The sequence below is a fragment of the Barbus barbus genome, assembly GCF_936440315.1.
Source record: "Barbus barbus genome assembly, chromosome: 3".
NCBI lineage: Eukaryota > Metazoa > Chordata > Actinopteri > Cypriniformes > Cyprinidae > Barbus > Barbus barbus.
In genome coordinates, this window is record NC_136731.1 from 45833171 (window position 1) to 45905259 (window position 72089).

The 72089-nt window shown below is 41.1% G+C and overlaps 4 protein-coding genes across 4 annotated transcripts in view; all 4 read left to right on the forward strand.

Moving 5' to 3' along the window:
- Positions 1-24281: 24281 nt before the first annotated feature.
- On the forward strand, positions 24282-29399 carry LOC306857642 (matrix Gla protein-like). Its single transcript, XM_079397667.1, has 5 exons — positions 24282-24847; positions 24993-25070; positions 25146-25175; positions 25380-25458; positions 28893-29399. Exons 2-5 carry the CDS (start codon positions 25010-25012, stop codon positions 29035-29037), a joined length of 315 nt encoding a protein of 104 aa, XP_079253793.1. The 5' UTR covers positions 24282-24847; positions 24993-25009; the 3' UTR covers positions 29038-29399.
- A 1320-nt stretch (positions 29400-30719) lies between these two features.
- On the forward strand, positions 30720-34355 carry LOC306857650 (osteocalcin-like). Its single transcript, XM_079397679.1, has 4 exons — positions 30720-30806; positions 30937-30987; positions 32347-32440; positions 34152-34355. The coding sequence occupies exons 1-4, from the start codon at positions 30749-30751 to the stop codon at positions 34252-34254; spliced, it is 306 nt and encodes a 101-aa protein (XP_079253805.1). The 5' UTR covers positions 30720-30748; the 3' UTR covers positions 34255-34355.
- Positions 34356-38543: 4188 nt separating this feature from the next.
- LOC306856007 (WW domain-binding protein 11-like) lies at positions 38544-59078 on the forward strand. The gene is made up of 12 exons (XM_079394965.1): positions 38544-38811; positions 40862-40947; positions 41050-41081; positions 41301-41394; positions 41463-41659; positions 49802-49935; positions 50567-50700; positions 53251-53427; positions 53568-53678; positions 53762-54034; positions 54260-54445; positions 58524-59078. The coding sequence occupies exons 2-12, from the start codon at positions 40884-40886 to the stop codon at positions 59009-59011; spliced, it is 1890 nt and encodes a 629-aa protein (XP_079251091.1). The 5' UTR covers positions 38544-38811; positions 40862-40883; the 3' UTR covers positions 59012-59078.
- Positions 59079-61549: 2471 nt separating this feature from the next.
- LOC306847740 (putative ATP-dependent RNA helicase DDX47) overlaps positions 61550-72089 on the forward strand; it is a 30851-nt gene continuing 20311 nt past the window's right edge. Inside the window, exons 1-5 of the mRNA XM_079381867.1 lie at positions 61550-61915; positions 62862-62955; positions 68510-68698; positions 69388-69459; positions 69594-69712. Of these exons, the coding sequence (XP_079237993.1) occupies positions 61724-61915; positions 62862-62955; positions 68510-68698; positions 69388-69459; positions 69594-69712 (666 nt within the window). The 5' untranslated portion in view covers positions 61550-61723. The remainder of the gene's footprint in view (positions 61916-62861; positions 62956-68509; positions 68699-69387; positions 69460-69593; positions 69713-72089) is intronic.

A 72089-nucleotide genomic window follows, 5' to 3' on the forward strand; every position in this document is an offset into this window, starting at 1 on the left:
AACATTCTGCATTTATATACATTGCTCCATTAAAACCTCAACATGTCGAGAACACAACTGTCCAATGAAAAAGTGCGGGGGAAGAATTAACTTTTTATAAAAAGTGGGGGGGACACGTCCCCCGCGTAATCTACGCCCCTGCAAACTCGTGTGTTAGAATATTTACATCATAAATCTATTTCCTGTGCCCTAATTCAAGAGACACATTTAAAGCAATCCGACGTGGTACGTTTCCAGAATAAGTATTACAAATTAGCCGCTTTTTCCTGCGCTCAAAATAAAACTAAGGGGGTGCTTATCCTTGTTAACCGGAAGTTAAATTTAACAATTGAACACCTTGGTAGTGATAAGAAGGGTAGATTTGTTTTTATCCGATGCAAAATATATTATAATAGGTTAGCCTTGGTCTCTATTTATGGTCCGAATGAGACAGACAGTGCATTCCTTTCACAGATCTCCAAAACTCTGCTTGAGCAGATTGATTGCCCTCTAGTGGTGGGTGGGGATTTTAATGCTGTCATAAATCCTGCTTTAAATAAATCTCAATCTGATACAACAGCTAATCCATCCTCTAAATTACTGAATAAATTTATCACTGAGTTTAACGTAATCGATCTTTGGAGAATTCAGAATACTAAATCTAAGGACTTCACTTTTTTTTCTAATAGACACAAGACTTTCTCTAGGATAGACTACATATTTCTCAGCCCATCTTTAATTTCGTCTGATTCCTCCATCTCTATATTACCAATTTTATTATCTGATCATTCTGCTGTGATGTGCAGTGTTCCTCTTTCCGATGTTAAAGCCAAGTCCCCTAGATGGCGCTTTAACGTATCATTATTAAGTAATCAGACTTTCATTACTTCTTTAAAAGAATATATTAAGGAGTTTCTTGAAATTAATATGCCCTCTGGTGTGGATCCTCAAAAATTGTGGGAGACGACTAAGTGTGCTATACGAGGTTTCTGTATATCTTTCTCTTCTACTCTTGCCAAAGCGAAAACCCGCCAGTTTACACAATTAGAAAATAAAATCCAATCATTACAAAACCTACAAAAACAACATTTTACGGAGCATGATTTGCTTTCAAAATCAAAGGCGGAATTTATTTTACATTGGACTAGGCAAAAATATTATTTTGAATCGGAGAGACCTGGGGCCTGTTCCATAAAAGACGCTAAGAAAAGCGGGGATTAAAGTCCAAAACCTGACTTGAAATAACCTAACAAATCAATTGGGACTAAAGCGGTTCCATAAACGACAATTCAAGTTCCTGCAATCTGACTAATGCTATCCAGGTTCAGTGAGTCAGGATAATGTGACGTACACGCTTATTCTGAAGCAGCCCTTAATGTCGATCATGGATCAAATCGATCCACCATAGCAAACAGCGAATATGTGTGCTGTTTAACGCATTTGAAACATTGTGTTTTCCTCAGTGCATAACTGATACGTCACAGGTATATTTTTTACATCTGTAAATGTCAGAAAGCCATGCAAATATATCCATTTAGCTGTCAGGAGTGGGCGGGGCTTCTGCGAGAGAACGAGCGCTGCGGCGCGCATGCGCGCTACACAGACAGAACAGAATAGAATAGCGCAAGAATTCTGAAAAAAATATACATTCTGCTAAAATATTTGTTGTTGGACATTAAATGTGACCCATAGAATTTTAATTTCCTACATATAAGTGTATTTTTATGATAGCAGCAACTGTTAATCACTAGCTCAAATGAGTTAAATGTGTGTTCCTCTTATCAGTTAAAATGTATTCTGATTTCTATTATAAATTTACATTTTTAATTCAGTGATTTTAACTTTTGATTGTGTTTTTATGCTTTAATGCTTTAAAGAGCCATTTTAGATTGTAATGTTTTAATGTTCTAATAACCATAAAAGGTACAGCTGTCATAAATTCAGAGAGAAAGGCTGCATGGCTACAAACTTCTGATCAACTGCATGCACAAGTAGCCACAATGTTAAAATGTCATTCGCCTACATTTTGGGCACAATACATTAAATACAGTTGGTTGTAGCCTATTTTTTATTTATTTGATTATTTAAGGTGTATTTTCTGTATACTTTTATTTTTGTACTGATAATAAATTAAACTGACTGTATGTGAGAGTGTCAGTGGTAATATCGATGCGTTCCTATTGGTCAGTGTTAGAGGAGCTCAGCTTAGCCGGACAGTTAGCCTGCTCCGGACCAGGTTAGTTTGCCAGCATAAGTTGCCACAGTGACTGAGCTTGAGCTATGGTAATTTTGCTTTCAGAAACCAAATCAAGTGAAAATAAGTCAGAATTACTGAAATAAGCCTGGCTTATTTGGTAAGCTTGTTTTATGGAACAGGCCCCTAGTCATTTATTGGCTCTTAGGTTGAAAGAATGCGAGTCTAAGGCATATATTAGTGCAATAAAATCATCGGATGATCAGGTCACCACAAACCCTGTGGCAATTAATTAAATATTTAAAGGTTTCTACACAAATCTATATAAAGCCGAAACAGATTTTGATGAATCAATCTGTAAGCAGTATTTAGATAAATTGGAACTGCCTCGGATCTCACAGATGGATAAAGAATCTTTGGAGGCCCCATTAAGTTTGGAGGAACTCCATGTCTCTTTAAAAAGCCTTCAGAAGGGCAAATCGCCGGGCCTAGATAGTCTCCCCCGGAATTATATTTAGAAATTTGGGATTTGGTAGGGACACTTATGCTTAATTCATTTAATTTTGCAATTGAACATGGGGTATTTCATAGAGATCAAAAAACATCACTGATTTCATTACTTCTTAAAAAAGGGAAAGATCCATTAGATTGTTCCAACTACAGACCAATTTCGCTTATCTCATGTGATCTAAAAATTTATGCTAAAGTTTTTGCTTCTCGTATGGAAAAGGTAATTCATAGTCTGATCAAGGAGGATCAAACTGGTTTCATCAAGGGGCGTAATGCATCTGATAATATGTGTCGACTCCTTCATATTCTTGACTTTGCAGACTCCCACCCAACCCCTTGTGCAGTCTTTTCACTTGATGCAGAAAAAGCCTTTGATAGGCTAGAGTGGAATTATATGTGGGCAGTTTTGCAATGTTTCGGCTTCGGTGAACACTTCATTTCTATGATTAAGACATTATACCACTCACCTGCAGCATCAGTCATAACTGGTAATGTTATTTCCCCCTCATTCCCTTTACAGCGGGGAACGAGGCAGGGCTGTCCGCTTTCCCCCTTATTGTTTTGTCTATCTCTTGAACCCTTAGCACAAGCCATCAGGAAGTCTGAAGTATCGATTAAGATTCATGATCATAATCATAGTATTTCGTTATACGCTGATGATATTATTCTATATTTAGACCACTTTGATGTTTCAGTCTCTAATATATTTAAGGAATTTTATCATTTTAGTAGCTTATCAGCATATAAAATAAATTGGAGCAAATCTGCTTTAATGCCAATTAACAATATTAAAGTTAATTCTTCTATTCCCTCATTCATCCTTATTAAGGACTCTTTCACCTATCTGGGCGTTACCATATATAAAAACATTCATAAGATTGCCAGGGACAATTTTAATAATATTTTAGTTAAGGTCAAGAATGACATTCAAAGATGGAAGATTCTTAACGTTTCCCTCCAAGGAAGAATCTCCACTGTTAAGATGAATTTGTTACCTCAATTTAAATTTTTTTCTCTATGCTACCGCTTTCTCCCCTCCAGGTTACTTTAAGGAGATCAACTCCATAATTACAAAATTTGTCTGGAATGATAAATGCCCCAGAATTAAACTTACCACATTACAACATCCTAATAGCGCAGGAGGACTGGCTGTACTAAATTTTGAACAGTATTATTGGTCGTTCCAGCTTAAGGCTCTTCATACTTGGGTTGATTCTCAATCTACAGTTTCTTGGAGAGTGATTGAAGCTGACAAGGTTAAACCAAATAGACTCCAAGATATTTTATTTACTGGCACAGGGAAAAAAGGGGATAATTATAAATTTGGTCCGGTTGTGGCGAACTCTATTAAAATCTGGAAAACGGTTGAACGTCGGATAGAAGGACCCTTCAAATTTTGTAATAGTACACCTTTATGGCACAATTTTAATTTTGTATGCGGAAATCGCCCATTTGACCAACCCTCTTGGTCTTCTTTAGGTGTAAACACGTGCGGTGATGTATATGATAACCAGGGCCTATGTTCATTTCAGGTGTTAAGAACCAAATTTTGTCTACCAGCATCCGCATATTTTGTCTTTCTTCAATTCTCAAAGCGTATGGCGTTCCTTGGTCTTCTCCCGTTTCCTCTCATCCTATGCGGGACTGGATTGCACCATCTGCTGGTCGGCCATCTGCTTCCTTAATATATAATAAGATTCTTGATTGCATTATAAAACCTCTTTCTATTAAAACTATTTGGAATAGGGAATTATCTGACCTTAATTTATCTGTCGACTGGGAGAGGGTGTGGTCTAATCTCAGTTTAACATCTAAAAATCTGGCTCATCGTTTTATTCACTTCAAAGTCATTCATAGAGCATACATAACTCCTTACAAACAATTCAAAATTAAACTACAATCAAATTTCAACTGCCATATATGTAATACTACATCATCAGGTACTTTTCTGCATATGTTTTGGGAATGTCCTATCACTATCAGTCTATGTACACATGTAAACCTGGTTTTATCATCCTTACTGCAAATTGATTGGTCAGTTAACCCAAGTTTGTGTCTTCTTAATGCTGATTCGATGCAAAAGAGAATGTTGTTTGCTGGTTTTACAGCTGCGAAGAACACCATAATACAGAACTGGTTTACACCGCATATGTGTGGGAAAACACATTGGATCCGTAGCCTCCTGCAAATAGTCTCTTGTGAATGTACAACAGCACGAATCAATGGGGCCAAGCCTTCTACCATTGATGCTTGGCAGTGCTTTCTCTTTGAAATACGTGACTGTATGGAGGAGTGACTTCTGTGGGTTTCTTTTTCTGTCCTTCCTTTTCTCCCTCCTTTTGACTGGACTTTGAGATATTGAGTGTGTCTGTTGTTTTATTTTATCATTTTTTCTTTTTTTAATGTTTTTTTATATGTTGTGTTATGTATGAAAAATAAAAATAAAAAATGTTGATAACAAAAAACAATGGTTATACAAGCATAAGTCAATCTAGGCAGGCAGGACAGAATCATAGACAGAGTTCAGGCTAGAGATCTGGGCAGGCGGCAGACAGATAACCGAACAGATCAGCAAGGCAGGCAGAGTCAGACTAGGCAGGCAGAGTTCTTTCAGAAACGAGTAAACAGTCCAGGTCGACAACAGGAAATCAAACACGGGAAAAATGCTCAGACATGTCTGCATGGCAAGAACAAGACTTTGCACTGAGAGTAAGGGTGGCGCAGATTAAATAGACCAGTCAATGGGGAACACCTGTGCAGGTAATCAGTCACAGGTACGGGGTGTGATGGGAAATGAAGTCCGAATGACAAAGTTAATACTCAGGTGAGGGTTCCCTCTGGCGGTGATCAGAGGGAGCCACAGAGGCTGAATTCTTGACAGAGCCCCTCCCCTGTGAGCGGCTCCTGACGCAAAGAGGCAAACGACGCAGGGGTCTTCCACATGAAAGTCTGCGGTAAGAGATGGGTCCAAGATGTCCTCCACATTGACCCATGACCGTTCCTCTGGGCCGTACCCCTCCCAGTCCACTAGATACTGAAGTATCCTGCCCCGGCGACGAGAGTCCAGAATCTCTCGGACGTGATATGCCTCCTTGCCATCTGTGATGATGGGAGGAGCCCTCTGGTCACCAGCCTCCTCTTGGACCTCCGCTCCTCTCGGACCACCAGCGGGCTTGAGCAGGGAGACATGAAAAGTGGGTGAGATACGGTAATGAGCAGGTAGAGCCAAATTAAAGGAAACAGGAGTTATTTGTCTAAGAATTTTGAATGGACCCACATACCTGGGACTGAGCTTTTTGCAGGGTAACCAGAGACGAAGGTCCCGAGTAGACAGCCAGACTCATTGACCTGGTTGGTAATTGGAATTGATGCGTCGGCGACGAATTGGCTTGTTCAGTGGATCGATGAACTGCTCTCTGGAGATGAGTATGAGCCTCATTCCATGTTTCTTCACTACGCTGTAACCATCAGTTGACGGCAGGGAGTTCTGAGGCTTCCCCCGACGAGGGGAAGAGAGGGGGTTGGAATCCCAGATTTGACCCAGAGCATTGGAAGGGTGTGATACCAGTAGCAGGTTTGCAGAGTGAGTTTTGTGCATATTCGGCCCAGAATAGGTAGCGGCTCCAGTCGGACTGATTTCGATGGCAATATGAACGAAGGAATCGAGTGAGTTCCTGATTGAGACGTTCCACCTGGCCATTGGATTGGGGATGATAACCGGAAGTGAGACTCACGTTGATATTGAGTTTCTGGCAGAATGCTGTCCATACAAGTGAGGTGAATTGGGGACCTCGATTCGAGACCACATCCTCAGGAAGACCGTAAAACCTGAAGACGTAATTGCACAGGGACTAGTCGGTTTCGAAGGCTGTGGGCAGCTTGGGTAAAGGGATCAGACGGCAGGCTTTGGAAAAGCGATCAATAACAGTGAGGATGGTGGTATGATGCTGCGAGGCTGGTAGGTCCATCACGAAATCGATGGCTATGTGTAACCATGGACGTTGTGGAATGGGTAATGGATGGAGCAGACCAGCGGGCAATTGATGAGGTGATTTAGAGATGTTGCATGTGACACAGGTCTTTACGAAAGCGATCGTCTCAGGCTGAATAGAAGGCCACCAAAACCGGTTGTTCATTAGTTGAAGTGTGGCTGTTATACCTGGGTGTCCTGAACTGGGGGTTGAATGGACCAAACTAAGGTCTCGTTGTCGTAGAGCTTGGGGCACATATGTGAGGTTCGGTGGAGTCTCGGCTGGTGGAGGTTCAGTGTTGTGGGCGTTAGTGATCTCAGTCATGATATTCCATTGAATAGGTGCGAGGATGATGGAGGATGGAATGATGAGTTCTTGATTGGGAATCAAGGTGGAGGACTCGTAGAGTCGGAAGAGTGCGTCTGCCTTGGTATTTTGTGAGCCTGGACGGTAAGTAATTTTGAAGTTGAATCTAGTGAAGAAGAGTGCCCATCTCGCCTGTCTATGATTGAGTCTCTTGGCTGATTTCAGATACTCAAGGTTCTGATGATCTGTGAGGACGGTGAAAGGGTGTTTTGCTCTCTTGAGCCAATGACGCCACTCCTCGAACGCAGCCTTCATGGCTAGAAGTTCCCGATTGCCCACATCGTAATTCTGTTTGGCGGAATTGAGCTTACGAGAGAAAAAGGCACAGGGATAAAATTTGCGTGGATTGCCCTGACGTTGTGAAAGGACTGCTCCAATGCCTGTGCTGGAGGCGTCCACTTCTACAATGAATTCTCACTCCGGGTCGGGATGATGTAGAATGGGAGCGGTGGTAAATCGTTCCTTGAGGGATTGAAAGGCCTGATGGGCTGCCGGTGACCAGGTGAGGCGTTGACTCCCCCTCTTTGTTATGGAAGTCAGGGGGGCTGCTATCGTGCTGAAATTGCGAATAAACCTCCGATAGACGTTAGCAAACCCTAAGAAGCGCTGAAGTTCCTTCAGTGTGGCAGGTTGAGACCAGTTGACAACATTTCAAATCTTCTTATCATCCATAGCTACCCCTCCTGAACTGATCACATAGCCGAGGAAAGACACAGATTCCAGATGAAACTCACATTTCTCGGCTTTGGCGAATAACTGATGATCTATGAGGGGAACACCTGTGCAGGTAATCAGTCACAGGTACGGGGTGTGATGGGAAATGAAGTCCGAATGACAGAGTTAATACTCAGGTGAGGGTTCCCTCTGGTGGTGATCGGAGGGAGCCATAGAGGCTGAATTTGTGACAGATAGGGTACTTTCCCGCCAGGCTATACGAAATACCTCTAGTTTTGTTTTCCTCCAGCTGCGCTCCATTTTCCGGGCTGCTCTCTTTAGGGTGCGAGTGTGCTCATTATACCACGGAGTCAGACTGTTTTCTTTGATCTTCCTTAAGCATAAAGGAGCAACTGAAGTGCTAGAAAAGAGAGAGTCCATAGTTTCTGTTGCATCATCAAGTTTTTCTGTGCTGTTGGATATGCTGAGGAATTGAGATAAATCAGGAAGATTACTTACAAAGCAGTCTTTTGTGGTAGAAGTGATTGGTTCTACCATAGAGCCCTGCATTTCGGCCCGGGGCCGACGGGCCCCAACTTTTTTACGCCTCTAGGGCCGGGCTTCGGAAACAACAGGAGACCAGGTGACTGAGAGCAGCTCGATGGTGTTTAGTGTCCCGCAGCAGCAGGTGCGCAAGTGACTTCAGCGCAGCTGAATAGTTCTGCGTTGAAATGCACGCAATAGGCTAAAGCTTGCTGCAAAACCCCTGCAAGCATAATAACCAAGAATGTGTCTGCAGGAAATAGTAAGGAGATATTTGAATTATTTACTAATAAACTAATGTTTTCTGAGTCTGTGTCGCAAAGATGAAGTTGCTGATCCTGACTCGCCGTCTCCTCATTAGACACGCCTTTAGAGAGAAATGCATCTTTGAGAGCATACTCACGAACTGCATCTCAGTATGGTACAGCAATTGCTCCGCATCTGACCGCAAAGCACTCCAGCGGGTGGTGAAAACTGCTCAACGGATCACCGGCACCCAGTTAACTTCCATTGAGAACATTTATTATAAGCGCTGTCTGGGCAGGGCAAGAAACATCATCAAGGATGCCTCTCACCCTAACCATGGACTTTTCACCCTCCTTCCATCCGGCAGGCGTTACAGGTGCCTACGCTCTCGCACCAGTAGGCTCAGGAAGAGCTTCTTCCCCGAGGCTGTGACACTTCTGAACGCCACACCACCAATCTAACCTGCACCTGCTTATTACTGCACTGGTCACAGTACTTTAAACACATGCATTTGCACTACTCATATTTTGCACAGACTGCACATCGTTCAAGTCATTACACTATAAACTGTTTAAAGTTGTTACTGTACAAGCACAGTAAACTATTTCTATAAAATATTGCACTACTGCTATTTTGCATAGAATACATTGTTCTATCAATACTTTGCACACTCATCCAGCTGTATTTATTTATTACCACTGTTCTCACGTTTCTGCTGTTCATAATGTGTATATATAATCTGTAATCTATATAATCTACATTGCTCTGTTCATAATGTACATACAATCCCTACATTGCATTCCTATTTTATATTCTGTATATACTCTGCTCAATACTGTATATAGCAATTCCACTGTATATTCTGTAAATCATATCTTCACTTACTCTGCACTTATATGTATATAAAACACTATATTCTTGCACTTCTGGTTAGATGCTAACTGCATTTCATTAGCTCTGTACTTGTACTCTGCATAAATGACAATAAAGTTGAATCTAATCTAATCTAATCTAATCTTTATTGATTACGATTAAGATTATAATAAAATACTTTTTGTTTTAAATTATTTTATTTTCGTTAAGTGATCATTTAAAGCTTTCTATAGATATATTTATCATGTCTGTGAGGCATGTATTCGCTCAGCTTCGGTTCATTTTTGTGAAGCACTCCTGTTCAAGATGGCAGAAAGCGCATCATGTTTGTTTTCTTTGTTTTATAAAAGAACTACCTTTTGTTGGTATTGTGAGTGCACACAAATACAAGTAGACCCTTTACAGGTCCGAATTATGTATTACTCTTACCTTTATCAAAAAATAAAAAAATGACGGCATAGGTTATTTTAATTTGTTTCCACTGAAAAAAATCCAAAGCAGGTGCCTCCATGTCCTGCAGAGTGCGCTTTAGCTTCCACTCTCCGCACAAACTTAGATATAGGCTAGCGCACATTATTATTATAGCGCAGGTTTAACGTTTAAACATTGTTATATGCTTGAACTGTTTTAGTATATCTATAGATTTTATTTTAGGCAAGTCGTGATGATATGAGAAGGCTACATTTATCAAACATAGGCTATGATCAGCTCATGCCGCTGGCCGCTTGGTCGTTACTTTAAAAAAAACTAAAACTTCTAGGCTATTTAACGAACAAAAATGCTCCAAAAGTTTTTCTAAATTAACTTAATAAAAAAACAAAACAAAATATAATAATTTTGCCATTACACACAAAACTGAACTATTTCAATAGCCGAAACAGTAGTATAAACTGTTTTAGGAGAAGAGAGAAAAAAAGACTGGCTCGGGTCGGACTCGGGTCGGTAATTCTGATAAGCTGTGGGACGTGGGCCGGGCTAGGGCCTGAGCGTCTCGGGCCAGGGCCGGGCTAGGGCCTAAATTTGAGGCCCGTGCAGGGCTCTATTCTACCATACTTGTAACAAGGAGTAGAATTTACAGATTTAGCTATATGGAGTTTGCATAAGACTAGATAATGATCTGAGATATCATCGCTTTGCTGCAGAATTTCAACACCACTTACATCAATTCCATGTGACAGTATTAAATCTAGAGTATGATTTTGACAATGAATATTAAATGGATATTAAAATCGCCAACAATTAAGACTTTATCTGCAGCCAGCACTAACTCAGATAGAAAATCAGCAAATTCTTTAATAAAGTCTGTGCGGTGCCCTGGTGGCCTGTATACAGTAGCCAGTACAAACATCACGTTGAGTTCAAGTTGAGCTTTATTGTCATTCTGCTACATATGGGGACATACAGTGGAACGAAATGTCGTGTCTCGCAGGACCACGGTGCTACATAAATACAGACATACAACAATGAAGTAAAAAACACTATAAACCTATACACAACTAACCTACTGACAGATTTAACTATAAGTATACTATATATAAGTATTTACCCTATACAAACTAAAAGAATAAAGGATAAAAAATACAGACTATACGAATGCTTCACATAAATACTGTACATGTGCAAAGAGAGACATTTGAGTCAGCAGCTGGTTGGGGAACAGTGCAGGATGATTTGTAGTACATGAGCATGTAAACATACATATATTGCTGAGTCTTTTGTGAGATTGTGCACACGCAGCAGTGTGTGTAAGTGTCCATAGTGCACATAGTGTAAAGTGTAAGTGTCCATAGTGTAAAGTGTCCATAGTGTAAAGTGTCCATAGTGTAAAGTGTCCATAGTGTAAAGTGTCCATAGTGCACATAGTGTAAAGTGTCTAGTGCACATAGAGGAGAGTGTGTTACTACAGGTGGTTTGAACAGGCCCACTCACCTGTGTGTAGCACACTTTGAATTGCACAAAAAATTTAAATAAAATTAAAAAATAAAATTAAAGTTCCATACAGTTTTTCTTTGGTGTGGTAAGGTTTGGGGTGGGGGGTGGTCCATGTTCAGGAGGTAGGGGTTTGCATGGGGTTTCAGAGGGGGGCGGGGTGGTTTGAGTTCAGGGCTCTCACAGCCTGGGGGAAAAAGCTGTTGAGCAGTCTAGCGGAGCGGGCTCTGATGCTCCGGTACCGTCTTCCTGATGGTAGGAGCTGGAAGAGACTGTGGGAGGGGTGGGTGGAGTCCTTCACGATGCTGTTGGTTTTGCTGGAGCATAGTGTAAGGAAGATGTCCAGGATGGAGGGGAGAGGGGCACCGATGATCTTTGCAGCTGTGTTCACTGTCCGCTGGAGGGTCTTGCGGTCAGCAGCACTGCAGTTCCCGTACCAGACAGTGATGCAGCTGGTCAGCACACTCTCAATGGTGCCTCTGTAGAATATCTAGAGAAACACTAACACGTGTACGATAATGTTATACGCAGCACCATAACTTCAAACGAGTTATACTTAAACCCTACCTTCCGAGAAATACTGAGAATATTGCTATAAATTGTAGCAACACCTCCCCCTTTACCTTTTGGACGTGGCTCATTTTTATAGCAGTAATCTTGGTGGGTGGACTCATTTAAAGTAATGTATTCATCTGGTTTTAGCCATGTTTCTGTCAAACAGAGAAAATCTAGATTATTATCCTTGACCAAATAATTTACAAAAAGTGCTTTTGTAGAAAGGGACCTGATATTCAGTAAGCCAAGTCTTATCAATTGTTTCTCTGTATTGTAAACATTTTTTATTTGTTGAACATCAATTAAATTGTTGCTCTTAATTTGGTTTGGACGTTTTCTGTATTTCTAGTTCGGGGAACAGACACAGTCTCTATAGTGTGATATCTAGGTGAAAGAGTCTCTATGTTTGTTTTCAGGTAAATTTTCATATGGGAATTTCTAAACCAAATCATATCAGAAGCTCATCACATAATTACCCCATACTTTCATCTGAGTTCAGTAATCTCCATGACCCCACATGAATAACACTAGTAAATAATATAGCTTATATTCCTTAGTTAACTGTGGTAAAATGTATAGACTATGGTGGTTTTTAACTTCACTATAATTACTAAATTATACTATAGTATACTACAGTTTACTATTTGTATCAATGTCATATAAGATATATATGTTGTAATAATACAATAAGTAAGCTACCCAGTACGTAGTGTAAAAATATGTTGCATCATATATTTTGTGTTGTTACAATCAGGCAAATTGTTCTAAATCATAATATTGTTGCCTAACACAGTAGGATATAAATACCACATAATCCTAGAATAGTTACGCCTTGCTTATGAAATACTATAGTGTAAATACTTTAATTTTCCAAGTCATTACCCCCTTATTCCCCAATTGTTTCCGTTTACCTGCATGTAGCTTTAAGTTATGCTGACGTGGAAAATCGCGGACTCTACATACATGTAATTTCAGAATAGGCATCCTTTAGTTATAAAATACTTGCAGTATAAATGCTTTATAATTCTGCAGGTTATTACCCCCGTATTCCTCAAACGATGCATATTGTTCCCTTATACCTATGAGTAGGTACTGTGGAGGTACTCTATAATTACAAAGAGGTACGCTGTAAATTCTGTTTAATTACACGGTACATTGCAGGCTTTAATCTAAAGCGTTACCTGAAATATATATAATTTGTCGTCTGAAGATGCGGCTCATCATGTGGGTTAATAATCTGGGCTAATCTGCTCTGGTCCGATCTCTGAGCTTTAACAGAATGAGTGACACTTCCCTGCTTATAACGAGCATCTTCCCTGCTAATGACTTGCTATGAGAAGCCTTTCTAAACCTCTTTTCCAACAGTGGAGAACATTATAAAAACGTCCTTTTGTGATCTGATGTGGCTTCTAATCACAGAATGAGGCAGAAAATAATATACTCTATACTGTAATAAAGGCTATGTTGATTATAAATGGCTTACAAATACACTTAATCATTATGAAAATACCCGAGATGGCTTGAAGAAGACAGATACACTGTATGTTCTGGCAGGAGCGTGTTTATTGACAGATGAGTGTTGAATTAGACTGAAATCATCTTTGGTTTGAGACGGTCTTCCTGTCACTGCAGATGTGATTTGTTCATGAATAAGAACTGTTATGAAGTGCTTCCAGCTCGTGCTGTGGTTGGTTTCTCTGCGTCATGAAGACGGATCTGGAAACGAGGGAAGATGAACACAGTAATCCGTTTATAGCTTTTCCATGCGCTTTAGATTTTCCTGAAGAGAGTGAGCAGACTCTTTCTGAGAGGGGGATTGTGGGTAATTAGATGTGACCAAACGGGGCCTGACGTGTCAGTGAACATGAAGTGCTCTTCACTTAACACGCTTACCACGGTAAACATGGTAAACACAGTGCAGAGGCCCTGAGCTGCTGTAACATGCTGTTTGGGTTTGCTCATATAGAATCATAGCAGGATGTTCTTATTTATTTGGTTGGCTTAAGAAAGCCAACTTACTGAAATACTATTTAAACTTCTTCTTCTCATTAAAACTCAACTCTACCATCCTGATGATCCGTCGATAGCTGCTCGCATCTCAGCTTGTCTAATCAAGCCCGTTACTTCATCTCAATTTCACCATCCAGTTAGACACATCAACCATAACTCCTTCAAAAACAGCCAGAAACCTTGGAGTTATGATTGATGATCAGCTGACTTTCTCAGACCACATTGCTAAAAACACATCTCTTCCATCTTTATCTGACCCTCGAACTCCAGCAAACTCCATAATTCTATTCTTTAAAAAAAAAAAACACTTGTTGTTTAGACTTGCTCTCTATTAATTTACTAACTGCTTGTTTTCTTTAAAAAGAAGAGGAAAAAACTAACACTAGCTTCACTACTGACACTAATCTTTTTGTATTCTATTTGTTTTCTTTTTATTTATTATACAATTAACAAAAAGCAAAAAAACAAAATGCCTCTGTTGGTTTTGATTGCTTCTGTTGTCCTCAATTGTAAGTCATTTTGGATAAAAGAATCTGCTAAATGTAAATGTAAAAGTGCTGACTCTAACTCCTCCTAGAGCTTTAACTCTACAGACTCCAAACTCAGCCCAGATCTTCAGACTGATCTCACTTAGTGTGCTATATCTTTTCTAACTGATCAGACTTACGGTTTTCATAAAAATGAAGATTACAAATCATAAAAATCCCATAGACTTACATTGACGGAATGTTCAAATGAGCCAAGACTATTCAAACTCCAGCTGTCAAAATTCAAACTTAAACTCCCAGAATCCCTTGAGGCGCAATCAAGCTTCCTATGTACTATTTCTAACCCATTCAAACTCATCTAATATTTCTAATCTATTTATCTATCTATCATCTCATTATTTCTAACTTCATAGCAACACTGTAGCAACCACCCCAGGTAGCCTAGCAACTGCATAGCAACAGCCTAGCAACCACCTGGAGTACCCTAGCAACCGCATAGTAACACCCTGGTAACCACCCCGAGTACCATAGCAACATCTTAGAAACCACCCCAAGTTCCCTAGCAACCACCCAGAATACCTTAGCAACCACCCTGAGTACCCTAGGAACTGCATAACAACACCCTAGCAACTACCCAGAATCTATCTATCTAATCTTTAAAACTACTTTAAACTTCAAACTACTTCAAACTGTAAACCTTCAAACTGCTAGCTTTTAAAACTTTTCTAACCTCCTGTTTTAGCTTTCTCAAGCCAACATAAAGTTTGTCCTGTAATGTTTGTGTTTATTTCCAGGTTTGTTTTGACAGACAGTCAGAGTGGTCTCAGATATTTGGGCTTTCTGTGAAATGCTGCTCTTAACCGTTCCATCTGATGGTGTTTTATATATAGAAGGCTGTTAATGTGATTATACGGAACTGAGGATCCAGTCAGGAAGAGGTTTAGCAGAGATTACAGCTGACGTTTGTTTCTGGTGAGAGCCGCTCCGTTTGTTCTGAAACATCAGAAACTGATCCTGATAACAGGAGCCTGTGGTCAGCGAGGAAAACACAGAACAAACAGGGCGTTTTCTTCATGTTTCGCAGATAAATAAGCTATCAGCCTTCGTTCTGTACAGTGATGTTCAGGACCCCTGAACCGTCGTCATCTTGAGACACAAACCAGACTGCTCTTCCTCATCTGTGCTTCAGTCAGGGCCAGATCAGATGAAGGGAGGTGCAGTTCTGTGCTTCAACAGATGGGGGCGCAATCACACTTCAGGTGTGTACTGACCACACTGGAGGAAAAATACATCTTTAGCTTTCATAAAATTATATGTTTTACATTCCCTTTTGCTCTTTTCTCATACTATTTTACCTTGTTTAATAGTAACCTTCATTTATATAGTGTTTTATACTATACAGATTGTGCCAAAGCAGCTTTACAGTGTTAAACAGAGAAATAATTCTGCTGTAGAGCAGCTCTAAAAAGAGGACAATAGTAAACACTGAATATTTCACTTCTGTGCAATCAAGCCAATAGTATCTCCAAAAATGAATTTTGATATTATTGTAACGTGATCTGAAGAATGAACGTTTATTAGTGAACAGGTCCATTGTTGTAGTGAAAGCGGCGTCTGTAACTGATTAAATGTGGCTGCTCAAACTGATCCTTGTGAAGGTGTTTCTGATTCCTGAGCAGATTTCCCGCTGAATGATCAGCAGTGACCTGAGCATTGCTATAATACAGCTGTAGCGCCTCATAGTGGACCAATGCATCCTTACACCAGAGAGCAGTCAGTCACAGGGTCAGTCTAGTCCGGCTTTCTCCTCGAAATACAGAATTATTCAAGCTGTTAAAACCACAACCACATGTGCTTTATACATCACTAAACTAAGCTAAACTAAACTAAACTACTGCACATCTGAACTCCTGGTAAAAAGAAAATCCCTTCCTCCAAATTAAAAGTATCCCCTGAAACTGATTCAAATATATAATCTGATGAATAGACTACTGCCTCAACTCCACCATATCAGAGTATATGAGCACTCAGACAGGAATAATCCATGCACTTGCTTTGATAGAGGGAAACAAAATACTAGTTACTAGTATTACTGGTTTGAACATTATTTATTCTTCTGATATTCCCCTTTAAATACAAAAGTATCAGCTGAATGCAAAGTGAGCCACATTTGGTTTTCAACCCCTGAAAATGAGTAATATTCAGCCACTTGGACATGGAGCCGCATTATGATCCCTATCTCTGGAACTGAACTATACAGGGCCTTGAAAATGAAGATTATGAAACAAACATGTGTTAGGAATCAGAATCTAAAATCATATTCAGATGTCTTTAATACGTCTTCAGTTACAGGCACACAAACTTTAGAGAAATAACATTTATGGCATTCGGACAGGTATGATCTAAATCTGCCAAATTACATTATAGCAAATGTTATTCATATCTTATTCTGCCAGACCACCAAAATCTGCCAGATGAGACTTAAAGGGACAGTTCACCCAAAAATGAAACTTCTGTCATTAATTACACTCCCTCAAAACAAAAATAACAACTTTATTGAACAATTCTTCTCCTCCTCATCCCGTCGGCAGCAGTGTGCCACAATTGCCCTTACAAAAAAGTAGCATACGTCAAGTTTATTTTATTTAGTATACTTAAGAAAAGTTCAAGTATATTTTTAAGTATACTCTATGTAGTAAGTAAACAAATACCAGTGTACTAGTAGTATACTTGTAAGTGTACTATTTCTATACTCCTTGGGACTAAATTGGCCCACTTTCTAATATATAAAAGTATACTTTAAGTATAACAGTAGTAAACTTTGAGTACACAACTAGTTTACATCAATGTTTTTAGCTTGTACTGCAACTATACTAAAAGTGAACTTATAGGTATACTGATAGTTTACTAATTAAATACTTGTAGTAGCATGTTTAGTACACTTTGAAGTATAGTCTCAGTGCTGCAAGTATACTCGTAAGTTTTCTTTAAGTGAACTTTACATCATACTTTAAGTATACTACTATGTCCCTATTTCAGTATTAATTTGTATATATTTTTTTATATGAATATCTGAACACACAAAACATCAAAAGAACGAACAGAGTATCTGCTTGTAAACATTTTATTCTAGTTTCATTCATTCTTTTTTAAACACTTGAATGTGGGTAAGTTTCATGAATGAAAATTAAAGAAATAAACAACATTTTGAACAAAAAGCTGAAAAAAGACTATGAATTGGATTCAGAATGCTAATCAAACCGTAGATGGAGTCGATCAACACCCCAAAGCTTGACAGTCATTATTACCTCTTCATTGGGGACACTTTATTCATAACGTTACACAGTTTTGATGCTGTTTTATATCAGAGGATCGTGTTAGATTACATGTGGAGGCGCCCCCTACCATATAACAATGAAAACACCAATAGAGACTTTAAGTGTAAGTCAAGTATACTTAAATGTAATTTTAAGTATATTTCTGAGAAGTACATAAAGCCCATTTCTGAAAAGTACATGAAAAGTAGACTAAAAGTATACTTCCCTATTTTTAGTATAAAAGAAGTATACTAATAGCACACTTGAGTAAACGTATTCTTCGTAAGGGCGTGGAGACAGTAATTAATGTAATTAAGGAATCAGAATCAGAATGAGCTTTATTGGCCAGGTATGTTTCCACATACAAGGAATTTGTTGTAGTGACAGAAGCTCCACAGTGCAACAGAAAGACAGCAACAGGACACAGATAATAAAGAATAATATACAAATAACCAAATAGGCAATGTACAAAGCAGCAAAAACACAAAGATGCTGTTACTCCAGTTTTCAGAGACATATGATCCTTCAGAAATCATTCAAATAACTTGATTTATTACCAGCGTTGTTGGGGGGAGCAGCATATGCTGGTTATGTATGTTTTGAAGCTGTGATGCTGGTTTATGCTGGTCCTTTGCTGGTTTAAGCTGGTCATGTGCTGGTCAGATCAGTTTAGGACCAGCACATGACCAGCTAAAGACTAGTTTCAGACTCAGGCATCACGCCCACGGACCGCTGTCTAAACGTCTGACGTATATGGCACACTTTTCTGGAAACACTTCAGGAATGTCAAAGTCGTCATCTGACTGGTTGAATTTGTAACGGACAGAGCGTTACTTGGTTTTATTTTATTGTTGTACTTTAGTCCCTCTATTTTTTGCTTTCATAGTGATGTATTTGGGTCACATGTAGTACCACTAGGAGCAGCTGGAGGGCGCTATTGCCTAGAGGTAACCGGGCAGATATGCTCGATCACCATAGAGTAAGTCAGTTCGTTGGCGAGCACAGTGCAGCTTATGGAGGTTGTGAAGTAAGGAAAGATGCAATTAAGGTTCAAAACGTGAGAATGGAAGAAGGAATATCATATGCTGAAGCACTTAAAAAAGTAAAACAAACCCCCAAAGTAAGCATAGTAGAGGAGGCCCCTGTTAGGATACAACCACAACCTAGTAAGATGCCAACACCAAGAAAAAGAATTGAATTGATTGAAGACAAAGTTTCATTTATAGCTTTTGTGGCAGAAGTGGTGAATTGTTCAGCGCAGACTGAAAGTAGATCTGAAAGGATTAAGATAATCATTAGAGCTGCAGAAAAATATTTGGAACTAAAGAACATATCAGTTGACATGATAAATGAAAGACTCGTGGTACAAACAACAAACAGTCAGACATCATGTGGGGGCTCATAACGGCTTTTGCAATCTTGCAGTGGAATGCAAGAAGTTTAATTGCAAATGGGCAAGAATTTAAGCATTTTATAGCAAATTGTGATGTAAACCCAGATATTATTTGTGTTCAGGAAACGTGGCTTAAACCACAGTTAAATTTTCTGATTAGTGGATATGAGACAATTAGGAAAGACAGGAATAAAGGAAATGGTGGTGGAGTAGCAACTTTTATTAAGCAAGGTATAGGGTTTAGGAAAGTTGAAGATAACAATGAGTATGAGGCTGTGGCAGTGGAGGTATGGGAAGGAAATCAGAGTATTAGGGTAATCCATTTTTATAATCCATGTGACAAGCTAACTAAGGATATGATGGAAAATATTGGAGGAATAGGGGATTTTAAAATGGTGTGGTGTGGTGATTTTAATGCACACAGTACTTTATGGGGGAGTTCTAATACTGATTATAATGGATTGATCATAGAAGATATGCTGGACTGGGGAGAGCTAGTATGCATTAATGATGGAAGCTACACAAGAGTTAATCTTTCTCAATGCAAATATTCTGTGTTAGATTTGACAATAGTGTCAGAACATTTAGCTCAAAGATGTGATTGGAAAGTATTTAATGAAAGTACTATTGGTAGTGATCATTTTCCTGTTTGTAGTACAGTTGGAGTTGACTTAATAAAAACAGGTATGGAAAGAATTTTAAATCAGGGGATTGGGAGTTGTACCGAGAGATATGCCATAACAAAATGGCTGAAATTAATGATGATGTTGTGGAAGATATTGATGTTTTAAATTAAAAAATCAGTGAGGTTCTTAGGAGCACAGCAGAAGAAGTATTTGGTAGAAAGAAGGCATGTAGTAGGAGGAAAATTGTTCCGTGGTGGAATGAAGAATGCAATGTGGCAATTAAAGAAAGAAACAAAATGCTTAAAGTAAGAAGATCTTTTAGCTATGATGATTTTATTGTTTATAAAAAAGCTCAGGCAATTGTGAGGAGGGTTATCAGGACAGCAAAATTATTGGAGAGAGTACTGCAATAATATTGGGGGAAACATTGAAATCAATGAGGTTTGGAATATGATTAGAAAGATGGGAGGAAAACAAAGAAATAATAGTATTCCGACGATAATTCATAATGAGGAAGTAGTTGTCTCTGATAGCAGGAAGGCAGAGATACTAGCACAAACATTTGTGAAAGTACATAGTAATGAAAATGTATCAAATGCATGATGAAGATAAGGGAACAGAGTGTGAGGAAGAATCCACATATATTGGAAGTTAAGGAGTCAACTGGAGATTCACTGGATTATGAATTAACTTTGTATGAGTTAAAAAGAGCAATGGCAGGGACTAAACAATCTTCTCCAGGTAGGGATGAGATATGCTATGAAATGATTAAGCATTTATCAGATTCTTCATTAAATGTCATTTTAAATCTTTATAATAAGGTATGGAATTCAGGAAAGCTTCCAATGGAATGGAAACATGGAGTAATTATCCCAGTAGCAAAACCAGGAAAAGATCATACGCAACCCATTAATTATAGGCCGATAGCTCTAACCTCAAATATATGTAAGATTATGGAGCGTATGGTAATGAGCAGGCTGGTTTATGTTATCGAGAGGAGGGATATCTTCTCCCCTTATCAAAGTGGCTTTAGAAAAGGGAGAAACACTATGGATTCTGTGCTGTGTTTGGAAGCTGACATAAGAAAGGCTCAGATTAATAAAGAAGTTTTGGTAGGTGTCTTTCTGGATGTTGAAAAGGCATATGATATGCTGTGGAAGGAGGGACTTTTAATTAAGCTGGATATGATGGGAATAAAAGGTCAAATGTATAACTGGGTTATGAACTTTCTGTTAAATAGAACTATTCAAGTCAGAGTGGGATGTGAGTATTCTCCGATTTATGTAATTGAGAATGGAACTCCTCAAGGAAGTGTCAGCAGTCCTATTTTGTTTAACTTAACGATCAATGACATTTTCTCTCAGATAGAACCTGGGATAGGGAAATCCTTATATGCTGATGATGCTGCAATATGGAAAAGAGGTAGGAATGTTAAGTTTGTACAGGAAAAGGTTCAAAATGCTGTCAACTTGATAGAAAAATGGGCTAATAAATGGGGCTTTAGGCTCTCTATGGCAAAAACACAAGTCATTTGTTTTTCAAAAAACAAGACGAACCCTAATATAAATATTAAAATGTATAGAGAAACATTGGAGCAGACATCAGTTGTTAGGTTTTTAGGAGTATGGATGGACTCAAAATTAAATTTCGGAGTACATATACAGAAAATAATAGATAAATGTAAAAAAGTGATAAATATAATGAGATGTCTTGCTGGAGCTGAATGGGAAGCAAATCGGCAATCGCTCAAAAGTATTTATGTGGCACTAATTGGAGCAACTATAGATTATGGTAGCATGGTGTATAGTTCTGCCTCAAAAACTCAGCTTGCTAGGATTGAGGCAATTCAGAATCAAGCATTAAGGATATGTTGTGGAGCAATAAGATCTTCACCAGTGTCGTCACTTAATGTTGAGACGGGGGTAATGCCACTAGAAATGAGAAGGATTAAGTTAAGAATGAGGTACTGGGCAAACATAAAAGGTCAATTGGAAAATCATCTAGTTAAGAATGTTTTAAGTGACTGTTGGGAATATAACTATAAAAAACTAACAAGTTTTGGATGGTTTATTAATGAGGAGGCAAGAGAAATAATTAAAGATGTTAATATTGCTACATGTGTGGTTCTGCCAGCAATTCCTCCTTGGTTTTTTCCAATGCCTTTTATAAATATCCAGTTACACAAAGATAAACAAAATGAGGAGAATATCCTGGATAGCGTAAAGGTACAAGATTACATAGATCATGTATATTATAGTGCCATCCAGATATATACTGATGGCTCAAAAGATCCAGATTCTGGTACAACATCTGCAGCAGTATTTATACCTCAATTTAAAGTCAACATTTTGAAAAGAACATCAGATCACATTTCAGTATTTACATCAGAATTAATAGCAATTATATTAGCATTACAGTGGGTCGAAGAAGTTCAGCCAATCAGATCAGTTATATGCACAGACTCTTTATCTGCAATTGAAAGTCTAGCAAGTGGTATTTCTACAGCTAGACAGGACTTCATTTATGAAATATTACAAAGTCTTTTTAGAATCAGACAATTGGGTATCATTATTTATTTTCTTTGGATACCAGCTCATATGGGGGTGGCAGGAAATGAAGAGGTGGATAGTTTAGCCAAACAGGCCATAAAATTTCCAGACGTTTATATTAAAATTGCATTGAGTAAGACTGAGATAAAAAGTATAATAGCAAAGGAAATTAGGAAGAAATGGCAGAAGGAGTGGGACAGTGGAAATAAGGGTCGACATTTATACAAAATTCAAGGAACAGTTGGTTTTGAAAGAAGAAACTTTGGAAATAGGAGGAAGGATGTTATAATTTCAAGAATGCGCATTGGCCATTGTCTACTAAATCAAAGTATGGTCAGGATTGGGAAAAACCAGACTGGGTATTGTAACAAATGTAGTTCCGAAAATATGGAAACAGTAGAACATGTATTATTAAAATGTGAGGCTTATGCAAGAGAAAGATTTAAATTATTTCAAGCATTAAGATAAATGGAAATGGAGGTTTTTTCTATCAAAGCATTATTAGGTAATGGCCCAAAGCAATTTAAAATATATGAAGAAGTATTTAATTTCTTAAAAGACACTCATTTAAGTAACAGGATTTAGGTCACTACTACCATAACGTTATCCACACTCCAATCCAGTAGGTGGCGGGAATGCACCATTTAAGTTTGGTTTGCCAACCGCCATTAAACTTGAGAAGAAGAAGAAGAAGAAGACAGTTGGTTTGGTAGAGGGAAACCATGTGGTGGAACTCATGCTACCAGCTTGCTCTTTAAGTCCATGGTTGAGAACTCTTTGAGTTTTTGCTCATCTGTGAGTATTGTTTGATTTATTTACCTGACAACATGTCTAGTATGAAGTTACTGATGTCAGCCTTTTGTTTTCTTTTTAGCAAGGATTTTGTTTGCCTATGCCTACACCTGTTGTGTTCTTCAAATGATTCGTATGCCATTGATCATATGCATCTTAAATCTCCTCTGGACAGAGCTGTACAACCACGATCCAGGTGTGGGTTCTTCCAACGCAGCACACAGTACAGCAGACGCTGGGGATTTAATAACATTGCACTCAAATATCTTCACTTTCTCATCTCTCTGCACTCCTCGTACTTCAGCTGATCATGGAATAATACGTTTATCTCACCTCATTGACTCAGTTAAAGGACAAAGAACATTTAAATTGACTTAGAATAAAATAGACATCAAAGATCTTTTGTGTTGTGAAGAGTATTTTAATCAGTACATGTCAGAAACCTGTTGAACCCCTCAGAGTAGCAGCTCTAAAGAGACGAGGTGTTGCAGATTAAACCGGATTTCCGGGAGATGCGAGTGTAGCGGTCAACCCTCTCATGAAAGAAGAAAGCCGTCGTGTTTACAAATGTGACGACGAACGCTAATCAGGTCAACTAAAAAAAAAACCTGCCTAGCCACGCAAGACCAGCTAAGGACCAGCTGAAATCAGCTCAAACCAGCATTGCATGCTTGAAAACATACCTAACCAGCATATGCTGTTTCTTTAACAGGGAACAGTTTTGCTGCTTAATATTTTTTGGAACCTGTGACATTTTGTTCAGGATTCCTTTATGAATAGAAAGCTAAAAAAGAACTGCATAATTACATAAAAAAAACATTAAAAGTATTTTGAACAGCTGTGTGTGTTTGTGTGTTTATGTATATATAAATGTATATCTATATAAAAATAGACTATATACTGTATATGATCCAAAGTAACTAGTAACTAACTACTTGAGTAGTTTTTTTATCTGAAACTTTTTTACTCTTACTCAAGTAACTATTCAGACTTTTACTTGAGTACAGTTTTTGGGTACTCTACCCACCACTGGCGAGAGGTTTCTGAAAACTGCTTGATTTGGCACAGAGTGACCCCGTAGATTCTGTTATTGGTGTGTGTGTGTGTGTGTGTGTGTGTGTGTGTGTGTGAGTGAGTATTTTTTCTATCATGGCATTGTTTTGGCTCATTTGTCGACCAGCGGTGTTAAGTCTTCAAGGGTTTCTCAGTCTGCCATCAAACATCCCACACACTCATGATTCACACACACACACACACACACTCACACACTGCAGTTAAACTCTGTGTGTGTGTGTGAGAGAGGTATGTGTTGTGGGCTGAGCTCTGAGTCTCGAGTGAGTGTCAGATATTTACAGCAGCAGGCTGTTGAACTGTGAAAGATGGAGAAAACCCGTCAGACAGAGACAGACATGCTCTAGCGATGGAAGATGAAACGCTCAATATTTCCATGTTTGTCCTTTACTAGCTGCTTCAGTTGTTTTTCAAAGAGCCTGAGGAGGAGAAGCGTGTGGCTCGTGTGTTTTGGTTGTTGAGCAATAGTTTGTCTGGTCAGCCTTTTTAACCACACTCAACTCAACCGCTTCACCATCTTAACCAGAAAAACCAGGGCATTTGAGCAGCACTCTCAGATCACAGCTGTCTGTCTGTCTGTGTACTCTGTCTGTCTGACTCCAGATACATTACAAACACACTCCCACACCTGTGAAGTCATCTGTTTGAGTGTGTGTGTGTGTGGGTGAGACAGTGGAAAGAGCTCGGGGTGGAGGGTGCAAAGTGTTTATAAGAGCTGGAGAATCATGAAAAACAACCAGAGACTGAAGCAGAGGATACACGGACAGAGTCAGCTCTTCAGGTGCGACAGAACCATTGGCAGCTTTACATACAACCAGCAGATGTCTGATATTTCTCTGCATACAGCAGCCGTGTGTGTGTGTGTGTGTGTGTGTGCGCACGTGTGTTTTGTTGACTTGTTGACTTTGTTGTTTTGTGTGTTTCAGACGGATCAGCTGCAGTCATGAGTGTTGCTATTCACTGTGTGTTTCTCTTTGTTTCTCTGACGCTCGGCGCTTGTTATGGTGTGTATGAAGCTCTCAGCAGACTCACACACACACACACACTAACTAACAGATGTCTCTCTCTCTTCCCTGCAGATTCTCAGGAGAGCCGCGAGTCATACGAGGGTAAATTTTCATGATTCTCTTCATCTCTGTTTGCTTTGGCTCCGTGGAGCACGTCTGTGTTTATATGAAGCTGCTGCTGGACTTCTGTGTCTAAACTCAGCTCGAGATCAATGCTGTGATGAAACGCTGCATTCATTTGACATGGACGTTCATTGATCTCATATTACTGTGTCTTATGTCAAACAAACATCTGTTTTGTTTCAGTATTTGTCAATCCATATCAGGCGAACACTTTCATGAGGAGTCCCCAAGATCCCATCTATAACCAGTACATCTACAGGAGGTACAACACACACACACTCAAACACACACAGAGATACACGCACTTATACACACTCAAACACACACACACACACACTTATACACACTCAAACACACACACACACTTATACACACTCAAACACACACACACACACACACACACTTATACACACTCAAACACACACACACACACACACACACACTTATACACACTCAAACATACACACACACACACACACTTATACACACTCAAACATACACACACACACACTCAAACACACACACACATATACACACTCAAACATACACACACAAACATACACACACACTTATACACACTCAAACATACACACTTATACACACTCAAACATACACACACACACTTATACACACACTTATACACACTCAAACATACACATACACACACACACACACACTTATACACACTCAAACATACACACACACACACACACACTTATACACACTCAAACATACACACTCAAACATACACACACACACACATATACACACTCAAACATACACACACACACACACACTTATACACACTCAAACATACACACACACACACACACTTATACACATTCAAACATACACACACACACACACACTTATACACATTCAAACATACACACACACACACACACACACTTATACACATTCAAACATATACACACACACAAACACGCACTTATACACACTCAAACATACACACACACACACACACACACACACATATACACACTCAAACATACACACACACACACACACACACTTATACACACTCAAACATACACACACACACTTATACACATTCAAACATATACACACACACAAACATGCACTTATACACACTCAAACATACACACACACACACACACACACACACACACTTATACACACTCAAACATACACACACACACTTATACACATTCAAACATATACACACACACACAAACATGCACTTATACACACTCAAACATACACACACACACACACACACACACTTATACACACTCAAACATACACACTCAAACATACACATACACACTCAAACATACACACACACACACACTTATACACACTCAAACATACACACACACACACACACACTTATACACATTCAAACATATACACACACACAAACATGCACTTATACACACTCAAACATACACACACACACACACACTTATACACATGCAAACATACACACACACACACACACACACTTATACACACGCAAACATGCACACACACACACACACCTATCTAAATGAGGACATTCCACAGGTATGTGTTTTTATATACAGCTAGTTATAAATACTATAACCAAACCCTCATAGAACACTGGCTTCATTGTTACATTACAACAAAAATATTCAAAAAACATTTACTTCATTTATATATTGTTTTTACAAATAAGTATGTCCTCAAATGGAGGTCTTGTCAGATTTAGCCGACTTCATTGGACCAAATATACATATTTTGAGAAAAGTTTGGGAAATGTGAAGTTTTTAAAAGCTTTATTTTGGACCTGATTTAGTATTGATAATGAAAAGCAGCTGATGTTTTCAGCACATAGCAGTTTGTCTGTGAGCACATCAGCCACCTTGTATTACAGCTTTAGACCCTAACAGTCAAAGCATGCACTCATATACCTGATCATTAGACCCTTACATGCTTTAAACTTCTTAAAGTTCTCTACATTACACACATCACTCAAAACTAACAGCTCTTTTGTTTAATTTGGAAAACAGTCATTTAAAGTGATCATGTGTGAAAACACTTCATTTGTTCACTTTTTATATATTTGTATATATACAGTGGTGGCCAAAATTATGAGAACACTAGTATTCTCAGCAGCTGAAAAATGGTTTTAAGTAAGGTTTTATTTCTATATTTTGCTGCAGTGTCAGTAGGAAATATCAGTTTACATTTCTAAACATTCATTTTGCCATTAATTGTAATAATCCAGTGAATTTGTTTTCTGCTGTTGTCCAAAGAACAGAGCCACTGGCAGAAATCACTGGCAAAAAATAATTCAAAAAGCCTAGTGTTACAAACACAAAGTAACAGGTGCACAAGGTAACAGAACACAGTACTGAAGCAAACAAGGGCTAACAGAACATGGTATGTATAGGGGACCTAAAAAGAGTAATGACACACAGCTGGGAACAATAAGAACTAGTAGACAGAGCAAAGGGTAATGGCAAATGAAGTCCACAAACAATGGACAGGAGACACGGTTCTTCTGGATTTAGTCTGTGTCAGTTTGTTCTGTTTCTTCATGTCATTCCAGACAGACTGGATGATGATCAGATCTCTGTGTGGAGCACTAACATCTCACTGCATTGTTACTAAATACTAATTATTAATTAACTGCTAAATTAATGTTTGGAAATGTAAACTGATGTTTCCTACTGACACACTACAGCAAAACATAGAAATAACTGACTTAAACCCATTTTAGCTGATTAAAATACTAGTGTTCTAAAAATTTTGGCCACCACTTTATATATATTATATAGTAGTAGTAATTTTATTTTATAACTATATACTATGTGTGTATATATGTGTGTATGCATATGTTCAGTACACACATATACAGTAAATATGCATACATGCCAAGTCAGAAAATCAACTTTAGATCAGGGTTCCTCAAATCTTTCCCTGGAGGTCCACTCTGCTGCAGAGTTTAGCTCAACCCTGATCAAACTCACCTACCTGTGATTTTCTAATGATCTTGAAGACTGATTAGCATGCTCAGGTGTGCTTGATTAGGGTCAGGGCTAAACTCTGCAGGAATATTATGGTCCAGATTTGAGGATCCTTGGTATAGATTGGTCTCAAACTCAATTCCTAGAGGGCCACAGCTCTGCACAGTTTAGCTCCAACCCTAATCAAACACACCTGCTCCAGATAATCAGTGTCTTCAGGATTACTAGAAACTTCCAAGCAGGTGTGATTTGGAGCTGGTTGGAGCTAAACTCTGCAGAGCTGTGGACATTTAGCGCTCTACATGTCCACTCTACTGTGGACATGTAGAGTGTTTTACATTTTTTAAGAACTGTTGTCTCCAGGAATTGAGTTTGAGACCACTGGTATAGATTGTTTCACAGCAGCTTCACAATAGCATCAAATTCACATTCTGCTGTAAAGCAGCTCCTAACAAGTCAATAGTGTCATTCTACAGCTCAAGTCTGTTCAGTATTGATTCAGTTCAGTTGCGTAACTGTGCAAAATTCATCAGTCCTACATACTGTATATACAGTGCTTATGTGCATATGGATGTATGTGCGAGTGCTGTGACAAACTCCTGTGCTCCACTGCACTCTGAACAAGCAAAAGACACACAAAAGTAGTGTTTTCCATTTTTTAAGAACTGTAAAGGTTGTCGTCAGGCATGTGTGACGCTCAGGTGCTGTGTGTGTGTTTCAGGATGAAATCTCCGGCCGAGCAGCGGGCCGAGATCTGTGAGGATTATTCGCCGTGTCGTCTGTTTGCGCTGCGCTACGGATCACCGATGGCCTATCAAACGTACTTCGGCGCTCAGCAGCCCAACCCACATCTGCGTCGCTACTGAGCCCCGCCTCCTCGTTTGCAGTCGACCAATCAGCCTCTTCCTTTAAATGATGCCTTACAGACCAATTAAACCCAGACACCTATTTACACAGTTATAAGTGCTTCTGTGTGTCACAGGTTTGTATTAACCTCCTCTCGCTCTCTGACGACGGGCCGGTTTGCCCAGATATTAACACTGCGCTTCTGCTCATATATTCTCAATTATTCAAAGCTAAAATCACAAAGGCGCCTGTATTTCTTGCATTTCTTAATAGATGCAAAAATTAGTTGTCCGATGAAAATGTTTCCAGACCAGAAATGAGTGTTTTAATCTGGTCACAGATGTGTTCATTTGTTAATCGCAATTAAACTCCTGCAAACCTGAGCTGGTCTGTTCTTTCATCTGCTGGTTATTGTTCGTCTCCTGACCTCGGTCAGTCGCTCAGGATCCACGTGTACAAGCGGTTTGTTCTGAGGCGATCGCTGAATTCTTTCGTGACTTTGTGGCCGCTGCGCTCCAGAGATTCGTAAATCAGGCGGTGAAATTATACAGCTGCTGTCCAAGAGCGTGTTCTGTGCAGGAATAAATAGAAGCATGGCTCGACTGGAGAAGCAGAGCCAGAAAACATCCATGTTCAGCATCGGAACCCTCGACTAGAGTCCTGCAGAAGCACACACACACACATGTTTGTTTTTGTGAAAAGTGGGTTCATCTCATAGGTGTAATGGTTTTTATACTGTACAAACTGTGTGTACTATTGCTCTACACCTACCCTACACCTAAACTTAGTCCTCACAGGAGACTTTGCATTTCTACTTTTCCCCCAAAAAACTCACTCTGTATGATTTATAAGTGTTTTGAAAAGTGGGGACATGGGGCAATGTCCTGAAAAGTCACTTTCGCCTTGTAATACCTGACATACCTGTCTCATTATACACATTTATGTCCTCATTTGCCACAAAAATGCACGTGCACACACACACGCACACAATAACACGCTCTCACACACGCTGTCACTCACTCACACACGCACACACACACACTTTAACACAATCACACACACACTATATAACACACTCTCTCTCTCTCTCTCTCTCACACACACACATGTTGGTTTTTGTGGTTTATGGGGACTCTCCATAGGCGTAATGGTTTTTATACTGAACAAACTGTGTGTGCTATTGCCCTACACCAACCCTACACCTAAACTTAGCCCTCACAGGAGACTTTGTGCATTTTTAGATTTTCAAAAAAACACCATTTAGTATGTTTTTTAAGCCTTTTGAATTACGGGGACATAGGCAGTGTCCTCATAAACCACCTTCATATTGTAATACCTCTGTCATACCCATGTCATTATACACATTTGTGTCCTCATAAACCACATAAACATGCGCACACACACACACACACACACACACACAGAGAGCTCCAGGTGACTCCCGAGGAGCCGCTTGGCTCTGAACATCATTGCTGCAGGAACAGCTGTAATTAAAGTCTTTATATGAAATGTTTATAAGAAGCTGGTTTCCTCCGCTGACGAGCCACTCACACGCAATCACATTATTTGAAGATTGTGGACAGCGCCACCTAGAGTCTGTGCTGGTACTGCAGCGTGTGTGTGTGTTTGATTCCTCATCCAATCATGATGTCAGATGGTTGTGATGTCACGTTATAAATTAAATGAGTGACAAAGAAACAGTCACAGATCTGCTGAAACCCAGAGACAAACATGAAGAGCTTCAGACTCCTGATCTTCTGCTGCATGATAGCTGCATGTCTAAGCGCAGGTCAGTGTGTGTGTGTGTGTGTGTGTGTCTGTGTGTGTGTGTGTGTGTGTGTGTGTGTGTCTGTGTGTGTGTGTGTGTGTGTGTGTGTGTGTGAGAGAGAGATTGTTCTCAGTGTGTTCTTCTCTTCTAGGTCTTCCTGACACTAAATCAGTGAATCCTGCAGAATCTCCCAGTGATGATGGTGAGACACGTGTGTGTGTGAGAGAGAGAGAGCTTGTGTTATAGTGTGTGTGTGTGTGAGAGAGAGAGAGCGTGTGCGCGTTTTTGTGACAAATGAGGACATAAATGTGTATAATGACACAGGTATGACAGGTATTACAAGGTGAAGGTGACTTTTCAGGACATTGCCCCATGTCCCCACTTTTCAAAACACTTATAAATCATACAGAGTGAGGTTTTTTGGGGGAAAGTAGAAATGCACAGTCTCCTGTGAGGGCTAAGTTTAGGTGTAGGGTAGGTGTAGAGCAATAGTACATACAGTTTGTACAGTATAAAAACCATTACACCTATGAGATGAACCCACTTTTCACAAAAACAAACATGTGTGTTGTAGTTTACATATGTTGTATGTTGGCTCAATCTGAACATTTTTAATGTAAAGTAAATACAGTGTTGTTTGAGGGCTTGTGCTGATCTGTGGTGTTTCAGACTTTCTTCCAGTCTTTCAGTATTTCAGTCTTTAAGTGTTTAAGTCTTTCTGCTCGTCTGTAATTATCAGCCATTCCTGAAGATCTCATTCAGCTGCTCCAGGTGTGTTTGTTTAGAGCTGAACTTTTCAGGAAGATATTTTCCTTTCAAGTAGAGTCAGAAATATCATAATTACATGAATGATTGATAACAAAGATATCTGCAATGCTTTGTATGCAAAAATGATTTTAAAGTCAACTAAGTTTTATAGGGAGCCAGTGCAATGAGGCAAGGACAGGGGAGATATGATCTCTTTTCTTAGTTGCTGTTAAGAACCTGGCTGCTGTGGTTTGAACCATCTGTAATCGAGACAGTGTAGATTGAGGTAGGCCAATGTACAAAGAGTTACAGTAATCCAATCGAGAGGAAATTAGTGCATGAATTCTGATTTCAAGGTCTTTACTAGAAAGAAAGTGTTGCACCTTTGCCACTGAACTGAGATGAAAAAAGCTACTCTTTACTCTTTGAGCCCAAAGGGATTATGTAGAGGGAAAACAAAAAAGGGCCAAGAATGGATCCCTGAGGAACACCCCAATGGATAGGCGCGGGGGGTGAAGTAAAGGTCCCGATATTTACAGAAAAAATCCTCCCCTTTAAGTATGAGGCAACCACTCTAAAGCTAGGCCCTGAACCCCAACTACACACTCAAGTCGCTTCAGAAGAATATCGTGATCAACAGTGTCAAATGCAGCACTCAAATCTAGAAGTATCAGAATAGCAGATGACCCAGAATCAATGGATAGTAGAATGACATTTGTAACCTTCAACAATGCAGACTCAGTGCTTTGCAGGGCTCTAAAACCAGAGTGAAACCAGAATATATACAGGTGCAAACTCATGTGTCTCTTCTCAGGTGTGTTTGTGAAACGAGACGTGGCCTCAACAGTCGTGAGACAGAAGAGAGCAGGAACAGCACCTGCAGACCTGACTGTGGCTCAGCTGGAGAGGTACACACACACTCACTCACACACACTCTCTCTCTTTCTCTCTCTCACACACACACACACACACACGCTCACACACAAACACACACTTTTAAACTGTTCACAGAATTCTAGAATTGATTTGTTCTATTTTGTTTAATTATATATACATGCATGTATTTTTCTTATTTATTTATTTATTTATTTTTTATATACATACTTGTTCTATATTTAATGTAAACACTATGCTTTGGCAATACATTGTAACAATTGTCATGCCAATAAAGCACATATTGAATTGAATTGAATTGAGAGAGAGAGAGAGAGAGAGAGAGAGAGAGTGTGTGTGTGAGAAAGAGAGAGAGTGTGTGTGTGTGTGTGCATGTTTATGTGGTTTATGAGGACACAAATGTGTATAATGACATGGGTATGACAGAGGTATTACAATATGAAGGTGGTTTATGAGGACACTGCCTATGTCCCCGTAATTCAAAAGGCTTAAAAAACATACTAAATGGTGTTTTTTTGAAAATCTAAAAATGCACAAAGTCTCCTGTGAGGGCTAGGTTTAGGTGTAGGGTTGGTGTAGGGCAATAGCACACACAGTTTGTTCAGTATAAAAACCATTACGCCTATGGAGAGTCCCCATAAACCACAAAAACCAACGTGTGTGTGTGTGTGTGAGAGAGAGTGTGTGTGTGTGTGTGTGAGAGAGTGTGTGTGTGTTTGTGTGAGTGTGTGTGTGTGTGTGTGTGTGTGTGTGTGTGTGTGTGTGTGAGAGAGTGTGTGTGTGTGTGTGTGTGTGTGGGCGCATCACTGATTTGTTGACTCCTCCCTCTTTTTGTGACAGGCATCAATGTATCTTGCTGCTAGAGAGATACAATCTTGTTTTTCACCTAATAAATACTGAAGTTGTGTTTTCTTGTTTAACATTTTGAAGTCAGGGTAAAGTGTTTCAAATTGTGGATAAAATGCCTCTCTAATGTGTTGATAGTTAGGACAGCTGGTGAGGAAGTGTTGCTCTGTCTCCACTTCTCCATGAGTACAGTATGGACAGATGCGGCTCTCTCTGGGCAGCCAGTGCTGTCGATATCTGCCCGTCTCTATAGTCAGAGTATGACCGCTCAGTCTGTACCTCGTCATCTGTCTTCTTAGTTTACAGTCTTTCACTGTACTCAGATATTCTGCAGTTGTGGAATCTCTATTTAGGGCCAAATAACATTCAAGTTTACTTTGTTTTTCTGTTGTTTCTTTCCAATAGGTTAGATCATTTTCTTTTTGTTCTTTTATAATTTGGTTGGGCCAAATGTTGTGGCTGATTATTTGAGTGTCCTGCTGCTGGATGTTAGTCATGTTAGTCTGTGTTTGCAGCTTCAGGACCATCTGAATCAGGGGACTTTTTTCAGGGTTCACTTCATGGTAAATTTTTAAAATGATAAGAGTTGGGGTCGCTCATTTTTAAGTGTTTCCAAAATGTGATGGCTCGTTTCTCAATGTGCATTAGTAGAGGGTATTGGCCTAATTCTGCCCTGCATGCGTTGTTGGGTGTGCTCCTCTGTACTCCGAGGATACTCTTACAGAACTCAGCATGCAGGGCTTCAAGAGGATTTTTGTCCCATTTTTCAAATTGGTGATTTAGGAGAGGACCCCTATCTCTCTCTCTCACACACACACAATCTCTCTTTCTCTCTCTCTCTCTCTCTCTCTCTCACACACACTCGCTCTTGTCTTGCAGTCTGAGGGAAGTGTGTGAAGCTAACCTGGCCTGTGAGCACATGATGGACGTGTCCGGCATCATCGCGGCCTACACTGCGTACTACGGGCCCATCCCCTACTAGAGCGCCGCCGCTGGGCCGCATCCAAGCATTACGAGCATCTGTCAAAAATTATAAAAAAAATACCAGATCAATAGCAGATCATAATAAAGAAATGAAGTACTACAGTGTTGTCTGGAGTTTTTACTACTACTGATCACGCCATATTTGATTTTTGAGTGTTTGTCAAGTCACGTTTATTTCTATATCACTTTATACAAAACACACTCACTATAACACACTCTCTCACACACACACACACACACACACACACTATAACACTTCACACATGCATTTTCATTCATAAGCTATAATGGTTGCAATCAGGGCCGGCTTTGCCGACAGTCGACACAGGCGGCCGCCTGGGGCGCCATCTGCTGAACGGGGCGCAAAATTGCAGAATAAAAAAAAAAAAAGTTAATTAAATGTATCGTATTATGAAAGCTGCGCACACGCTGTACACTTTTACTGTGCACTGTACACACACTGCTTGTATTTGTCCATTTCTTTTACTAGATTATACAATCCTAAAAGACGACTCTGACAGCTGTCAAACTCACGCGTTGCTCAGCAACCGGGAGTGGCGCGAAAACATCTGACAGCTGGTTTTAGCGCTTTAAATGATGGGGTAAAAGTTGCCCCCCTTGGCGGTTGTAGGCTATAAATGATCATATATAATCAAATGGGGGGGGGGGGGGGGCGGACTCTCGCCTTGGGCACCAAATAACCTAGAGCCGGCCCTGGTTGCAATACATTTTAGTTTTAAACATTTAAGTGTCATTGTTTAAAAAAAATATTTATTGACTGTTTCATAGACGTTAAGATAGGCTACAAATGGCATGAAATTTGAAAGCATATGTAATTTCACAGTAATTTAATAACCATGCAACATTCTGGGAACATTAGTTTATGGTTACAAAAAATTATAACCTAAAAAGAACATTCACCTAACGTTAGTATTGGGTTCCCAAAACAATAACCACAAACTAACTTTAGGGGAACGCTCTTCTGTGTCTGCTGGGGATCTGTTGATCTTTATCTCTCAATGATTTTATGAACATATACAAATAATACCGAAGTGAATTGGTCACACTATAGTCTAAACCTCAGCGGCTTTACCAAAATGAAGCAAATAAAATATCAGAAACTAGTGATGTATGCGCTGTCTCATGAAGTTTCGAAACCAGAGCGTGTGTCACGTGATTCCAGTAAACGAGGTCGTATCGATGCTCTGCTGATGGTCTGCTGATGGTCTGCTGATGGTCTGCTGATGCTCTGCTGATGCTCTGCTGTTGGTCTGCTGTTGGTCTGCTAATGGTCTGCTGTTGGTCTGCTGATGGTCTGCTGATGGTCTGCTGTTGGTCTGCTAATGGTCTGCTGATGCTCTGCTGTTGGTCTGCTGATGGTCTGCTGATGGTCTGCTGATGCTCTGCTGATGGTCTGCTGTTGGTCTGCTAATGGTCTGCTGTTGGTCTGCTGATGGTCTGCTGATGCTTTGCTGATGGTCTACTGATGCTCTGCTGTTGGTCTGCTAATGGTCTGCTGTTGGTCTGCTGATGGTCTGCTGATGGTCTGCTGTTGGTCTGCTAATGGTCTGCTGATGCTCTGCTGTTGGTCTGCTGATGGTCTGCTGATGGTCTGCTGATGCTCTGCTGATGGTCTGCTGTTGGTCTGCTGTTGGTCTGCTGATGCTCTGCTGATGGTCTGCTGTTGGTCTGCTGATGGTCTACTGATGGTCTGCTGTTGGTCTGCTGATGGTCTGCTGATGGTCTACTGATGCTCTGCTGTTGGTCTGCTGATGGTCTGCTGATGGCCTGCTGATGGTCTGCTGATGGCCTGCTGATGGTCTACTGATGGTCTGCTGATGGTCTGCTGATCTCGGAGTCTGTAAACCCAAGAATCAAGCGAGTTCACTGAGATCAGCGTTGATGGGTTTTACCTGATCTCCGATCCATTTCATCACATTTGTAGACATTTTAAACAGTTGAGTAGTACAGTGCTGGTCATAAAATTAGAATATCATGAAAAAGTTGATTTATTTGAGTAATACCATTCAAAAAGTGAAACTTGTATATTAGATTCATTCATTACACACAGACTGATATATTTCAAATGTTTATTTCCTTTAATTTTGATGATTATAACTGACAACTAATGAAAGTCCCAAATTCAGTATCTCAGAAAATTAGAATATCAATTCAGACCAATGCAAAAAAAAATGATTTTTAGAAATGTTGGCCAACTGAAAAGTATGAACATGAAAAGTATGAGCATGTACAGCACTCAATATTTAGTTGGGGCTCCTTTGGCCTGGATTACTGCAGCAATGCGGCGTGGCATGGAGTCGATCAGTCTGTGGCACTGCTCAGGTGTTATGAGAGCCCATGTTGCTCTGATAGTGGCCTTCAGCTCTTCTGAATTGTTGGGTCTGGCGTATTGCATCTTCCTCTTCACAATACCCCATAGGTTTGCTATGGTGTTAAGGTCAGGCGAGTTTGCTGGCCAATCAAGAACAGGGATACTATGGTCCTTAAACCAGGTACTGGTAGCTTTGGCAGTGTGTGCAGGTGCCAAGTCCTGTTGGAAAATGAAATCTGCATCTCCATAAAGTTGGTCAGCAGCAGGAAGCATGAAGTGCTCTAAAACTTCCTGGTAGACGGCTGCGTTGACCTTGGACCTCAGAAAACACAATGGACCAACACCAGCAGATGACATGGCACCCCAAACCATCAATGACTGTGGAAACTTTACACTGGACCTCAAGCAACGTGGATTATGTGCCTCTCCTCTCTTCCTCCAGACTCTGGGACCTTGATTTCCAGAGGAAATGCAAAATGTACTTTCATCAGAGAACATAACTTTGGACCACTCAGCAGCAGTCCAGTCAAGACGCTTCTGACGCTGTCTCTTGTTCAAGAGTGGCTTGACACAAGGAATGCGACAGCTGAAACCCATGTCTTGCATACGTCTGTGCGTGGTGCTTCTTGAAGCACTGACTCCAGCTGCAGTCCACTCTTTGTGAATCTCCCCCACAGTTTTGAATGGGTTTTGTTTCACAATCCTCTCCAACTGTCAAGTCAGCAGTCTTCCCCATGATTGTGTAGCCTACAGAACTAGACTGAGGCTGTATCCAAAATCGCCCCCTATACCCTCAGATAGTGCACTATTTGAGGGGACAGCCATTTTAAGTGGTGTTCGAAACCATAGTGGATGTTCTCGAGTGCACTCGTTCAATCCCACAATGCACCGCAAAAACGAGTGTACAAGCGATGTACACTCAACGGCTAGAGAATCCCCAGAATGCACTGCGAGAGTCGCGCGCCGTATGAATTCCCGCGTCTCACCAGAAGATGGCGCCCGCAGCTGAATCATCCATTCATTAATTTTAGAAGCGCTCGTCCACGGCGTAATACAACACAGGTACAAATTAATTGTAAATTGACTATTAGAGTTTATACATAATTTCCGTGACTGAGTTCTAGATAAATCCTTCAATCTTACTATTGGAGCTGCCCGTATCAAATTATTATTAAACAGGAAGCAAACTATGCAAAAGCGGCAGTGCTTCCGGTGCACTTAGTGTCCGAATTCACTCACTCGTTTTCATTCACTCCTTCAAGTGAACTGTATGAGTGCACTACTGTAGGGACTAGTGAATGAGGGTATAGGGGGCGATTTCGGATACAGCCTGAGAGACCATTTAAAGGCTTTTGCAGGAGTTTTGAGTTAATTAGCTGATTAGAGTGTGGCACCAAGTGTCTTCAATATTGAACATTTTCACAATATTCTAATTTTCTGAGATACTGAATTTGGGACTTTCATTAGTTGTCAGTTATAATCATCAAAATTAAAGGAAATAAACATTTGAAATATATCAGTCTGTGTGTAATGAATGAATCTAATATACAAGTTTCACTTTTTGAATGGTATTACTCAAATAAATCAACTTTTTCATGATATTCTAATTTTATGACCAGCACCTGTAGTCAATAGTCTCTTACTGGCCTCTGTACAAGCTTTCCATAAAACAAACAAAACAAGCCCTGCAAGTGAATAATTTATTTATTTTTTAAAATCACGTTTACAGACAGTTAACATTTAAAGGCATTTTATTATTTTAATTGCATTTATTATATTATACTTTCAGAAAGTATTTGCAATGGGTTTGTAAAAGCTGTATTTAAGCATGTTTTATCCTGAGATTTTGTTGCATGTACACACTCCTGACCAGCAGGTGTCACCAGCGCTTCGAGTCACTGAATCATTCTGAGAAGCATCGGTTCATTTGATTCGAAGCTTCGAGGAGATTCGTTTCTCCCATCAATGTCGGAAACCATGAACAGAAATAAGATCGCAACATTCACATCAGATGATAAGCTGAGCGACACGTTTTCTCCACACATGGTTCTAGTAACTGCGAGCTGCTGTCAATTTAAAGAATAAAAGTCCTGAAGCGGAAGTGACGTAGTTCAGGGGCCGTGGCGTGTTTCCGCTCATTGCAGGAAAGATGGATAGCGCTGTTGGACGCGTTTATTGACGAGAGATAAACGAGAATATTAGATATATTTTTAAGAGATCGAGGTGAGTTTGGCCTTTACTCTGATCTTCTTCCGCTGCATTCATATATTCATATCATATCTGCGCGTGTGCTCATAACACGATCATCGGTGTGTTTATGAAGCGGGAAACAACAGCAGAGCAACACACACACACACACACACAGAGAGAGAGAAACACACACACAGAGAGAGAGAGAGAGAAACACACACACACAGAGAGAGAGAAACACACACACAGAGAGAGAGAGAGAGAAACACACACACACAGAGAGAGAGAAACACACACACACACAGAGAGAAACACACACACAGAGAGAGAAACACACACACAGAGAGAAACACACACACACACAGAGAGAGAGAAACACACACACACACAGAGAGAAACACACACACAGAGAGAGAAACACACACACAGAGAGAAACACACACACACACAGAGAGAGAAACACACACACAGAGAGAAACACACACACACACAGACAGAGAGAGAGAGAGAGAGAGAGAGAAACACACACACACACAGAGCGAGAGAGAGAGAGAAATACACACACACAGAGAGAGAGAAACACACACACACAGAGAGAGAGAAACACACACAGAGAGAGAGAGAAACACACACACACAGAGAGAGAGAAATACACACAGCGAGAGAGAGAGAAACACACACACACAGAGAGAGAGAAACACACACAGCGAGAGAGAGAGAAACACACACACACAGAGAGAGAGAAACACACACACACAGAGAGAGAGAAACACACACACACAGAGAGAGAGAGAGAGAAACACACACAGCGAGAGAGAGAAACCTTAAGAGAGAGAAGTGTGTGTGTGTGTGTGAGTGATAGTGATAGTGTGTAGAGTGTGTGTGTGTGTATGTGTGAGAGAGAGTGAGTGTGTGTGTGTGTGTGTGTGTGTGTGTGTGTGTGTGTGTGTGTGTGTGAGAGAGAGTGAGTGTGTGTGATAGTGAGTGAGTGAGTGAGTGTGTGTGTGTGTGTGTGTGTGTGTGTGATGGAGTGGGTAGAGAGTGTGTGTGTGAGAGAGTGAGTGAGTGTGTGTGTGTGATAGAGTGAGTGTGAGAGAGAGAGAGTGAGTGTGTAGAGAGTGTGTGTGTGAGAGAGTGAGTGTGTGAGAGAGTGAGTGTGAGAGAGAGTGAGTGTGTAGAGAGTGAGTGTGTGATAGTGAGTGAGTGTGTGTGTGTGTGTGATGGAGTGGGTAGAGAGAGAGAGTGTGTGAGAGAGTGTGTGTGTAGAGAGTGTGTGTGTGAGAGAGTGAGTGTGTGTGTGTGATGGAGTGGGTAGAGAGAGAGAGTGTGAGAGAGTGAGTGTGTAGAGAGTGTGTGTGTGAGAGAGTGAGTGTGTGTGTGTGTGTGATAGTGTGAGTGTGCGAGAGAGTGAGTGTGTAGAGAGTGAGTGTGTGATAGTGAGTGAGTGTGTGTGTGTGTGTGATGGAGTGGGTAGAGAGAGAGAGTGTGTAGAGAGTGTGTATGTTATGTTCAGTGTTGGGTAAGTAATTAAAAATGTATAAATCAGATGACTAATTACTTTACTTTCAAGTCTGATTTAATTTTCAAGTTATCAAATCTAAAAAATACACTACGAAGTGAAACTCAGTTCTTTCATTAATTTAATATCGACTGAAAAATTACAAAACTATTAAAACAGCAACTTGAACGATCACTTTTCCTGACAAGAGTGAAAAGAACTTAAATGTTTCGTAATATTTACCGTTTCAAATGATGTATTACTCTAAAAGGTCTGCTTTTATTTGTACACTCACAATATTAACTAAACATTGTGCTTTTGTAAAGAAAATATGATTTTTACTTCATGCTTTTTTTCACCCTGCATTTGTAACTTTTATTGACATTAGTAACCGTGATGAAATTACATCAATTTAAAATGCAACGTATTACTGTTTTATCAGGAAAAATAATTAGTTACATGTTGCAGTGTAACCTGCTGTACCTGACTCTAGTTATGGTGTGTGTGTGTGCGTGTGCGTGTGTGTGTGTGTATGCGTGTGCGTGTGTGTGTGTGTGTGTGTGCGTGTGCGTGTGCGTGGTTCAGGTGAAGCAGACCGTCTGCAGTCATGGGCCGGCGCTCCACCTCCTCCACCAAGAGTGGGAAGTTCATGAATCCCACCGATCAGGCCAGTGAGTACACACTCCTCAGATCACCAGTAAACCTGTCTGACCGCTGCTGTGTACACTAACCTGTGTGTGTGTGTGTGTGTGTGTGTGTGTGTGCGCGCGCAGGGAAGGAGGCGCGCAAGAGAGAGCTGAAGAAGGTATGTACACGACCTCTGACCTCTAGACAGAGACTTAAGTATAGACACTTCTGACAGGTGAAGGTCCAGATGCCTCTTCCTGAGCTCTGGACTGGCCTCAGTCTGTGTGTTGTTACACAGCGAGTGTGTGAAAACATAACAAAGCATGATTAGCAGCAGACGCATTGTGGTTACAGACGTGTGTGTGTGTGTGTGTGTGTGTTTCTTTGTTTATTGTAGAACAAGAAGCAGAGAATGATGGTTCGAGCAGCTGTGCTGAAGATGAAGGACCCACGTCAGATCATCAGAGACATGGAGAAACTCGACGAGATGGGTGTGTGTGTTTGTTTGTGTGTTTGTCTGTCATAGTGTGTGTCCTGACCGTGTGTGTGTTGGTCTCAGAGTTCAATCCGGTGCAGCAGCCGCTGCTGAATGAGAAGGTTCTGCGTGACAAGCGTAAGAAGCTGCGTGAGACGTTCGAGCGGATCGTCCGTCTGTACGAGCGAGAGAATCCAGAGATGTACAAAGAGCTGCGCAAGCTGGAGGTGGAGTACGAGACCAAGAGAGGACAGCTGTCACTCTACTTCGACTCCGTCAAGGTGTGTGTGAGAGAGGCTGCCGCTTGCATGGTCTGACTTTAGGACAGGGGTTGGCAAACATTTTGACTCGAGGGCCACATCAAGTTTTCCACATTAAGTGAGGGGCGGCCGCATAATATGAAGCTTTGATTTATTTAAAAAAAAATTCTAAATTGACACTCACTACTGTACTATGTATACTTGTACCTACATGGCAGTTCTATTCCTCTACCATCTCTACCTATTTTTATGAGCACTTTGACACACAGATAAGTTGCATCGGTGTACAAATCAATTAATGAATGACACATTTTCAATTTCAATCAGAAATAATGTAAAATAAACTAAACGTTTACAAACATTAGAAACATGTATTTATATTCCCTACACTCCACAAAAAGTCCTGTAAATTTAGGAGTGTTCAGAATAGAAAAAAGAACGAAAACATAAGTAAAAAACAAACACAAATTATAGTGGCATTCACTATAAACATATATTATAATTGCCCAGCCTAAATATTTAAAGCGAAACTGAAACTAGCGGCGTGATTGCTGGAAAATGCACAATACAAACTCACTTGCCTTTTCTCATTCATCACCAATCCTAATTTGCGCGCTTTGCACTTGACCTTGATTGCTTTAACCTGTTAACCTTCGCCCCCATTGTGGGCCTCACAGGTGAAAATAACCTACCTAAATTAAAATGGTAACAGTTCCTGACAAAGTGTGCTACACAAACAAATTAGGTATCTTTGGCACTCTATGCTTTACTATCCATCATCCAGAGTTGATAATGCTCAAAAAGATAAGTTATAGACACTGACGTGCCTTGAAAAATATTTTTCCACACTGAATGTTTTTTTATTTCATATACAAATACATGAAATAAGTCCTGGAGCAATCCAGAAAAGTAATGGGTTGAAAGCCACGTGTCTCATGAGTTCATATTTCAAATTTGAAGAAGATACCATGAAAAATGAGATTCCTGCAATATTTTTTCTGAAACTATTAATAGTCCCCCCACCCCCCTGTTTGAGGAAAAATAACCACCAAATGGATTGCAGAATTATACAAAATATTTTAGTCATTATACATGTTCCTGCATAGTTTTTCAACTATAAAATAATAGACAGATTTATTTGAGCACTAAAAAATACAAAAATAATTATTTGAGTAATAAAAAAGGAAAAAAAATGCTTTGTATATAGTATGTATACTGAAGTATTCTGATTGCCAGACATGAAGTGATATTGGCAGACATGGTCATAGAGTCAGTAATCACACGCTGATGTGCGTCCATACAGATGATAATCATACAGATGGGCCATATAATCAATAATAGCTGATCAATGAATCACAATGATAGCTGTCATAGAGTCGCTAATAAACACGCTGATGTCCGTCCATACAGATTATAATCATGCAGATACGGCCACATTCCCCACACAATACACACACACACATATAAAAAATGTAGAAGAAAAAAAAAAGTTTTTTATGGATAAAGCAGATCGCTAAGTTACGCCCCGCTCAGATGACAGCTGCGTCATAGCCTGCGTCAGAGCTGACTGGAGGGAGCGCCAAATTCAAATAAACTATATTCCGCTTTTCTGAGACTTTTTTTTCCGTAGACGGTCTCATTATGTTTGTAAAACCGTATGCTGCAACACCGTGTTGTTTTTTTACCACCAAGACGCTGTTTTTGAGCGTAATTTATTCCATAACGGACGCGAACAATAACTCTCTGAAGAAATGAAACGTAAACAAAGGAATATTCATCCTTATTACAACGTTATTGTTTCGCTGGACTAAAAGTGCTCGCTGGGATGTTGTTCTGTGGAGCCTTACCTCTAACTAAACTGGGATTTCAGCAGTGGCTCGTTTGTGGCTCGTTATTACAATGATAAAGGTACGTACTGCTTTTTTACTCTGCGTGTTTGGATGTGTACTGCTTACACAAATGTAGCAAATACATTCCTTATAAGCTTTCCATCGAAAAACAGCGATCTGTCGTCGATGCTTGAGGCTTAGACCTTCAAAATGATATATAGTTTGTCAAGATTAACTTTGTCCCGTTTCATTTATTCTATTAGAAAACAATGACACATGCAAACAAATAGCGTTCAGTGCGACGTCGCTCTGGTGAACGGTAGCAGGTTAAGTCGCCTTGGAAATCACAGCACATTTCAGATGAAAAAATGCAATTGATAATCCAGGAAAAACAGTACAATATCCATTTTCATACAAATGTGTGTGGAAAACAGAAGAAAGCATATCTTTGCAAGATAAAACGACACATTTTTTCCATGTTTTCCCCACAAAATGACAGCACCCGTGAGCAGGAGGATAACACTGGCATTTGTTTTGATACTGGATAGTCTTTTAAGCATTTTTAAAACAGTTCCAATACAAGGCATTTTTCAAAACAAATGAACACTTTTTCATATTTTTAAAACGTAACTTGGTGCCAGTTTTGTAGTGTATATAGCTATTTCTGTGCGGCTCTCCGTCAAAAACAGACTAGGCGCCTCTCTTTAGTGAAGCCGCGCGGAGAGCCGCTTCTGAAACGTGCCGCGGATCGACTGGAGCGTCGGGATGGTGTAAATCAGGGATTATACAGTCAGGTCCATAAATATTGGGACATCGACACAATTCTAATATTTTTGGCTCTATACACCACCACAATGGATTTCAAATTAAACGAACAAGATGTGCTTTAACTGCAGACTGTCAGCTTTAATTTGAGGGTATTTACATCCAAATCAGGTGAACGGTGTAGGAATTACAACAGTTTGCATATGTGCCTCCCACTTGTTAAGGGACCAAAAGTAATGGGACAATTGGCTTCTCAGCTGTTCCATGGCCAGGTGTGTGTTATTCCCTCATTATCCCAATTACAATGAGCAGATAAAAGGTCCAGAGTTCATTTCAAGTGTGCTATTTGCATTTGGAATCTGTTGCTGTCAACTGTCAAGATGAAATCCAAAGAGCTGTCACTATCAGTGAAGCAAGCCATCATTAGGCTGAAAAAACAAACAAACCCATCAGAGAGATAGCAAAAACATTAGGCGTGGCCAAAACAACTGTTTGGAACATTCTTAAAAAGAAGGAACGCACCGGTGAGCTCAGCAACACCAAAAGACCCGGAAGACCATGGAAAACAACTGTGGTGGATGACCGAAGAATTCTTTCCCTGGTGAAGAAAACACCCTTCACAACAGTTGGCCAGATCAAGAACACTTTCCAGGAGGTAGGTGTATGTGTGTCAAAGTCAACAATCAAGAGAAGACTTCACCAGAGTGAATACAGAGAGTTCACCACAAGATGTAAACCATTGGTGAGCCTCAAAAACAGGAAGGCCAGATTAGAGTTTGCCAAACGACATCTAAAAAAGCCTTCACAGTTCTGGAACAACATCCTATGGACAGATGAGACCAAGATCAACTTGTACCAGAGTGATGGGAAGAGTATGGAGAAGGAAAGGAACTGCTCATGATCCTAAGCATACCACCTCATCAGTGAAGCATGGTGGTGGTAGTGTCATGGCGTGGGCATGTATGGCTGCCAGTGGAACTGGTTCTCTTGTATTTATTGATGATGTGACTGCTGACAAAAGCAGCAGGGTGAATTCTGAAGTGTTTCGGGCAATATTATCTGCTCATATTCAGCCAAATGCTTCAGAACTCACTGGACGGCGCTTCACAGTGCAGATGGACAATGACCTAAAGTATACTGCAAAAGCAACCAAAGAGTTTTTGAAGGGAAATAAGTGGACTGTTATGCAATGGCCAAGTCAATCACCTGACCTGAATACAATTGAGCATGCATTTCACTTGCTGAAGACAAAACTGAAGGGAAAATGCCCCAAGAACAAGCAGGAACTGAAGACGGTTGCAGTAGAGGCCTGGCAGAGCATCACCAGGGATGAAACCCAGCGTCTGGTGATGTCTATGCGTTCCAGACTTCAGGCTGTAATTGACTGCAAAGGATTTGCAACCAAGTATTAAAATGTGAAAGTTTGATTTGATTATTATTCTGTCCCATTACTTTTGGTCCCTTAACAAGTGGGAGGCACATATGCAAACTGTTGTAATTCCTACACCGTTCACCTGATTTGGATGTAAATACCCTCAAATTAAAGCTGACAGTCTGCAGTTAAAGCACATCTTGTTCGTTTCATTTGAAATCCATTGTGGTGGTGTATAGAGCCAAAAATGTTAGAATTGTGTCGATGTCCCAATATTTATGGACCTGACTGTATACTGCAATACAGGCTACAGCGTCATCTATTGGATTTTACTGATATTGCATATTGGAACGACTGCCTCACGGGCTGGATGAAAACGCCCGTAGTTTGCCCACCTCTGCAGTATCGTATCTTTTTTTTAAAAAATCCCTCAGCAGGGGTGTCCAAACTACGGCCCGCGGGCCGCAACAGGAGTGATAGTGGGCCGCAGATGGCCCGTGGGCCGTAGTTTGGACACCCCTGCTTTAGGATGAAGTCAAGTACTGCCGAAAGAGATGAGTTTTCAGTTGTTGCTTGAAGATTGACAGGGATCCAGCATTCCGGATAGGGGTGGGAAGATTATTCCACCAGCCAGGAATGGTGAACGAGAATGTTCTGGAGAGTGATTTTGAGTCTCTCTGTGATGGTACCACAAGGCGTCGCTCACTAGCAGATCTCAGACTTCTGGAGGGGATGTAGGTTCGTAATAGTGAGTGGAAGTAGGAGGGTGCTGAGCCTGTGGTAATTCTGTATGCAAGCATCAGTGTCTTGAACTTGATGCGAGCTGCCACTGGTAGCCAGTGCAAGGAGATGAAGAAAGGTGTAACATGCGCTCTTTTGGGCTCGTTGAAGATCAGTCGTGCCGCTGCATTCTGAATCATTTGTAGAGGTTTGATTGTGTTTGATGGCAGTCCAGCCAGAAGAGCATTGCAGTAGTCCAGCCTAGAAACGACAAGGGCCTGGACAAGAAGTTGTGCAGCATGCTCTGTCAGAAAGGGCCTGATCTTTCTGATGTTGTGTAGTGCAAATCTGCAGGATCAAGCAGTCTTTGCAATGTGCTCTTTGAAGGTCAGCTGGTCATCAAAGATTACACCAAGATTTCTGACCAAAGTTGATGGGGCAATTATTGATGAGCCTAACTGAATCTTGAAGTCATGCTGTAGAGTCGGAGTGGCAGGGAAGACAAGAAGCTCCGACTTTGCCAGCTTGAGCTGTAGGTGATGTTCTTTCATCCATGCCGAGATGTCCGCCAGGCAGCCTGAGATCCGTGCAGCTACCGTTGGGTCATCTGGTTGAAAAGAGAGATAGAGCTGTGTGTCATCAGCGTAGCAGTGATAGGAGAAGCCATGTGCATGTATGATGGGACCCAGTGATGTAGTGTATGTGGAGAAGAGGAGGGGTCCAAGAACCGATCCCCGAGGAACTCCAGTGACCAGTTGATGTGGTTTGGATACCTCCCCTCCACAGGCCACCCTGAAAGGTCTACCGGTGAGAGAGGATTCAAACCAGCGACGTGGAATCCCAGTGATGCCCAGTGATGAGAGGGTAGACAGGAGGATCTGATGATTGACAGTGTCAAAAGCAGCAGAAAGATCCAGCAGAATGAGGACTGATGATTTGGAATCAGCCTTTGCAATTCGCAGGGCTTCAGTGACTGAGAGTAGCGCAGTCTCTGTTGAATGGCCACTCCTGAAGCCTGACTGTTTAGCATCCAGTTTGTTGTACTGTGAAAGAAACAGTGAGAGCTGGTTGAAGACAACTCATTCGAGTGTTTTCGCTACGAATGGAAGCAGAGAGACAGGTCTGTAGTTTTCTAAAAGAGAAGTGTTTAATGTAGGTTTTTTGAGCAGTGGGGTTACCCGAGCCTGCTTGAATGCTGTGGGGAAGATGCCTGTGAGGAGAGATGTGTTGATAATGTGTGTTAGTGTGGGAGAGATTGTTTGGAGAAGGTGTGAGGGGATTGGGTCGAGAGGACATGTTGTAGGATGGCTGGAGAGGAGAAGTTTGGATACTTCTGCCTCGGTGAGGGGACAGAAGGAGAAGATGGGAGTTCGAGCAGTGGATGTGGTTGATTGGAGGTCCTGTGGAGTTGAGAACTGGTTACTGATTGTTCTAGTTTTGTCTGTGAAAAAAGTGGCAAAGTCGTCAGCTGTTATCGAAGTGGTGGGAGGTGGAGGAGGGGGACAGAGGAGAGAATGAAATGTTCTGAAGAGATTACGCATGTCTGGAGCGCTGGTGATCTTGTTGTGGAAATGTGAGGATTTGGCAGTGTGGACTTCAGTACAGAAAGATGAAAGCAAAGACTGATACCTACTCAGGTCCGACGGATCGTTTGATTTGCGCCATTTTCTCTCTGCCACTCTGAGTTTGGTCCAATTCTCACGAAGAACATCGGATAACCAGGGGTTAGAAGGGGCAGCCCATGCTGGCCTGAGGAGAGAGGACAGATGTCGTCTAGACAAGAGGTTAAGGTAGAGCATAAAGTGTCAGTGGCTGCATTTACATCCAGAGAAGAGAAATGGGTAGGCGAGGGAAGAGAGGAGGATACTACGGAGGAAAGAAGGGAGGGGGAAAGGGAGCGTAGGTTACGTCTGAAAGTAACCGGTAAGGGAGATGGTGGCACCTGGGTAGCAAAATGTAAAGTAAATGTAATGAAGAAATGGTCAGAGATATGTAGTGGTTGTACCAGAATGTTATCTGTAGTACAATTGCGTGTGTAAATTAAATCAAGTTGGTTGCCTGATTTATGCGTGCTAGTAGTGGGGAGGCGTTTGAGATCAAATGAAGCTAGGAGTGAATTGAAGTCTGTAGCATAAGGCCTGTCTAGGTGAATGTTGAAATCGCCGTAGACTAAGAGTGGAGTGCCAGATCAGTGCCCCCACCCCGGCCAACTTGCCTTGGGGTGTGAGAGAAAGAGAAATTGTGAGAGAGAGCAGCTGGGGTTGCCGTGTCTTCTGGACGAATCCAGGTCTCAGTCAAGCCCAAGATGCTGAGTGTGGAATGTAAGGAAAAAGCAGAAATTAAGTCAGCTTTGTTGACAGCTGACTGGCAATTCCAGAGACCCACAGAGAAAGAAAGAGGTGCAGTGGAGGATGTAGAGATAGGGTGCAGGTTAGAAGGGTTGCGTAGCCTTCTGCGTGTATTTTTAGAGCGAGGTTGAGAGAGAACCGGAATGGTTTGGAAACACATGATAGAGGTGGAAGGATAGAGAATAGGAAAGGAGAGTGTGTGAGGGAAGATAGAAATGATACTTAAGTGTGTGCTCGGTGTCGTTGCTCGGTTAAAGTCGCGCAGGAAAAAGTCGTCGGTCTTTACACTCGTAGGTCTTCACACGAGGAGGCTGAGCACGACGGCTGGACGCTTCCGCAGACGCTTCCGCGTCAGCGCTCGGACATCAAATAAATACAGTCTAGGGAACTAGAGTGAAAACAGCTGTAGCCGGCTTCTGATCAGCCCAGCCAATAAGGTTAAAGGACTGCTAATAGCTCAAGACGAAACTAAACACTTCGCACAGTCACACAGGCTCGTTCTTGGCTGAGACGCAAATTATTCTAATTACCAGTAAGTGCAATCAAACACATAAACCTCAATGAAAATGCAGAGTAGAAATAGGTAGGAAACTAACTATTCCTTCCTAGCAGCAAGTAAATAATTTAAACAACAGAACTGCGACCAAGTATTCCAACACTTACGCGAGCTGGCGTCCATCTCTTCTGGTGACTAATCGGCTTTCCCAACTTATAACAGCGACCGAGAACAAACGCTCCTCAGAAGATCCTCGTCAGATTTGAGATGCACTGATGTTACTAGAAAGTGATTGATGGAGTATCAAGTAAAGCTGAGCTGCTTCGGTCCAGTAAGTGTTCATCTGGAAATATGACTGCAGTTATTCTGACGTTTACTTGATCAAATCAGTCAAGATTTGACACTGAAGCAGCAGCTGAAGCTGGACGCTTGTACAATTACACTAAAATAGTTTTTTACTGGATAAAACACTCTAAACTGTGGATCATTCACAGAACTTAGAAACATATACGATACAGCAGATTTATGGGGTTAACATGCATCAGAGATTGTGATGCTGTAAAGATGTTAGTGATGTCAGTAGAAATGAGTTCAGCTCTAATGAGTGTGTGTGTGTGTGTGTGTGTCCGTCAGAACGCTGAGTCCGTGGAGGTGGACAGTATTCCTCTTCCAGACATGCCTCACGCTCCATCCAGCATCCTGATCCAGGACATTCCCCTTCCTGGAGCTCAGCCGCCCTCCATCCTGAAGAAGAGCTCCGCACTCGGGTCAGAAAACACACTACATACACACACTCTATACATACACACACTCTATACATACACACACGCACAAACACACATACATACACACACACACACACGCACACTCTGTCACTCACTCACTCACTCACTCTCTCTCACACACACACACACACACTTGTATCTAGATGTTAGATTAATAATAATCCTCAGTAAAGTGTGTGTCTCCTGGCTGATGTCTCAGCAGCTGTATATATTATACATTACTGACACTCTATCCTCCAATTTGATACTGTTAAATGCTTTGACACAATCTGCATTGTTAAAAGCGCTATATAAATAAAGGTGACTTGACTTGACTGTACTGGAGATCATTAATGAGAATTTGCTGTAGTTTATGAAGCAGTGATGCTCTCTCTCTTTAAAGAGAAATGTTTAATTTCTGGCAGGAATGAAACGAGACTGTGAGTGTGATGCACTGTGCTGTAGTTTAACATCATCCAGCTGTCTAAATGAATCCAGTCCAGTTTCAGATTCTGATCCTTCAGTTTATATGAACCCTGAACGGATGACGTGTTCAGTGTGTGAGTCTCTGTGTTTGATCAGATAACTGTAGCGCAGGAGAGACTGTCAGTGTGTGTTCACTCCTGTGTTTCAGGAAGAGCTCAGCGCTGTCAGCGGCCGCTTTAGCTGGAGTTCCTCGCCTGCCGCCGGGACGCAAACCCCCGGGACCCCCGCCGGGGCCACCGCCCCCACAGGTCCTGCAGCTGTACGCTAATGCCCGCCGCACAGGTATGCTAACACACCCCGTCGCACAGGTACGCTAACACACCTGCCGCACAGGTACGCTAACACACCCTGCCGCACAGGTACGCTAACACACCTGCCGCACAGGTACGCTAACACACCCTGCCGCACAGGTACGCTAACACACCCCGCCGCACAGGTACGCTAACACACCCCGTCGCACAGGTACGCTAACACACCCCGTCGCACAGGTACGCTAACACACCCCGTCGCACAGGTACGCTAACACACCCCGTCGCACAGGTACGCTAACACACCCCGTCGCACAGGTACGCTAACACACCCCGTCGCACAGGTACGCTAACACACCCCGTCGCACAGGTACGCTAACACACCCCGCCGCACAGGTACCCTAACACACCCTGCCGCACAGGTACGCTGACGCCCGCCGCACTAGCACCTGCTGCACACCATACAGGTACGCTAACGCCCGCCTATGCTAACATCTAGTCAGTAAAGCCGGTTCTGTGATCAGTAGTAAATCTCCATCACCTGCTCTCAGGTGGAGCGGTGTTTAATACACAGGTCACTGACAAGATACACAATATCACGTTCATAATTGAATGTGATTCATCTGCAATTATGAACGCAATTGAAAATTGCTTTAAAATTGAAATTTTAAAACAAACCCCAAATCAAATGTTAAATAAAATAAATCTCTTCATATAAACAAACTAAGGTTTTGTCTGTGCTCTTTCCATTTAAAATGAGAGGCAACCACTGCATCTGGAGTGAGGCGCAGGTTCACTCTCTGCCTGCAGGTGGCGCTTATAGACGGCTTCATCAGACGCACACGCCTGGCCCGAAGTTCACTTCTGTGTTTGTTTATCGGTCTGGTTAATGGCGCCGGCTTCAAACACAGTTAAAGTTAAAGTGATGAGTAATGAAGTTGGGCTCGGGTGCTTGGGATGTGTTTCTCATTCATTTATTTGTGGCGACTCGCCGTGATATCAAAACTGACGGATTTTCCAAAAGGCTTCGTTGAATAAACATGAGCACGTAATGTACGTTTAAAAATCAAAACGAGGCGCGGGTGTTTTAATATCACTGTATTTCTGGCTTTAGAAGCTGTTGGATGTCATTTTCATTTCAGCTTGCATGTTATATGCCTGATAAAGCAGCTTTTGTGAGCGGAGCTCTGCTTTATCTACAGCCGCTACCGGATAAACCTCTAGTTTTCCCGCTTTAAAGCGCCTCCTGCTGGCAGAGAATCAATTAACAGTTTTAATAAGCACGTCTGATTTATGCAGCAAACACATTTTCCTTGATATCAAAAAGTAATCTACTCTAGAGGGACTTAGCTGCTGTTATTGATTCTGTTTGGATGTCTACCGGAAGTTAAGTTAGGGCCACAAAAGCTTGCATGCGCAGTAACGCTTGTTTATGTTGTTGCTGTCTATAAACAGCAATGATAGTGTTTCCTGGGTTACTGCTGTGAACAAAGCAGCTTCGCTTTAATATGCATCGTTCAGAGGCGAGATGAACAGAAAATACCACAACTTTTCTAAAGACAGTCAGTTTTCCACAGAGCAGGGTTCCCACGCTTCTTGAAAGTACTTGCATTTCAGACATATGGATTCAAGGCCTGGAAAGTACTTGCTACTTTCAAGCATATTTTACCAATACTAAACCACATCAATCTTAACAACTACTATTAAAATCATTTATGAGTGATGCTGTATATAATTGTCCATGAAGCTGGAAGTGAAAAACTCCTTATATTCAGGTCTTTTACAGATTAAATGAGCCAGAAAAGAGATTTAATTCAGACTCAAAAATGATTAAATCCCCATGAGAAATATCCCAAACTAATGCAATACAGAAATTGCAGAGTTAAGACGTGACCATTGGTCAGCGAAATGCTCACTGTGTCAGCGGGGTCAGATAAAAAGAGGTGGAGAAGAAAAGACGTTAACTGCAAAATAATTCAGAATTAGGTGTGAAACCATCGGGAACCATTTAGTCTCCAGCGCCATCATTTTCCAGAGCTGCAACCTTCCTGGAGTCTCCAGAAGAACAAGGTGAATCCTAAAAAATGACCCTCACTTAATAAGAATAACATGCTGAAGTGTTGTGAAATACATGAAGACTGATTATTTTTGACTTCAATGGATTTCATTAAATTCTTTTGAACACTACTGCTCAAAACGGTCTAAATTTATGAAGCCTACACATTCAAAACATTATTACTCTGAAATGTTTAATGTAAATGTTAAGAACTGTAAGGTCTTTCTTGACACTACGTATGCTGGCGTGTGAATTTGATAGGTGCTTGATATAAAATAAATGGTGCTTGAAAAAGTGCTTAAGTCCTTGAATCTGGTGTTCATGAAAGAGTGGGAACCCTGTCCTATAATAATTGTATCGTGATTTGTTTGGCATCTCAACCGATTTGAATCGTCACACATTTGAATTGATTTTCATCCGGCTCGCGGCTCATCGTTACATTCCTAGGTTTTTTTAACACGTTTTACGTTGTTTCTAAAACAGCATGCTGTGTGTGTGTGGGTGTGTGTGTGTGTGTGTGCGTGCCAGAGGGTGGCGGTTCAGACTCGGAGATGATGGACACCGGAGCGAGAGACAGCGACAGAGAGAGCGACGCAGACGACGACAGCGACTCGCAGGACGACAGCGGCGCAGAGAGAGACGACGCAGATGCTGATCGCCATGACGACAGAGACGAGGAGCGAGACAGAGGTGATAAACACACAGGTGAGCCGTCAGCAGAAGAGTGAGGACTGATGAACACACCAGCGGTATGACGCTGAGATGGTGTTTGCACGTTTTCTGAAGGAAATACTTCAGTAGATTGGAGATCAGGAACGAGGGTTTGACATGTTTTCTTCACTCAGGTCGCAGCGTGCGATTCGCTGACATGCCGCCGCCCAAAGAGAAGAGGATGAGGAGGGTGATGAAGACCAAGAGCATCACTCCACTGCAGGCCATGATGCTCCGGATGGCAGGTGTGTGAGACCAGACCAGGTCAAGTCACCAATATAGATTGTGTCAAAGCAGCTTTAGATGTTTGATGTGTGTGTGTGTGCAGGTCAGTCTATCCCGGAGGATGAGGAGGACGAGGATGAAGAGGAGTACACAGACTCTGAGGAGTCGGATGCTGAGGATCAGGTCTCCACTGAAGCCGCTCAGTCATTGGTCAATCCCAGACTTCCTGTTCCGTCAGCACCAATGACAGCGCAGCAGCCTCCCCCACACATGCAGGCTCCACCAATCACAGGGCCTCCTCCTTTAGGACCGCCCCCTGCTCCTCCTATGAGGCCGCCGGGACCGCCGTCAGGACCGCCCCCAGGACCGCCTCCCGGTGCGTCACTCATTCATTATCATCATCATCGTTAGGGTTATCACACAGATGATGCTGACGAGCAGCAGTCTCACCAGAGTCATTAGTTAAGCACAAGATATTTCCCTGAAAGTGATTATTCTGTGCAGAGATACTGATGTTGTTTGATCGTCTGAGGAGTCATGTGACGTGTTTGGTGGTTGTTGTGGTGAGATGTTTGCTGATGCTGGGTTTTGTGACACACAGGTGCTCCTCCGTTCCTGAGGCCCCCTGGACTCCCTGCAGCCCTCAGGGGCCCCATACCGCGCATGCTGCCTCCAGGGCCTCCTCCGGGACGCCCGCCTGGACCCCCGCCTGGACCCCCGCCGGGTCTGCCCCCTGGACCACCCCCCAGAGGACCCCCGCCACGCCTGCCGCCTCCGGCCCCCCCAGGTGAGAGTGTGTGTGTGTTTGACCGAGAGAGAGTGTGTGTGTGAGCGAGAGTGAGCGAGTGTGTGTGAGAGAGTGAGCGAGTGTGTGTGAGAGAGTGAGCGAGTGTGTGTGTGAGAGAGTGAGCGAGTGTGTGTGTGAGAGCGAGCGAGTGTGTGTGTGAGAGCGTGAGCGAGTGTGTGTGAGAGAGTGTGTGTGTGTGTTTGAGCGAGCGAGTGCGTTTGAGAGTGTGTGTGAGCGAGAGTGAGCGAGTGTGTGTGAGTGTGTGTGTGAGAGAGTGGGCGAGTGTGTGTGTGTGTGTGTGTGTGTGAGAGTGTGAGAGAGTGTGTGTGTGTGAGCGAGCGAGTGCGTTTGAGAGTTTGTAGGGCAATAGAATATATGGTCTCTACAGTACAAGTCACCTTTATTTATACAGCGCTTTTAACAATACAGATTGTCTCAAAGCACTTAACAGTATCAAGCTGGAGGATAGAGTGTCAGTAATGAATAATAATAAGATTAAACACTGAATTTTCAGTTAAAGGCATTTCATTATTGAGTTCAGTGATGTCATTGTCTAGCTCAGTTTAGTTTAAATAGTATCTGTGAAATCAAATTGATGATAATTGCTAGAAATGAAGTGTCCCCAACTGAGCAAGCGGCAAGGAACCAAAACTCCCTCTGAGACAGAATGGAGAAAACAACCATGGGAGAAACCAGACTCAGTCGGGGGCCAGTTCTCCTCTGGCCAGGAGATTACATTTACATTTATATTTATGCATTTAGCAGACGCTTTTATCCAAAGCGACTTACATCGCATCAAGTTACAGTTTCTACATTTTATCAGCTCTTGCTTTCCCTGGGAATCGAACCCATGACCTTGGCGTTGCTAGCGCCATGCTCTACTATTTGAGCTACAGGAAAGCTGTAGATTATTGTTCATTTATTGTTTACTTATTGTTTTAATTAAAATTTTAAATGTATTGTATTTCTATTTTTATATTGTTGCAATTTCTAACAATAATAGTATTATGTAGTTTGGTATTTTATTATATTATATTACAAAAACCATTATGCCTATGAGAGTCCCCACAAGGATAGTGAAACGTGTGTGTGTGTGTTGGGGGTGTGTGTGTGTTACTAGATGTTGAAATTAACACACTACCTAGATGGCCATCTTTAGATATCTCCACCAAAGCCATATCATTGAATTAGATATGCAAGGATATTGTATGTCTGCTTTCTCACAGTTTAACTCTTTCTGTTCTAGAACACTTGATGATTATCGAGTCTAAATAATTGAATCTGTTAGTCACACACCGCTGCGTCTTGGAGCGGTATCTCACACACACACACCGGATGCATTCAGCTCCAGCGGTGGTCTGACACAGTTGATTTAATGATTTAATCACCAGACGGGCAAAAGCTCACTTCAAGAACGATCAAAAATCAGTGTAGATGAGTTTGAAGTTCGTTAAAGCAACAGAGCAAATGAAAGATACAGAGCTGGATTGTGCTTTATATGAATCACACAGACTTTATTAGAGCCACAGAAAGACTAACGCTTCACTAAAGAGTCTTCCAGCCCAGGGTGAAGTCTTTATGTGCATTATCAACGATCTGGGACAAATATCATGTCATTTAAATGGAAAACAGTTTGAATGGTGCTGTGTTTGATTTCTCACGTCAGTTTCTCATAAAAACACGCATCTATATTAGGGGTGTGCTCAAAATATCGATTCTTAGATACATACCGATATAATAAAGATGCAGTATCGACATTCTAGCCCTTAGTATCGATACTCCGCCCAGCCATTAGGGGGCGCAGCGGCGCCCGCGAGTTTAAAAAAACTCATGGAAAATGTCGAAGATTTTAGAAGCGCCGTTGTCCCTAAAGGCAGATGTTTGGACACATTTTGGTTTTAAAGCAAAGGAAGGAAAGCAAGGGATCTATAAAACAAATGCAATCTGCAAGCATTGCCAGGCTTCTATACACTACACCGGTAATACAACTAACCTGCAAAGACACCATGCAGACAAGCTAGCTTCGCGCAGCACAAAAAAACACGGGACCCCACGCAAACTACTTCGGACAACGATGTAGCCTTTAAGTGATTTCATAGTGAAATATGTTATGGCAGTACATGGTGTCACAAAAAAGAATTATAAGAAGATTTAATAAGAAGTTAAGAATAAGAAGAAGATGTTGTGCTTGTGTGAGCTCAGACTGTACCCTTGGAAAGTTAAATGTTGACTTGTGGTAATTTCCAGATTAATACAATTTGTGTACAATTAATCAGAGCACTTAAAGTTGCAAATATTTAAGCAAAATGCACTTTATAATGCACTTTTGTCTTCAATAAATTGAAGAAAAATGCAGAGTTCTGTTTGTTGAGTAAATGTGTTCAGCATTAACTAATTGGCTCTGGCCCATGTATTATTATTGAATCGTATCGAATCGTGTCACATTGTATCAAATCGTATCGAGACAGCTCTGTATCGAGGTACGTATCGAATCGTAACCTGTGTATCGAGGTATGTATCGTATCGCCAGGTTCTCCAAGGTATACAGCCCTAATCTATATATATATATATATATAAATAAACTTATAAACATCCTGCCCAATGTTGTCCAAAGAAATGCATATTAAATGCTGTGAAAACAAATAAAGTGAATGTAAGCTTGTAGGCATATATTATGTGCAAAAAAGGGTTAAAATCACATTACTTTCTAACATTGCAATCCAAAAACAAAAACACTGCTTTTAAAGCAGAAGTTAAATTTACTAAACTAAAAATGAAAATAAAAAAGCACAGACTGATCGAGTAAAAAGGCTATTCTGATTACCCATTACAGTCACGTTATATCATACACATACACTTCCTTTTGTTTAAACCTCTACACATCTCAATTATTGTCATGTATTGTAATTATTGAAACCTTATAACTATAGTCCTTGCTGTGAACCGTTTAAAAACAGTTTTGAAATCCGACACTGTTACACCATGGAAATGGTGCTTTAAAATCTTTCAGCTGGCTCCTCCCCTTAGTGGGCGGGGTCAAGATGTATTACGGCCTTTTAGAATCAAAACTTTTTATAATCCTGATAAAATACATATTGTTGGAAAGGTCTGAGTCTGTGGTGGTTATTTTGTGATGGAAGTAATATTGACCGAGAAATTTCGACATTTGTGACAAATGCATTAAATTCAGTTTTGGAATGGACATAAAATTTGGAAATGACTAATTTGAAAATTAGAGTTATACCTAGAGATGGGCAGATGAGCCTTGTGGAGCTTTTGATGCTGATTGTACAGACCCTGCAGATACATGTAGTGTTCAGCTGCAGTTAAAGCGGCCGCTCTCAGATGATCGACACGTCCTGCTGATCCCAGTTCAGTATTGAGAGACAGCAGCTGTGCCGAGAGTCACTGTCCTCACATGAACGTGTTACTGTGAAGCAGGGAGGGAACACCGAGCGTCTCCTTATAATGACTGAAGCCACGGCAAAGATTCGAGTCAGTCACCTCACTTCAGGTGGTTCACTGTGACGTATGAAGACTCAAACGTCATCGGTCACGTGATCACAGAGATTTGATACGAGCCTCACAGTTTTTCAAACCCGTCTGCTTCAGTAGAGTAAAACCGTGTCAAATGGCCCATCTCCAGTTAAACCTGTAAAATATTTATATAATATAGAATAAAAATTAGTACAGTGCATTTTCTTTACAGTACTTTTAAACTTTTATAGCTTTTTGATACTTTAATGTTTTGAAAAAATTCCACTTCTGCAATAATCTGCTGATTGTCTTCTTTAAAAAGAGCAACCTAAGCTCTGAATTCACAAGTGTTCATGAATTACAACAATTGATGCTTGGATAGTGCACTTTCATGCCTATTTAAAAAAATGGGGGGTTAATTAATACTGTAAATCTGCTTCGACACAGTCTGCGTTGTAAATAATGTTGATTTGACTTGACCCCTAGTTTCAGTCTATGATCCCAAACTAATTTTCACCGTTAACTGAAATTTGCTGTATTTCTGTTTTTTGTTTGCTGTAATGTTGACTAGTTGTAACGATGGGTTTGTGTTGATTTGCAGGAATGCCCCCGCCCCCTCCGCCCCGCATGGCTCCGCCCCTCTCTATGTTCCCGCCTCCGCTCAATCCCAATGTCCTCAGCGCTCCGCCCAGTATCCGGCAGAAGTTGCCCGCGGCAACGCCCTCCTCCAGCGACTCCGCCCCCCTGGCCAGAGGCCCTGCCCATCAGATGCCACCGCCCCCCGGCACCACGGCCACCATCGAGAAGCGGCCCACGGTCTCGGGCCCCGGGGCGTCCTCGGCCCCGCCGGGCGGAGCCATCATCTCTGCCAAGCCGCAGATCATCAACCCCAAGACAGAGGTCACGCGCTTCGTGCCCACGGCGCTCCGCGTGCGCAGGGACCGGGCCCCGGGCCGCAGGGACGAGGAGCCACCCAAACCAGTGGCCACAGCCAAACCCAGCCAGTCATCTGGCACCATGCCACCCGGCCTCAAGACCAAGGACCAGATGTACGAGGCCTTCATGCGCGAGATGGAGGGGCTGCTGTGAGCGCTTCTGAACACTTCCTGCGTTATTGTGTTTTAATTTCAGCTGTGAATAAACGCCAGATGTCAAACGCTGCTGCTCTTCAGTCTGTCTTTACAGCAAACGCTTCACAGATCATTACAAACACACCATCACACTCGGGTGGAATTATGCTTTTGGGATACTTTAGTTATATACAACCAAAATACATCATTTTCCAATCATCAAACCACTTTTAAAGGGCTCATATGACGAAGCTGAAAATAACATTATTTGTGACCCTGGAGCAAGGGTCAATTTTGTGAAATTGAGATTTATATATCATCTGAATAAATAATCTCTCCATTAATGTATGGTTTGTTATGATAGGACAATATTTGTCTGAGATACAACTATTTGAAAATCTGGAATCTGAGGGAGCAAAAAAATCTAAATATTGAGAAAATCACCTTTAAAGTTGTTCAAATGAAGTTCTTAGCAATGCATATTACTAATCAAAAATGAAGTTTTGATATATTTACGGTAGGAAATTTACTAAATATCTTCATGGAACATGATCTTTACTTAATATCCTAATGATTTTTGGCATAAAATAAAAATCCATAATTTGACCCATACTTTTGGGTATTTCTAGTAATATTCCCCAGCGACTGCTTTTGTGCTCCAGCGTCACATTTTGTGTATTTGGTGTAATGCAATGTGTTTATGCGTTTAAGGTTCAAAAAACACATTTTCCACATACTGTACATTATTGTTGCTCCTCTATGCTCCGTCTTTCTAAAACGTGGAATTTTACGAAGTATATCGTTCTGAGACGAGCGCTGTGCTCTGATTGGCCAACTATCCAGTGCACTGTGATTGGCCAAATACCTCAAGCATGTGATGGAAATGTTACGCCTCTTACCATATTTGGACACACACAGCATCTCCATGACAACAATACTACAGCGAGAATAAAAGTTACGCCCCCTTTGTTTTCGTATACACTTGGGCAGTGTTATGAAAATCTGGGGCTGTGTTTAAATGAGCCGTTTTAGCAAGACGTGGATGAGTCTGAACTTTGATAAAGAATATCTCTTTGGGTTTGAGACTTTAGTCTTAACTACTTTACAGATCTTATATCTGCACAAACAGCTTGTAACACTCCAAAGAGAAAGGAAAACATGAAATCTCATCATATGACCCCTTTAAGTACCTCAAAACAACAAAATAAAGGCAGTCCAAAAAGCATCATTTGAGGCATTTTATAAAAAAAAACCTACTGAAACTGTTTATTTGTAAAATGCATCCTGTTCAGAATCATGACAAGCTGCAGAGGCCTTTTTTATCATTTCCTTCTATTCTTAATAAAATAAAGCCACATATTTTGTAATTTGACAGTTTACGCAGATGTCAGTCACACAGTTATAAAGCTGATTTTAAACATGTAGTAACAGTGTTGATGCTTGTTTACACCAGGAATGACTATAACTATAAAGATAAGGATAGTTTTAAAAAATCCTTCTAAAAGTAAAAGGAGTCCTCAGCACAACTATAATGATAATGACACCGAGGAACAATGTCACTGGAATCTCTTTCAGAGTGATTTTTTCAATGGTAAAAACATTTAAAGCATTTAAAGAAATAAAGAGTAGAGTTATCATTATAGTTATTATTAGTTAATAACACAGAGTTAACTACACACAGAGCGCTTGGATGGTTTGGTAAACCGTGGTGGTCTTGATCTACTGTCCTCTAAACCTGCCAACAGCTTCATGGAGGAATTTGCAGCCCTTCTAAGTGAACTTTTCATTAAATATGATGGCCTGATGATCCTTGGGGACTTCTCTATCTATATTTGTTGTAGATCTGACTCTTTGTCTAAAGATTTTTTAAATCTGGTCGAATCATTTGTTCTTATACACTGGGTGAATGACTCTACATGGTAGAGTATGCTAGACCTTGTCTGTTTCTGACTATTTCTGACCAACTTTTCTGATCATAAGCCTCTTCTATCCATGCTTGGTTTGATAAACCTCATGCGCTGTCAGATAGTCTTGCACGTTTAATGCCATTACTGTCAATAACTTTGCACAATTATAGAGAGAGAGTTACTCTGTTGACCTGTTAGAGAACCCCATGACTAACTTTTCTGTTATTGACTCGGTTCTCAATCCTCATGCTAATTCCACTAATCTCTCATGGGGGGTCCCACAGGGATCGATACGAGCACCAACACTTTTCTCTCTGTATGTGCTCCCTTTGGGCTGTCTTCAGGAGTCTCGCTGTGATAGCAACACCTGTGACACTGTGTTGGCTTGTATGAAGGATTTAAACATCTGAAAATAAAATACTATTATTAAGTCATTAGGAAGAGATTTAAATCATGGTGACATCTGTACTTCTAAACTGACATAAAATTGTAATGAGTATGGAGGTTTGTTTTATTGTAAATATAATTTGTGTAAAAGTATATGTGTTTAGTATGAACCCAAGTCACATAATGGTTCCCCAAAGTAATACTTTTATAAGTTTAGCACTATTAAATATTTTACCCTGCGGTCTGTTAGCAGTTTATTGTTCAGTGTAATTCATCATTTACGGGTTGTGTCATTATATTGAGTATTTCCAAATAATTCATATTGATGAGTTCAAACAAAGTTGAGTTCAAATTCACAGCGTGCTTGTTTGTGTGTGCTCGCGTCACTTCCGGTTGTGGGCGGTGCTTCAGCAGCACGTGGGTGACACGCCGCAAACATGGCGGACCAGAGAGAAGCGTCTGTAGATGAAGAGAAGAAAAACACAAATACAGCCGAAGAGAAGAAAAACACAAATACAGCCGAAGAGGAGAAAAATACACAGACGACTGAAGATGACAGCAACACGACAGACAACGAGACACAAGCCGACACAAACACTGAAGAAACACACAAGAGCTTCAGAGATCTGGTGAGAAACACACGCGCGATTCAGTTCACTCCTCTGAGAGAATCGATTCATTCGACTGAATCACTCACTGCTGTCCGAACACGTTATTATTGCTCCGATGGCGAGATGACTCTGAATCAACTAGAGTTATGTGTTATACCCATCGATATAAATATATACTATGGTTATACCGCTAATAAACGAGCGACTCTTCAGTGTGTTCCCGCGAGCGCCGCCTGCCGGACACACACACACACACGTTGGTTTTTGTGGTTTATGGGGACTCTCCATAGGCGTAATGGTTTTTATTCTGAACAAACTGTGTGTGCTATTGCCCTGCACCAACCCTACACCTAAACTTAGCCCTCACAGGAGACTTTGTGCATTTTTAGATTTTCAAAAAAACACCATTTAGTATGTTTTTTAAGCCTTTTGAATTACGGGGACATAGGCAGTGTCCTCATAAACCACCTTCATATTGTAATACCTCTGTCATACCCATGTCATTATACAAATTTTTGTCCTCATAAAACGCATACACATACACACACACACATACATACATACACACACTCACCAGCCGTGCGGGCAAACGCACACACACTCACATTCACTCACACACACATACATACATACATACACGCATACACATACATACATACATACACACACACACACACACACACACATGCATACACATACACACACACACACATGCATACACATACACGCATACATACATACATACACACACACTCACCAGCCGGGCGGGCAAACACACACACACACACACACACATACATACATACATACATACATACATACATACACACACCAGCCGTGCGGGCAAACACACACACTCACATACTCACACAAACTCAGTCAAACTCTCTCCTGAAAATAAACACAAGCATGTGTAACACTCTCTCTCTCTCTCTCTCTCTCTGTGTGTGTGTGTGTGTTTTAGGGCGTCACTGAAGTTCTCTGTGAAGCCTGTGATCTGCTGGGATGGAAGAAACCGACCAAGATCCAGATAGAAGCCATTCCTGTGGCTCTGGAGGGTGAGTAGCTCCTCACGCTCTCACACACACACAGACGCTCACACACACACACACACATTATAACAATTTATTTAAGCCCACTTAAAAGAAATGCACTACAGGGACATAAATATTACAGATGCAGTTAAATACATGTACAAAACTCATGGAGCAGTGGCATATAGCAGCTCTTCACAATATGAAGCATCACTCAGTTGTTAGATCAAGATGTTTTTTTATTTGTCACATACACAATTATACAGGGTATAACCAGCAGTGAAATGTAGGTACATTATGTACAGTGGGGATCGAAAGCCACTGAAGTTCTCTGTGCCACTGTATATAGATAACAATGTCTCTGCCGTACATGACGGCTACCTATGATAGCAGACAGAGCACAGTTTAGCCGTCCATCAGGTCCACGATTCTGTCGTTCCCTTGTAAGCAGTGTTTCAGTGATCTGTTCTGTAGTGTGATGCAAACACTGAGGAACCTGAGTTGTAGGAAACCAGATAGAGAGGTTGAGTCTAGTATAGGGGTGTAAGAAAATATCGATACATGTATCGCGATATTTTGTTTGGCAATACTGTATAGATTCTCAAAAATAGAATAAAAATAGTATACATAAAAAATAAATAAATGATACAGGATTCATGACAGTTGTTTCGTTTTGAGTTCATATCCCGACCGCTAGAGAGCAGTCTTCATCTCTGACCTTAAACAGTGACAGGAAATACTAGCATTAGAGCACGCCACTAATAGCGATAGTTCGCTGCCAGTACTGGAGAATGAAAGAATTATTCCAGCTCGCGGGTTTTTTTTAACAGTCTATGGTTTCGGTTTACATAGCTGAAACCATTTGGGCTTTTGTGGTAACGTCCGCTCCAGGACCGCGGCGCGGGTGCCACCTCGGTCCCTCTGCTTGCCGCGTCCCGTGTGAAAAGCCTTCGCGCGGTAATGTCGCCGCGCGGCTGCAGCTTTCTCTCGTGTTCGGGGTGTTTTGTGCAGTTGGGGCGGTGCTCGCGTCACGGTCTCGACGATTCCACGCAGAACATAAATACAGAGAACCTGTGAAATCCAAGTTGAAAGGTTCTGAGAATGTTTAACATCTGTATTTATTTTATTGTTTTACAAGTGTTTTTTGTTTTTTTAGGAATCCAGCAAGCACTTTATTTTTCATTAATACTAAGCAGATGTATTTTTTTTTGTTCAGATCAAAATGTTATGACATTATTACAATTGTAAACTTAAACTGTAAAAATAAAAATATATGGTCTTTTTTATAAAATACATTTTATACATGCATTTAACTAAAGAATCCTGCAAGCACTTTATTTTCCCCCCTTGACTTCCTTGACAAAAAGTGGTTCAATAATGTTGACTGTGACAGGGACTGATTATTGCAAATCAGTGGCTGCTGCTGGTCTTTCAAAGAGGGGAAGCTCATTTTCGGCCTACATCATAAAAATTGTCCATTTATTTATACGTAAATTATTTTCAAGAAAATGCTCTGTGACCCTGTCGTACCAACTAGGCGTCTTTTCCAGTGACTTGACCAGTGTCCTCTCAATGGCCAGCAGAGCTAGGCTGCTTAAACGGCCGTGGCCCATTGTGAGCCGCTTTAAACAGGAGAAGCTCCTTTCTACACCTGCAGATGTAGCTCCAATTGTTGCCACTAATGAGAACAGTTTGTAAAGCTGAGGCATTGCACTGTCCAACTCCATGTCTTTAACCCTCTGGGGTCTGAGGGTGTTTTGGGGGCCTGGAGAAGTTTTGACATGCCCTGACGTTTGTGCTTTTTTCAGTTGCTTATAAATATATAAATGGCTAAAGTCTAATAGCAGTGTAAACCGCAAAAACAGGGCTACAATAATATGTTAGCAGCACTTATGTACTTGATTTTGTTTCTGAAAAAACAACGTTTATGTGTGGTTAGTGAAAAACGAACATTTTGAAGTCACTGAAATAAGGCCATAAAACACATACAGAACAATTGTTCACAAGACTTCTGAGAACGGGATCTTGTAGCCTAGAATTTTTGCTTCAAAATAACGTGAAAATCATCTTGTTTATTTGCTCACAAAAAACAATATATTGATTTTTTTTGAGTAAAAAGGGTCTATGTGAGAAGATGTCAACCTTCACATTCACACCTGAGAAGACAGGCCTGCAGAATGAGTTTCATAACGAGCTTCATAACGAGCCGTTTAGTCAAGTATGTGACTGAGACGAAGAGTTACAAGAAAGAATATGAGGACAAAATAATATATATCTATTTTTTTTTTTTGTAGTTTATTAAGAATATATTTAGCTATCACACAAAATAAGTTGAGATTCACTTGTGAGTGCAGTTAAACAGTTTATTAGGAACAATCAAAGCTGTCTTTTAGCATCATTACTCCAGTCACATGATCCTTCAGAAATCATTCTAATATTCTGATTTGCTGCTAAAACAACATTTATTATTATGTTGAAAAGAGCTAAGAAGAATTATTTATTTTTTTGATGAATAGAAAGTTCAGAAGAACAGCATCGTTTGTAACACGATACATGTCTTTATCATCACTTGTGTGCTAAATAAAAGTTTTAATTTCTATATATGCTGTCTCCAAGCTTTTGCTCCTGGCATTTTCATAGTGTATATAGTTTATGTGCTCTGAAGGGGAAAAACAACAACACATTTATAAATTCTGGGTTATTTCTCTCAGCAGATCTTCTTCCAGAAACAGAAAGTATCCGGGATGAACTTGTTTGTTTCCGCTGACAGCATTAGATATAATGAGTTGACATCGCATTGGTTTCATACGGATCACTTTAACATAGAATATTTGTTTTTGTATTCATGTTGTTTTATTTACGTGTCTGTGAAGAGGTGACAGAGACAGAGCACCCTGTTTATTTTCTCTATTTTTTTTAAAGCACATTGTTTTGTTGTTATTATGACTATACACAAATAAAAGTAGACACTTTGCAGTTTCAAATGATACCTTGCTTTTATCTATACGATCAAAACTCGTGGAGTATTTTTAGTTTGTTTCGCTTCATAAAGAAAAACGAGACAGCCCGCACCGGTGGGTTAAGGAACAGCAAGTAATCACAGCTTTCTCCTGTTATGATGAAAACTGGCCAGCAATTTCGCCAAGCAAATACCAAGAAATAGGTTGCAGCAGTTTGTCAATCCGCTATGGGACTGAGCTCGAATAGCTTCAGCATCAGCGACTTCTTATAGGACACAATCGCTGTCAATCAAAAGGAGATGCAGACTTTCGACAAACCCTCCAATCATCACGCAGAAGCCCGGAGTCCAGCCCCGCCCACTCCTCCATTCACCCCCAGAGACGCTGAGCGTCCGGGGGCGGGACATAATCGCAGCATTTATCCAATGAGCGTCTAGTTTTGAAGCACTGAAAAAAACTGTTCAAAGCAGCCACATAGAAGTCAATGGATGCTGGGCTTCAACAGGCAAATACACTGATGCTACGGGAATATATGTTTTTTTACGTTTTTTTACGTTTTTATTCATTTAGCTGACGCTTTTATCCAAAGCGACTTACAATTGCTATATATGTCAGAGGTCGCACGCCTCTGGAGCAACTAGGGGTTAAGTGTCTTGCTCAGGGACACATTGGTGTCTCACAGTGGATTCGAACCCGGGTCTCTCACACCAAAGGCATGTGTCTTATCCACTGCGCCATCACCACCACCTATATCAGAAGGAAATCGAGTCACCTGCTATATGTAGCTGATTCTGAACTCGTCTTCGAGATGAACGTGTTCTAACGCATTTTTAATCAATAAAATGTTAACACAACAGTACATATTTGACCATTAATGTTTTGACATTATAGGGGAAGCCGAGCTTCCCTTGCAGTCTTAAAGAAATCCCCCCTGTTGCAAATGCAGATCCCAGTGTGTTCTGGTTAAACCATTTTTATTTAATTATTGCTAAGGTTTGCATATAGTGGTGTGCTCTTAATGACAGCTTTCCTAAAAATATATCCTATTCCTAAAATAAGAAATATCCCAATATATCGCCTTGCTTACAGTATCGCAATGTATCGCAATATCCCTCCATGTCGATGGATCATCAGGGATGTTGTCTTTTTTTGGAATACGATGAATTAATGCTCCTTTCCATGAGTCTGGTATTGTCTTATTTTCCAAACACACATTAAAGACAGTTGTTAAAATCTGACATGACTACATATTTTTAAAAGTCTATGTCACGCCATCTTTACCACTTGCTTTGTTATTAGGGAGGTTCTTTAAAACAGTCTCTACCTCTTGCTGCGTGAAATGCGTTGTTTTAGGGAAAAAAGTTGGCTTCGGTGGCGGCACATTTAAATACCAGGGTGGAGGTGGAAGATCCTCATTACACCTCTGATTTAGACTTTTATTATCATAGTAAGCTTGTATAAGTGAAGTGTCACTAGGACAGAAAGGAGGGTCTGGATACTCGCTGATATTTAAGATGACTTGATCGCTTTAGATCTTCTACACTGCCACAGATATGCGAGTTTGTTCTTGTTTCGCTGGCTGTGAGTAGCTCCGGTCCGCAGAAAGGGCAGAACGGTTTCCCGCAGATAACACAGCTGTTCGCGGATCCAGTCAGATACTGAAGCCGATGTTAAATCTTCATGACACAATTGTGTCGCCAGGAACTTCTTTAGGACTCCCGCCGCATACCTCAGGAGCTGTAATCATTGTGGCTCTCCGCTGTAAAAACAAAGTGCTTATCGCACTGGCGTTTGGTGTTCAGACCGTCTCTAAAGATTTTTTCATGAGGCTGAAAAGCCATCCATTGATCCTCAGACAGTGGGCGAGCATACTGCTGGAGAACCGTAAGCTCTTCTCCCGGTAGATGAATCCATGGGAGAAATCACGAGGTAACAGCGGCTGTTGGTAAATTCTCCTGGTGAGTAATGCTTGATTGTTGCGATCAAGCACATAGTCCACAATAGTTGCCATTAACGATGTCTATTACAACGGGTGTGGTTGTTTAGTTTTACCAAACAACATTTCACCTGCACCAGCGAGTGACCTGCAGCCTGCCGCCATCATGCCAACAAACACACACACACACACACCTGATCAGCTCACACTAACCCTGAAACACACAGCAGAGAGCAGTCTGAGACCAGAGTGGCTCCAGACACACAAACAAACACACACACACACACACTCTCTCTATGGTTGCTCTAGTCTGTTAGTGTGTGTGTGTGTGTGTTGTAGGGTTGTGCTGATGGCTGCCGCTATTATGCCTGGCATTGAAACTGCTTTAATATGCTCGATAGCTTTTTAGTTTCACTTTCGAGATGTACTCACGTGTACTCTGTTTATACTGAGGAGTGGCAGAACTCAGATGTTTGTCAGTGCTGCTCAGGATCTGTAAATCACTCACCATCATCCTCAGTCATGTAAGTGAAGTGTACTGTAATGTAACAGGCTATTGTTAGCAATCGTCATTTGTTTTCCGTGCCTTTCTGAATACAGATTTCGTCCATCGCAATCTTTCACTGTAGACATCCCCCAACCCTGGTGCGTGTGTGTTAATCTTTGTGTGTGTGTCTCTCAGGGCGTGACGTGATTGGTCTGGCGGAGACGGGCTCGGGGAAGACCGGAGCATTTGCTCTTCCTATCCTGCAGTGTCTGCTGTCGTCTGCGCAGCGGCTGCACTCTCTGATCTTGACTCCCACCAGAGAGCTGGCCTTCCAGATCGCAGAGCAGTTCGACGCGCTCGGATCCAGCATCGGCGTCAAGACCGGTGACTATCACACACACACACACACACACACTATAACACACTCACACACACACACTATAACACACACTCACACACATACTCACTGAGTCAGATTTACAGCAGAGACTCTCTTCAAATACTGCTGTTCTTCTGAGTCGATGAAGCGCAGTCATGTGACCGCTGATAACAGATGTAGAAGATTTTTATTAGTCAAAATATGAATTAATCAAGTATAATTAATGTGAATTTAACCACTTGTGTATTAAGCTATATTTCCAATATAAGCATATGCCTGTGTGTTAAGGGCTCGCATGGATGGAAGGTTCAGACCCTTATGATGGAAAACATATGTGGAAATACAAAGAAGGCTTCTTTCCTTAAACGCATCTAGGAGTCCTTTCTCTCTAGGGAAAGAACATATGTATAAATATTGCCAAAAAAGGAAATATGCACATGTATGAAATGTTCTGAACACACCTAGAAGATAGACTATATAAAGAGAAACTCAGAGAACGTTGGGAGGACTGTTCTGCAGAAGACTCCTCGGCTTTATTGTCTTGTTATAATAAAGTCTATTTTCTGGCATCAAAACCCTGCTCTGAGAGTGATTCTTCAGAAATAAGGGAAACCACCACACACACTGCTGTAACACAGCTATCGCTGCCTGTCACACACTGCCGCCTAATGTTGCGTGTGTATGTGTTTTCCAGCGGTGGTTGTGGGAGGGATCGATATGATGTCTCAGGCTCTGGTTCTGGCTAAGAAGCCTCACGTGGTGATCGGTAAGAGCTTCTGATCTCTTCTCGTCTGATCAGGCTTCAGTGGAGAGTCGAGTCATTACTGAGTATGTGTTGAATGTCATAGTGCTGTGATTTGAATCAGATTCAGATTGTGATTCGTTCTCTGTGACTCTCAGCGACTCCAGGACGTTTGATCGATCACTTGGAGAACACCAAAGGATTCAACCTGCGAGCACTCAAGTATCTGGTGATGGACGAAGCTGACCGCATTCTCAACATGGACTTTGAGTCTGAGGTACACACACACACACACACACACAGATTTCAGAGATGACGGGAACGGTCAGCGTTTGGTCAGCTGTGATGAATACAGTTCTCCGATCGCACCGTCAGGGTATCGGTTTGTGTGTTCAGCTGCTGATTGATCCATCAGTGACTCTTTCTGCAGGTCAGTCACTGTTGCTATGAACGAGTCATTTGTTCAAAACAGATTCACTCACAAGAGTCGGTTGCTGTTTGTTGCTCAGATTAATTCAATGGTTAGTTCTGTTTATTCACCAATGAAAAAGGCAAAGTAACCGGCGGTATTTTGTCTAAACTTTTCCATTATTTTTGTGTTGTAATATAATGCATACAGTTCTGCTGTTGTTTAGTCATATGATGATGAATGTCTTTAACACGACATGATTTTAATCGATTCTCATTTTTAGTAAACGGTATCGATTCTTAGATCTCAAGAATCAGTTAATCTAAACTAATAGTTTTTATTTAATGAACAAAACATTGTTGCACTCCTCCCATCCAATAAATCACAATAAAATTAGTGCTTTGTTACTTTTGATATGAAAAAATGTCTCAGATTCGGATCCATGGAAAGACAGTATAACAGCTTGTAAACACACACACACACACACACACTCACACTCACTCACTCACTCACTATAACACACACACACACACACACACTCACACTCACTCACTCACTCACTATAACACACACACACACACACTCACACTCACTATAACACACACACTCACACTCACTCACTATAACTCACACTCACTATAACACACACACACACACACACTCACTCACTCACTATAACACACACTCACTCACTCACTATAACACACTCACACTCACTCACTCACTATAACACACTCACTCACTCACTATAACACACTCACACTCACTCACTCACTATAACACACACACACACTCACACTCACTCACTCACTATAACACACACTCACACTCACTCACTATAACTCACACTCACTCACTCACTCACTATAACACACACTCACTCACTCACTATAACACACACACACTCACACTCACTCACTCACTATAGCACACACACACACACACTCACACTCACTCACTCACTATAACACACACACTCACACTCACTCACTCACTATAACACACACTCACTCACTCACTATAACACACACACACTCACACTCACTCACTCACTATAGCACACACACACACACTCACACTCACTCACTCACTATAACACTCACACTCACACTCACTCACTCACTATAACACACACACACACACACGTTTGTTTTTGTGAAAAGTGGGTTCATCCCGTAGGTGTAATGGTTTTTATACTGTACAAACTGTATGTACTATTGCCCTACACCAACCCTACACCTAAACTTAGCCCTCACAGGAGACTTTGCATTTCTACTTTCCCCCAAAAGGCAAGGCAAGGCAAGTTTATTTATATAGCACATTTCATACACAGTGGTAATTCAAAGTGCTTTACATAAAAGAAAGTGAAATAGACATTAAAAATCAGTAAAAACATGGAAATAGAAATAATAAAAACAAGGAATTTTAAAATGATATAGAAATTGATTTAAAATAAATTTAAAGAAAATGATTATACATAAAATTCATTGCAGTCAGTTGGGACATATAGCACAGTGCTCATTCAACAAATGCACAGTTAAACAGATGAGTTTTGAGTCTGGATTTAAATGTGGCTAATGTTTTAGCACATCTGATCTCTTCTGGAAGCTGGTTCCAACTGCGGGCCGCATAATAGCTAAAAGCAGACTCCCCTTGTTTTGTGTGAACCCTTGGTGTTTCTAACTGACTCGATCCTAATGATCTGAGTGGTCTGTTCGGTTTATATTCAGTGAGCATATCAGCAATATATTTAGGTCCTAGGCCATTGAGTGACTTATAAACAAGTAAAAGTACTTTAAAATCAATCCTAAATGTAACTGGAAGCCAGTGTAAGGACCTGAGGACTGGTGTGATATGCTCAGATTTTCTGGTTCTAGTCAGAATCCTGGCAGCAGTGTTCTGGATGAGCTGCAGCTGTCTAATGGTCTTCTTGGGAAGGCCGGTGAGGAGACCATTACAGTAATCCACCCTGCTGGTGATAAAGGCATGAACAAGTTTCTCCAAGTCTTGACTGGAAACAAAACATCTAATTCTTGCAATGTTTTTGAGATGATAGTATGCTGATTTAGTTACTGCTTTGACATGACTACTGAAACTAAGGTCTGTCTCCAGAATCACCCCAAGATTTCTGACTTGATTTTTAGTTGTTTGACCCCTAGAGTCAAGGTATGCATTCACCTTGAGAACTTCATCTTTCTTTCCAAATGCAATGACTTCAGTTTTCTCCTTGTTTAACTGAAGGAAG

What these genes read in the sequence shown, in the direction of transcription:
- LOC306857642 (XM_079397667.1), top strand. Translation starts at nt 25,010, where the DNA reads ATGAGTGTTGCTATTCACTGTGTGTTTCTCTTTGTTTCTCTGACGCTC. An exon ending in GACGCTCGGCGCTTGTTATG is followed by an intron (nt 25,071 to 25,145) that starts GTGTGTATGAAG and finishes TCTTCCCTGCAG; the next exon opens with ATTCTCAGGAGAGCCGCGAG. An exon ending in AACCAGTACATCTACAGGAG is followed by an intron (nt 25,459 to 28,892) that starts GTACAACACACA and finishes TGTGTGTTTCAG; the next exon opens with GATGAAATCTCCGGCCGAGC.
- LOC306857650 (XM_079397679.1), top strand. Translation starts at nt 30,749, where the DNA reads ATGAAGAGCTTCAGACTCCTGATCTTCTGCTGCATGATAGCTGCATGT. An exon ending in AGCTGCATGTCTAAGCGCAG is followed by an intron (nt 30,807 to 30,936) that starts GTCAGTGTGTGT and finishes CTTCTCTTCTAG; the next exon opens with GTCTTCCTGACACTAAATCA. An exon ending in ACTGTGGCTCAGCTGGAGAG is followed by an intron (nt 32,441 to 34,151) that starts GTACACACACAC and finishes CTTGTCTTGCAG; the next exon opens with TCTGAGGGAAGTGTGTGAAG.
- LOC306856007 (XM_079394965.1), top strand. Translation starts at nt 40,884, where the DNA reads ATGGGCCGGCGCTCCACCTCCTCCACCAAGAGTGGGAAGTTCATGAAT. An exon ending in GGAGAAACTCGACGAGATGG is followed by an intron (nt 41,395 to 41,462) that starts GTGTGTGTGTTT and finishes TGTTGGTCTCAG; the next exon opens with AGTTCAATCCGGTGCAGCAG. An exon ending in TCTACTTCGACTCCGTCAAG is followed by an intron (nt 41,660 to 49,801) that starts GTGTGTGTGAGA and finishes TGTGTCCGTCAG; the next exon opens with AACGCTGAGTCCGTGGAGGT.